The 72089-nt window shown below is 38.5% G+C and overlaps 1 protein-coding gene and 1 long non-coding RNA gene across 3 annotated transcripts; one reads left to right on the forward strand and one right to left on the reverse strand.

Moving 5' to 3' along the window:
- Positions 1 to 28419: 28419 nt before the first annotated feature.
- Positions 28420 to 29724, forward strand: LOC127123060 (uncharacterized). The gene is made up of 2 exons (XM_051053322.1): positions 28420 to 29154; positions 29260 to 29724. Exons 1-2 carry the CDS (start codon positions 28420 to 28422, stop codon positions 29722 to 29724), a joined length of 1200 nt encoding a protein of 399 aa, XP_050909279.1.
- A 13017-nt stretch (positions 29725 to 42741) lies between these two features.
- Positions 42742 to 55843, reverse strand: LOC127119332 (uncharacterized). Of its 2 annotated transcripts, XR_007802758.1 has the most exons (5): positions 55637 to 55843; positions 55383 to 55549; positions 43674 to 43800; positions 43413 to 43511; positions 42742 to 43085 (listed from the first exon to the last, which is right to left on the reverse strand). It is a non-coding gene; the product is annotated as an uncharacterized LOC127119332 (long non-coding RNA). The 2 variants fall into 2 exon arrangements; XR_007802757.1 differs by having other exon boundaries at positions 55383 to 55842.
- Between the last annotated feature and the right edge of the window lie 16246 nt (positions 55844 to 72089).

Consider the following 72089-nt stretch of genomic DNA (forward strand, 5'->3'; position numbering starts at 1 on the left):
AAGTTAGATAGAAAACTCAACCTAGGACCATTGTGGAATACATGATAACTATTAGGCTCGAGTCAGTCTCCCTTCTAGTTGGTCATTTCCCAGTCTCTGGTTAGGAGAAAGTTTCTCCCCTGTTAAGGGGAACTACGTTGCCCTGATCCTCATACCAGATGAGGTACGTAGGCAAAAGGTCGTACGAGATCTCTCCGGGCACCCTTTTTCTTTTTGTGTGTGTTAGGAGATGGATGTAAGCCCAGCGATTGGCATTCCGTATCCTATTGTTGTGTGCTTGGAGTCCAATATAAGCCCAGCAATTGGCATTTGGTTTCCAGTGTGGGTTTGTTTGGTTCGGAGTCTGATGTAAGTCCAGCTATTGGCATTCGGTTTCCATGTTTGCCTGTTTGTGTATTTGTTTTGACGTCTCAGCGTCTGGGCGTGTGTTTTGTTTCGGCGTGCGTGAGCCGAACTACGGTAGCTCTGATTCTCATTCCATATGAGATACGTAGGCATAGGATGCGATATCCTAGCGAGCCATTTCCCCTCTTCTTCCACCTGTGTTGTTTCCAGTGTGTGTGTGTGTGTGTGTGATGTTTTGAGCAGTGTTTTAGCAACCTTATCCTATCTTTTTGAGCGTGGATCCCGTCGAGTACGACGGACGTGAGGGGTGCTAATACCTTCCCGTTGAGTAACCGACTCCCGATCCCATCTCTTTGGTCGCGAGACCATGTCTTTTCCAGGTTTACTTCGAGCGTTTCCTTTCCCTCTTTTGGGATAAATAACGCATGGTGGCGGCTCTGTGTTGTTTTGTTTTAGCCCGCCGGTTGTTTTTCGCGGATGCGACAGCTGGCGACTCTGCTGGGGATTACAGAAGTTGACCTATTGCTGGTCCATCTTCCTTAAGCGAGTCTCTCCTAGCGTTCTAGGATAGTTTAGGTTGCTTGTGTTGCTCTATTTATTACATTTATTATTCTGTTGTGTATATATTTGCATAAATATTTCCATGCATCATACTATCATTTTGTTGTCCTCTGTACAAGTGGTTCCTATGACTTGGGGTGGGTGTTCTGAGTGGGGCTAAAACCCAGGCCCGAGTATACACCTAGGATTAGCGTGGTCTCACGTTCCTCATTTGCTTTATCAGCATATTGTTGCAACGTGACATACCACAAGCCGGACGAGGTTCATTTGAGAGTGCTCTTCCTTTGTGGGGTTTTCCACCTTGGTTGGGTTACCTCTTTTGAGCTATTGACTTCGGTGACCGATCTTTCCCGGATCTTTGGTTTAGATGATCTTAAAGAGAGCTACAACGGCACACCCGAAAGGGCAAACCCGTTGAGTATCTTTGCCCGATTGTCGAGACCATTATCCGCCTTAGGATGACCTGATTAGAATTCACCTGTGAGGGGAGGGTTGATTCTTACAGATGCATGTTCTGATGGCGACTTTGATGGTGACTAATGGTTCAGCCGTTGATCAGAGTCCTATTTATAAGTCGGATTTATGGACGATTATTTCTAAGACGCCGGAGTTCTGTCCGTGGTATTTATCAGTGGGGATCCGTTTATTTTAGGATTCCCTGGGCTGGTTCAGAGATTGTTATGGTTATCTGTTCAGAGAACCTCTGATGATGATGGTGATGTATCTTTCCGTTCCGTTTATTTTGGAACTCTCTGAGTCGGATTTGTGGTTACATGTTCCTTCAGATGATGGTGATCAGTTCAGAGGCTGTAACTCAGTGCAACAGATGTTCAGATGACTTGGAGGATGGCACAATGCATTGCATTCATTCATCAGCATCATTCACATTTTGCATTTATCTGCATCTAACTCATGTTTATCCATATGCAGGGACATTTTTAATTGAGATCCTGGTGGAGAGACTTCTTTGCTCAGACATGAGGACCGGTTTGAAGGACGATGTTGTCTACAGTTTCTTCAACCCAGAGATTGATGTGTTGAGAGATATGATAGCATTGATTACACCTGACCATGTGGGGATGTTTCGAGAGGCATACGGTGGTACGCTGAAGTTGGTTTTCAGGCTCACAGACAGTGATAGGAGCGTCATTCATACTCTTCTCCAGTTTTACGACCCTGGTTTGAGATGTTTCGTCTTCCCGGATTACTTGTTGGGACCCTTGATGGAGGACTATGCTAGCATCCTGGGTATTCAGATCCGAGATCAGATTCCTTTCTATGCCACTAAGGGGGAGCTTGATATCGCTGAGATTTCTCGTGCTCTTTATTTGAGCCCGGAGGTGACCAAGGGGGGTTTGAAGGAAAAGGGAAAGTTGCCTGGTTTCCATTTGAGTTTCTTGGAGGCTAAAGCCAAGGAGCATGTTGTTGTGGGTAATTGGAAGACCGTTTGTGCCTTGATTTCTGCGAGCATTTATGGGATCATTCTATTTCCTAATCAGAAGAATTTTGTGGACATTAATGCTATCAGATTGTTTATGCAGAGGAATCCTATTCCTACCCTGGTTGGAGATGTGTATTACTCGGTCCATAATCGGAATGAGAAACGGCGTGGGGGACTGATCAGATGTTGTGCTCAGCTGCTGTACAAATGGTTCATGGGGTATTTGCCTTCCAAAGGTGCTTTTGTCGCTCTTGATCCTACTGTCAAGTGGTCAGTCAGGTTGATGGGTTTGCGGGCTCAGGATATAGCTTGGACTCACAACGGTATGGCTGGGCGAGATTTCATTTGCAGTTGTGGGAGTCTTCCCAATGTGCCTCTCATAGGGGTTCAGGGTTGCATTAATTATAACCCGACACTTCTTAAGAGACAAATGGGATTCGCTATGGAGGTTCCTCCTCTCGAGCGTGAGATTCAGGAGTCATTCTATTTCCCGGCTGAGGGTAATCTGCCACGGTTGAAGCAAGTGTCTGGGGCATGGCGTAATATTCAGAGAAAGGGCAAGGGTCGTTTTGGCAAGGTTAACAGCATGTCTTTTCCTCCATTTGATGACTGGATTAGGAAGAGGATTGAGCTCACACATCTACCATTTCCCGGAGGTGATCCTTGGTGTCCTTTGATTGAGGGTCCACGTTCTTCTGTCAGTATGGAAGAATTCCTCGAGATGAAGAAAGCCCGAGATCAGTTGCAGGCGGAGAAGACTGAATTAGAGATGAGTGTTGCTCGGATTCAGGTGTCTAATCAGGAGATCGGAGTAAGGATGGAAATCAGGATAAGCGACATGCCTTGGAAGCGAAGCGCTTTGAGATAGACACTGCCTATTACCGGAAGATCAGCCAAGCGTTGGAGTCGTCTACAAAAGAGCATGATATCACTAAGGAGAAGCTGGCCAGAGCCTTGAGGGTCATTGAAGATGAGAAGAGGAGGAAAATCCTTGTGAGGGATCAGAGGGAAGACAGAGTCAGAATCCTTATCGCCGAATGGGAAGCAAAGCTGAAGACTAAGGAAGCAGAGAACATGAAGATCATTGCTGAGAGAGATCATTATCTTGCTGAGAGAGATCATTACTTCAGACAGATGAAGATTCACCAGAAGGAGGTGGGGAGATTGCAGCAGGAGAACACCGAGCTCAGGTTCGCCGCAGAGTTTGCCAAGATGGTAGATGATGCAGAGTCGTCTGTGGGGCCTTATTCAGTGTAGTCTTTTGTTATCATTTGTGTGGATTACCGTCAGGCCTGTTGACGGAATTCACTTGCTTGTATAGTCCTTTCTGATTTTGGAGATTGGTACTTGATTTGTATCAGCTTAGATGTATGACTATGGCGCTTATTGTGCGCATTTGATATGCGATGGTTATTTTCATTCAGTAATCGATCTTCAAGCTTTATTTGCTTTCCTGTATGCACTCACACTGCACACACATGGTTGGGTGGTATTTTGCCAAATCATATATCTCTGATCTGTATGATGAAATCAAATGATGAATGTCAGAATATTGCTGCCGGATTATTATCTGTCTCGATGAAGCCAGGATCGAAAGACAGAGTGTTCCTCATATGGATAGACATTGCATTCATGCATAATCATAATAACTTGTCTTCTATTTTGCAGGTGTCAGTCTCTAACATGTTTGATTGACACAGGAATGATGAATCCACCCAACGCCGACATTCTCGAACTGAAAGAGATGATGAGAGAGTTGTTCAAAGTCGTGCAAGGGCTCGCCTTGGGGCAGAAAGCAATTGCTGAGAGGGTGGAGAAGATTGAGAAATGGCTGATAACAGAGAAAGTTCAGGGAAGGGCCCCGTCATCCGTAGTAAAGAAACCCCTGGCAGTGGTCAACTCAGGACGGAGGTTGAATCAGGTGGTGTGCAGGCAAAAAAAGAACGCGGTAAGGATCGTTACCACCCTTATGCTGCCATTGTGACCACTCCTGTTGGTAAATCACATGCACCACAGCAACAACCGTCACCTCAACAGAGAACACAAAGAGCAGGGGGCCAAGTGAGAAGAAGGATGACGGATCGTCAGTTCGATAGGCCACCCGTGACTTATGCCTTTCTGTTTAAGAGGTTGGAGGAGCTTGGGTTGGTTCAGCCGAGGACGTTGGTTCCAGGGAGACCGGATCAGAGGCTTGCAAGTTATGATGAGAACGTCAGATGCGAGTTTCATTCTGGGGCACTCGGACATCACATTGAGGGGTGTAAAGCTTTTAAGCATGTCGTTCAAGATTTGGTGGATTCTAAAGCCATTAATTTTGCACCAACGACAGATGTTAACGCTAACCCCGTACCAAGGCATGGTCCTGTAAAAGTGAAAATGATGTCGAAGGACAAGAGAGGGATAGAGGTGACTGAGGAGGATCAGTTAAAAATACCAATGTTTGTGGTCTCAAAACATCTGACGAAAAGTGGAGCATTCCCTCGTGTTGATAATTGTTGTGCGGCCGTCGCCCCAAAGGGGTGTGTAGTGATGGGGGAAACGATCCAGAGAATGATGAAAGTAGAAATGGACGATGTAAGATGTAAAGCACCCAGTCTGGCAGTTGAAACCGTCAAGGTGGAAAATGCCATTGGTGTTGAGAAGGAGAAAAAGCTTTCCATTTCTTCTTATAAACAAGCCCTAGAAGTGGTGAAGAACAGAGAGGTCCAAGGCTGGGGAAGGATCATAGATATTGTGGTAAAAGCTGATAGGTTCGGGGTTGGCTATCAGGAAGGCCAAGACTCGTCTGAGCAAAACAGAGGACGTCGTCCACTGTTCACGTTCATCAGGGCTGGAATTCTGGATCCAGGTCACGCCGGTGCGGTGGGTAAAGAAGCTGACAGTGACTGCGAGATTGATCAATGGATAAAATCGTGTGTACCAGGGAACTGGAAGGCCTAAAAGATCATCATTGTCACTCATCCTGAAGAGTAATGTTTCTTGTTCTTCAATTTCTATTTGCATGGAAGCCATACGTTTTGCCCGAAAAGTGATGGTTCATTGTAAGGGCCACCTCATGTTTCATTTTGCAAAATTTGCATCATAAATAAATGGATGTTTTTCACATTAAAAGCGGTGTTCCCTGTTTTTCAATTATTTTTGCAGTTTTAAAAAAAATAATAATAAAAATGGCAATGTTTGTTTTCATTTTTTCCCCTTTTTAATTTGTCTCGTTCCGACTTCGAAAAGTAATTCTCCGGATCTCATTGATAACAATTTGGTTACACCTCATATGACTTCGACAATCCGATCTATAATGTCGAAGAAGAAGGCGAAGAAGATTGTGATCTGCTGGAAGATTAGCCAGGTTGTTGAAATAAGAGGAGAAGGTGAATTAATCGCACGAGGAGCGATGCAAGATTGTTATTCCAAGCGTCGCCGAGGTCAGAAAGGAAGTGAAAATTGGGGCCGCTTCAGAGGCGAGTCGAGAGCAGAATGGTAGCCCTGTTGAAAGAGCATGTGGATACCTTCGCTTGGTCGTGTCAGGATATTCCAGGGTCGGATACCGGTGTCATTGTGCACAAGCTACCCTGGAGAGAAGACTGTCCTCTAGAGAAGCAGAACACCGGTGCTACTTATCAGAGAGCCATGGTGACTTTGTTTCATGAGATGATTCATCATGAAATCGAATTCTATGTTGATGACATGATAGCAAAGTCCCAAACAGAAGAGGGGCATATGGCAGATCTGGTCAAGCTATTTGACAGGTTGAGACAATTCAGACTGAGGTTGAATTCGAATAAGTGCACTATCAGAGTGCGGTCCGGTAAGTTGCTGGGGCTTATTGTGAGCGGAAAAAAGGAATCGAGGTTGATCCTGTTAAAAAAAAAAACAAGAAACGCCTGAACCGAAAACAAGGAAAAAAGATCAAACGGTCAGGTGAAATAATGATTGCCAAGGGGCATTGAAAAATAAAAGAATAAGTTGCAGGAGCCTCTGATTCTGATGCCTCCTGTGGAAGGAGAAATTGTTAATCTGGTACTTGACGGCCTTTGAGGGGTCTACGAGGTGTACTGGGTCAGCATGACGAGTCTTGTCGAAAAGAGCATGCAATTTACCTTAGCAAAAAGTTTACCGACTGTGAAACAATACATTCACTGTTCGAGAAAACTTGCGGTACTTTGGCATAGGCTGCTCGCCGACTGAGACAGTATATGCTGGTTCATACCACTTTGTGGATTTCCAAGATGGATCTGATCAAGTATATGTTTGAGAAGCCAGCATTGATCGGACGAGTTGCGAGAGGATAGACGATTTTGACTGATTTCGATATTCAGTATACCTCTCAAAAGGTAATCAAGGGGAGTGTATTGTCTGATTACCTCGCCCGACAACCCATTGAGGATTATCAACCGATGAAGTTTGAGTTCCCTGATGAGGACATCTCGAGGTGCTCAAATCGAAAGATTGAGAGTAACCGATCCCGGAGGAGGGGCCTGACCCCGAATTCGAACGGATTCTGATGTCTGACGGGGTTGTTAGTGTAAATGATAGCGGAGTTAGTGCTGCTTGGGTTATGCCGAAAGGATCCCACATTCCTTTTGTTGCCCGGATAACATTTGAATGCACCAATAATGGTGGCTGAGTACGAAGTTTGTATCCTGGGTATTGATCTTCGGTGCGTACGTCTACTGGGGCAACGCCTTTCTCGCTGGTATATGGAATGGAAGCGGTGCTACCGATTGAGGTTCAAATTCCCTCTTTGAGAGTCCTGATGGACGTAAAGTGGCGAGAGGCTGAATGGGTAAGGACCCGGTACGAGGGGTTAAGCCTAATCGAGGAAAAGAGGCTGGCGGCCATCTGTCATGGGTAGTTGTACCAGCAGCGGATGAAGCGTTCGTTTGACCGAAAGGTGCGACCTCGTGTGTATCACGTGGGAGATATGGTGCTGAAAAGGATCCTTCCTCCTCAGAACGATCGTAGGGGCAAATGGACACCCAATTATGAAGGTCCATTCGTGGTCAAGAAGGTTTTCTCTGGCGGAGCCTTGTTGTTAACGACCATGGATGGCAAAGATTTTCCATCCCCTGTGAATGCGGACGCAGTTAAAAAATACTTCGTATAAAGAGACCCGCTGGACGAAAAAAATAAAATAGTCCAGGCAAAAATGGGCATCCCGGCGAACCAAAAAATGAAAGAAAAAGTTCGGGCAAAAATTAGGGACAAAAAAAGAAAAAATGTACACCCGGCAAGTCGAAAACCTGAAAAGGCGACTTGGGCAAAAAAAGGGTATCCCGGTGGACTGAAAACTCGAAAGGGCGGTCCAGGCAAAAGAGGGATTGAAATGAATAACTGCGTCTGGCATGAGCGTTTGTACTTTGGATATGATATGGATAATCCCCAGCAGGGATCCGTCGGAAGCGTCTTGTTCAGAAGGCAGAAAGCACGGAGAGTCTGAGGACATATGGGGTGTAACCGAGTTGGAACTCGATGAGATCACGGGTTTCACATTGCCATTAGGATAAATTTTTCCTTTTGTGCGCAATTACCTCTTTTCAGGAATTGCTTCCTTTGTATTGCTCAGTTTAAGCCACACTTTTTCAATCAATAAAATGCATATTCAGTCAAATAATTTTGTTTTTGTTTTTCATTTACCGCTTTGATTGCAAAAACATCCAGTTATTTTTTATAAAGAATCTTTGCATTTTAAGACATACAGGTCTCTTCCAATGCATGCTTGTAAGATTGAAAGCTTTAAATCTTATTCGGAAGGTTGAGCGACCCAAGTGTTGAAATCTTGACACGCCTGGGGCACGTTTTTATCTAACGATCTCTTTTGCAGGTACTGTTAGATATTTTCACTCACTCGCAGGTGGTGATGTGGAAGCTTTTGACGAAAAGATCCCCGTAGAGTCCGATCAGGGAAGAATGGATGGAAGAATGGTGAAAAGATGACGGCGAGACGTACGACGATCCTGGATATTAATCAAGAAGACTCTTCAAAGTCTGAAGATTAGAAAGTTTGTACCAATCTGAGGAGTTTGTTCTCCGTAGAGGACGGAGCAGTCAAGAATACAAGGTGATGAATCAGAAAAGTCTAGACGAGTCTGGGAGTTCTCAAAATTAGAAAGCTGATAGTGGATTTGGACGGTGAATGCCCTAGTTCGACGAGTCGACGGGTGTTCAGTACCAGACTTCCCTGGTTTCTCCAAGCAGAGTGGGTGTTGTTACCTCCCCAACAGATTCAAGGTCTGTGTTTTCCCTAGCAGGGTCGGGATGGTTATCTCCCCAGCAGGTTTGAGATCGGTGTTTCCTCAGCAACCAGGCCTGAAGGTTGTTATTTCTCAATGGAGGTATCTATTGGTTTTGGTTTCTCCAAGCAGAGTCGGGATTGTTGTATCCCCAGTAAGTCAGAGATTGTTGGTTTCCCCACAGAGTGCGTTGGTGGTTCTTTCCCCAGCGAAGTCCCCAAGTGGATTGGGTGCAGGAGAGGTTATCCCTGGTAAAGATGGTCCTTTCTCCCAGCAGCAATGCTATTCCCCAGCAGGGTGAAGTTGGAGCAGTGGCGAGTTCCTCAGCAGAGTGCCTCGAGCTCCCCAGAAGAGTCCCTTAAGGGGGATACTTTTTTATGCATGCATCATTTAGGAGATCATAGCATATTGCATAATAAATTGCGTAGCATTTCCATAATTATGGAGCATTGCGCTAAAAATCATCATGCATCATCATTGCAAGCATCAGCTAGTCTCAAGCCGAGGTTACCGTTTGAGATTTGGTTTCGCCAGTGGGTGAAGGTGCTACTCAAGCCGTGGTTACCGTTTGAGAAGTGGTTTCGCTGGTTGGAAGATCAACATCAGCATTGCAAGCATCAGTTATCCCAAGCCGTGGTTACCATCCGAGAATGGGTTTTGCCAGTCGGTGAAGATGATACTCTGAGGAGTTTAGCATCGTGGTATTGGGTCAACAATATTCCCCAGTAGTGCGATACTGGAGGAAATTTCTGTCGTGCGAGATAGAATTTGGAGATGTTACTCTGAGGAGTTTAACATCATGACGTCAGGTTAGCAATGTTCCCCAGTAGTACGATACTGGAGGAAACTTTTCCGTCGGGCGAAGATGGAAATAAAATCAAAGGACGTTACGCGATCAGCGCGAAAATACAGTTCAATCGGAGAAAAGGAAGTGTTGCGGCATTTTCTGGAGAACGGGGTTCAAATGGAGAAAGGGAAGTGTTGAGGCATTTTCTGGAGAATGGGGTTCAAATGGAGATTGGAGTTGAAGATTATATCCGAGATGAGGTCCTCAGGATTATCTTCTGTTCATGTGTCACCTTAGACTTTGGCTGAGGTCAACAGAGGTCGTTAGGGGTGTCTTCTGAGGAAGAATTGCACATGTTACCTTCCTTTTGTGAAGGTGTACCCTCTGATATGTCGCCCTCAGAGTGGTGTTTTGGTGTTATTTCCGATGTTGTCAGCGGAATTATCACGAGTTTCTGGAGAGCGGGGTTCAAATGGAGAAAAGGAAGTGTTGAGGCATTTTCTGGAGAACGGGGTCCAAATGGAGAAAAGGAAGTGTCGAGGCATTTTCTGGAGAACGGGGTCCAAATGGAGAAAGGGAGACACGGGGTGTTTTCTGGAGAACGGGGTTCACAATGGCGATCACAAGTTATCGTCAGGCGACTGGGGTTCAAAATGGAAAGCGGGGTTCATTATTTGGCAAACAAGACTACTGTGAAGTTGTCGGGGTTCAACTGCGGTGATCCGGGATCATACGCGAGAAAATATTGGTTCGGGGTTCAAGAAAACAAAAAAGATTATCAATCAGAAAGTTCTGGGGTTCAAGAAAACAAAAAAGATTATCAATCAGAAAGTTTTAGGGTTCAAGAAAAGTAAAAAATAATAATCCCCAGCGGATAGGTGGTGTTCAGGCCATGGTTATCCCTGTGTTACCATCTATTTTAGTGTACCGGTCAACATTCTGTTTTGGTATTCGGGCCGATTTTCTCCGTACCAGACGGGTTCTTCCTTCAAGATTGCTTCTTCGCCAATTCTGACAGGCGTTGTTAATTATTTTCCCATCAGAGTGCAAATTGTTCGTCTGTTCTTGGTATTCAATCACTCTTCACCCTGATCATCTGAAAGTCGAGGTTGTTCATATCGACAGGTTCACAGTGGATTGAATAGGGGCAGCTGTAACACCTCAAAATTTGCCCTCCTCTCTTGGGACTAGCTTAGCATATTGCATTTCATTTTTAGGACATTAGTCATTGCATCTTTGCATGTCATGTGGAAGCATTGAGCAAGTCATCCTCCTAAGTCTTATTCAGAAGATAAAGAGGTTAAAAGATTCAAGCCTGATGGTCTTGTTGAATTGATCACTAATCATCTGAGGATTGTGCGTCAATTAGGGTTTTCTTGGTTCCTCAAGGAGATTGGGTATTATCTTGGTTGAAATGGTACATCACCATCATCCTTGGTCTTATCATCACCAAGAGATTCATTGTGCCTGATCAGTTCCTTGGGATTAGGGTTTTGACCTCTAGTCAACCCTAATCAGTTGAATTGAGTCAATCAGGGCTTTTCAAGGAGATGAGGTCTTTTATGAGATGGGGATCATCATATGGTTTTATGGAGCTTTTGAAAGCTAGGGTTTCGTTTTGGAGCCATTTCATCAGAAGATTGAGGCTCAAATTCATCTGTGCATGACCAAGTCATCTATCAACTGAAAAAGTCAACCAAAAGTCAACTGTTGGATTTGGAGGTGGGAAGTGGTTAGAAATACTTCATTCATGTTCAAACAAGTCTCATTTGACATTTCAAACATCAACATTGAAGAAAATAAAGTCAGGACAAAACTTTCCAAAAATAGAAAGTGACTTGTAATTTGAAATTGCCAAAAATGGAAAGGTTTTCTCCTCAAGATTATGTCATCAAAAATGCTTCAAATGAAATTTTGTCCAACATGAAAGTTGAAGATCTTGCTCTCACTTTTCCAAAAAGTCCAAGAACATGAATTTCTCATGTATGGTTGAGAAAATATGGATCAATCATGGTCAAGATAATTTGAACTTCACAAGTGCATAACTTTTGAACCAAAAGGCCAATTGAAGTGGTTCTTTTTGCAACATTCTTGTTTTGACATGCTCTATCCAATTCATGCATCATAGGCCATGCATTTTGATCACAAAAATATTTGACTTTCTATTTGAATTTTGGAGGGAAAAGTCAAATTCAAAAGTTAAGCATTATTTTCATATTTTTACACTTGCCTTGGCTTCTGCACAACATTTCCATGTGAATTAAGAAGGAAATCGTGCACTGTAGCATTGGTCATGACATGCATAAGGCAATTTGCACATTTGCATAAAAACTTGGTTTTCACTAATCCACTTGCATTAGCCTAATTGTGATTAACCAACATCATTAACAACTCATATAAAAGCTAAAGCATAACTGTTTTCATGATTAACACATCAAATTCTCAGATCTAGATCCATTTGCACAAATCTCTTCAAACTTTTTCTCTCACTTTTCATCCAAAATTCTTCACACACCTTGCCTTGTTCTTGATCAATCCATGATCCACAAGCATTTTTGAACAAGATTGAAGCAAGATTTCAAGGATTTCGTGCACATTTTGGAACTGTTGAAGCAAGCATCCATTCATGGCAGTCGAGGATTTGAACAACATCAAGTGCAATTGAGCTATCAACCGTCATCCATTCCATTGTACAAGAGTGTTAGATCACCTGTTTGGACATTACAAGGCTTGAAAGCAGCAAATCCAGTTCTGCACTTCCAACAAGGTTAGATTTCGCATGTCATGATTCTTAAAATTGATGGATGCATGTTGTAGATCCTTCATTGGTGATCACACTGACCTTTGTATCGTGGATTTTCATTAAGAAATGAGCAAGTTATGGTTGATCTAAGTTTGGCACATGAAAGTTCTTGCATGCGAATCTTTTGATATAGTTTGATTTAGCAAAATCCAAGCCTAGCATGTTAATGTATGTTGAAAGATGAATCCAATGGTGTATTCATTTTGCATTTCTGTGAACAATTGTTCTTGACCTGGAAAATATTGATGAACATGATGAATGCGTTAGGTTTTGCTTTCCAGAAATGCTGTAGATCTCTTGAGCGCGTGATTGCATGAGTTTTCTTGTTTCTGGCCATGTATTGGCTGCATTAAATCCAGCGTGGCACGATGATTGGCTCTCGTTCATTCACACGGCCACATAAGCTTAATGAAACGGTGCGTTTCATGATGAAACGCGCCACTTTCAAATATTCCCTCGGTTCGAATCCTGGCTCTAGACATTTCCAAACTTCCTTTTGCATTTTATTCCTTTCCTTCATCCATGTTCATGTACATTCATCTATGTGATTTCTATTTTTCCACTCACTTAGAAAATTCATAAGTTCATGAATAGTGATCCAATTGGCCTGGGATTTTTTGCACTTTGTTCCTCATCATGTCTAGTATTTTATGAGATTTTTTCTAGAAATTGTGCACGGATGGAATTTGTTTTGGCTTAGGGATTGTTCATGTGTGTATTTTCTTGACCTATCATGCCATTTGCTTTGTGAAATGATGGATTTTAATCCAATGATTGTGAAATTTTGCATGCTTAAAATAGACATCTTGCTGGTCATTTTGGTATAGAGTTTGCATTTTTCTCATTTCTGGTTGTGGAGATATGATCTGTTTAATATAGGTGTGACAATGTGTGTCACACCTTTTCTTGCTTGACTTGTGGATTTTCTTTGCCATGCCAATTCAATGCCAAATAATCTGATTTTTTGCATGATGTTTCTTCTGGATGTTAGGATTGATCATGAATGTTTATGGAATTTTTGGATTCATTTCTGATTTGTTTGAGATTTTTCTTGCTGGCTTGTCATTTGTGGACTTTTGGATAGTCATGAACTTCAATGATTTGTGAAATGCTTGATGTTTATCATATGGATTTGAGATTTTGCACATTCTAGACACTTTGAAGTTTATTGTGGCTTTGGTTTGAGACATTTATCATGTGTGGATTCTGTTTTAGGCTTGTGTTAAGTTGATGTATGAAATTGTGCCTCATTTGAGCTTGTTTGTGCATACCTTGCCTCATGGATTTTAATTGCCTTGTCTAAACTTGTCCAAATGCCTTGATTTTTGGTATGTTAATCATGTGATGTGTTCTGTTTAGCCATGATTTTTCTTGAGATTTATTGAATCACTTTTGAGTTGATGTGGATTGGTTCATTCTGGTTGCTTCAATGAGCTTTCAACTTGCATGCTTTGCCTTATTTGTCTTGTGAAATGAAATTGGTTGATGCTATTGATATGAGCCCACTTGGATGATGTTCTTAATTGATTGAGCTTGAGTCTTGTCAATTTTCATGCTCTGTTTTGAATTATTTCTCCCTCTTTGACCCTAGGCCTTGTCCTAGTGGTTTGCTTCTCATGTTTGAGCTTGGTTTGCAGGTTAAGAAGCATATGGCTATGAGGGAATTGATTCACATTGCTTGAGTTGACTATTTGGTTTATCTTGACTAATTTTGACTTGTTTTGTAGGTGGATTTTAGATCCTTTGAGTTGAGCTTGCACTCATTGCTTGTTTGGTTGTTTGACTGTGTACAGTTAACTGTTGACTGTTGACCATTGTCTGTTTGGCTTTTTGAGTTGTATACTGATTGAATTAGATTGTTTTCAGGTACATTAGTTGCTTAAGTTCTTTGAACTTGCTTTTGCAGTTGCTTGGTTGCTTAACCAATTGAGGTATAACTCACTGACTTCATGTAGTCTGGAAGACCTGTCCTGTTACTTGGGCAGGCACCTGTCTGAAGTCCTCCTTAAGAGGCAATGCTTGTGATTGTTTATCTTTGTGCCAAGCAGGAAAAGTCCTCTTATGAGGCTATTGGCAGATAAAAGAGATGTGTAATCCATCTCCTGCTATTCAGTTGAGTCATCCCTTTGCTCACACACCTTGTGTTGATGCATTGTGGATATTAACCCAAGATCTTTGTTGAGTCAGTCATATGTGGAGAAGAGTTCCAACTTTCTGAACTCCCACACTTTCATTTGTCTGAAGCTCTCCCAGGCCAGGGATAAGAGCTGTGAGGTCTTACCCTCACTTCCCATTTCATCTGCTTCACCCTAACTCTCAATGTTAGGGTTAAGAGCTAACATCACCCGGTTCCAGTTGGCTTGTGTTTCACAGCCTAACCTTGTGTGAGCCCACTTTGTTTGTATATAGTGTGTGCTAATTGTGTGTATGTTTGCTTTGTTTTGATTGTGCTATTTAAGATACCTTGCTTCCTGTGCAAGTTAGATAGAAAACTCAACCTAGGACCATTGTGGAATACATGATAACTATTAGGCTCGAGTCAGTCTCCCTTCTAGTTGGTCATTTCCCAGTCTCTGGTTAGGAGAAAGTTTCTCCCCTGTTAAGGGGAACTACGTTGCCCTGATCCTCATACCAGATGAGGTACGTAGGCAGGAGGTCGTACGAGATCTCTCTGGGCACCCTTTTTCTTTTTGTATGTGTTAGGAGATGGATGTAAGCCCAGCGATTGGCATTTCGTATCCTATTGTTGTGTGCTCGGAGTCCAATATAAGCCCAACAATTGGCATTTGGTTTCCAGTGTGGGTTTGTTTGGTTCGGAGTCTGATGTAAGTCCAGCTATTGGCATTCGGTTTCCATGTTTGCCTGTTTGTGTGTTTGTTTTGACGTCTCAGCGTTTGGGCGTGTGTTTTGTTTCGGCGTGCGTGAGCCGAACTACGGTAGCTCTGATTCTCATTCCAGATGAGATACGTAGGCATAGGATGCGATATCCTAGCGAGCCCTTTCCCCTCTTCTTCCACCTGTGTTGTTTCCAGTGTGTGTGTGTGATGTTTTGAGCAGTGTTTTAGCAACCTTATCCTATCTTTTTGAGCGTGGATCCCGTCGAGTACGACGGACGTGAAGGGTGCTAATACCTTCCCCTTGCGTAACCGACTCCCGATCCCATCTCTTTGGTCGCGAGACCATGTCTTTTCCAGGTTTACTTCGAGCATTTCCTTTCCCTCTTTTGGGATAAATAACGCACGGTGGCGGCTCTGTGTTGTTTTGTTTTAGCCCGCCGGTTGTTTTTCGCGGATGCGACAGCAACCACCTGACTGGAGATTACCTTTTGAAATCATGTGTGATGCGAGTGATTATGCAGTAGGCGCAGTACTAGAACAAAGAAAGGATAAGAAACTTCATGCTATCTACTACGCAAGTAGAACACTAGATCCAACCCAAATGAACTACGCCACCACTGAAAAAGAACTTTTAGCCGTCGTGTTCGCCTTGGACAAATTTCGTTCCTACCTAGTAGGGCAAAAATTATTATCTATATCGACCACGCCGCTATTAGATATCTGCTAAGTAAGAAGGATGCCAAACCAAGACTTTTAAGATGGATCCTCCTCTTACAAGAATTTGACTTAGAGATAAAAGATAAGAAGGGTACTAAAAACGTAGTAGCAGACCACTTATCACGAATCGAAGGGAATAAACCTGAACAAATTCCAATCAATGACGATTTCCCTTACGAACGACTCATAGCCCAAATGGAAAGCGACATATCTGAACTAACAATAAATGATACCGAAATAGAAGAATTCGTGGAAGAAATTCATGTGAATGCAACTCTGCCATGGTATGCTGATTTCGTAAACTACCTAGCTATTGGAGTACTCCCACCGGACCTATCTTACCAACAAAAGAAGAAATTCTTTCATGATCTAAAACAATACTACTGGGATGAACCTCTGCTTTTCAAAAGAGGTACCGGCGGTATTTTTCGTCGATGTGTTCCTGAGGATGAAATAGAAGACATAATCTCTCATTGCCATTCCGCTCCCTATGGAGGGTATGCAAGTACCTCAAAGACCTGTACTAAGATCCTACAATCGGGCCTCTTTTGGCCTACTCTATGGAAAGATGTCCATAATGCGGTTATAAAATATGATCGGTGCCAACGCACTGGTAACATCTCAAGACACGATGAAATGCCACAAACAGGAATCTTAGAAGTGGAAGTCTTCGATGTATGAGGGATTGACTTCATGGGACCATTCCCATCTTATTTTGGTAATAAGTACATACTTGTTGTTGTCGATTATGTTTCAAAATGGATCGAGGTTGTAGCTTCTCCGACAAATGACACACGAGTAGTGATTAACTTGTTCAAGAACATCATCTTTCCTAGATTCGGTGTGCCAAAACTAGTAGTTAGTGACGGTGGCTCCCACTTCATATCAAATATCTTTGAAAAACTTCTTCTGAAGTATGGAGTCCGACACCATGTAACAACACCTTATCACCCACAAACCAGCAGGCAAGTCGAAGTTTCGAATCGAGAGATCAAACAGATTCTAGAAAAGATTGTTGGAATATCCAGAAAAGACTGGTCATCTAAACTAAACAAAGCTCTGTGGGCCAATAGGACAACTTACAAAACCCTAATAGGGACCACACCCTTTAAATTAGTCTACGGTAAATCATGTCATCTCCCTGTGGAATTAGAACACAAAGCTTACTGGGCAATTAAGACCCTAAATATAAATTATACTTCCGCAGATGAGAAACGAATTTTGGACATTCACGAATTGGAAGAATTGAGACTGGACGCCTATGAGAATGCCAGGATATACAAAGAGCAAACCAAAAGATGGCACGACAAACGTATATCTAGGAAAGAGTTTAATGTCGGTGATATAGTACTACTATTCAATTAAAGACTTAAGCTTTTTCCGGGAAAACTTAAATCTAGGTGGTCAGGCCCTTTCGAAATCACTAAAGTCCTTAAAAGCGGTGCGATAGAAATCAAAGGTCGGAATAGTGAACCATTTATAGTAAACGGGCAACGATTAAAACATTATCATAATATTGAAAATAGAGACTATTCAAAGAGGCTCAGACTTATAGAGCTTCCTGCTCAACCCCAAAACTAGTACATCGTGACGCTACTGTCAAACTTACGACATTAAACAAAGTGCTTAGTGGGAGACAACCCGCCTTTTCTTTTATTTGTTATCTTTGTTACAAAGTATTTTCCTTCTTTGATTTTCTTCTTTATTTTTGCTCCCCTCTTCTTGATTCTATGCAGTAATACTTGTTGCTTCTAGTTACTAACTCAGAACCGTGGCTAATATCACTGACCATTGATCTGTCCTACTCACACTAAGCAATGAGGACACTGCTATATTTTGTGTGGGGAGGGAGCACATTTTATTGCTTTTGTTTATTGCTCTTTTATTGTTATTTTTTTCTTATATTACATTTAATTTTAATCTATTAATTTAATAACATTGTTATTCATTTATTTATGCTTCTATGTTTATTTATTTACTTATGCTTCTATATTTATTTATTTATGCTTTTAAATTCAATTGCTCAGTTATCATATTATACTGTATTAAACTGCTGCAACATTTAATGAAAAAATGAAAAATTTGCAAACAAGCATGTGACGACCGTCACATATAGTGTGACGCCCATCTCGCAGACGTGACGACTGTCACGGATCCACCACGATCGTCACACGGCATGCAAATGACCGTTACGAACATATGACCGTTGAAGACGACCGTTACACACCCGTTGCGCGTGACGACCGTCACGAAACCAGAGAGCACGCCTATAAATACAGGCGCTCTTCCTCTCTTCTTCCTCATCAATCATCCTACTCACATCACTCTTTTCACCATTATTCAATCATTTACATATTTTTAAGCGAGAAGCGTGTATCCCACCACATCCATCCCTCCCACCAACGCCTTTATTTTCAAAAACCTCACCAATGGCCCATCAAGAAAGAGCTGCTCCCGACCTCTCAATTGTCGTATTCAGAAGCGGAGAAGCCGACGAGCGCCAAAGAGACAACTACCTCAAGTTCTACCAACGTTCAGTCCAAGCTACGAGGTATATTGATAATGAATGTCTGACAGAGCTGGGACTTTTGGATGGCGTGGGGTGGATGCTGACCAACTCACTACGCCAAATAAGGGAAAAGAGGGCTCTTTTTTTGGCCTATAACAGCGCTTTAAAGCGCCCTCTAATCTGGCGCTTGCATAGGTAAAGACAGCGCTTTTTTTCCTGGTGAAAGCGCTCTCTAAAGTGGCTCTTTAAGCCCTTTAAGGGCCACTTTAGAGGGCGCTTTTTAAAGAAAGCGCCCTCTAAAGTGGAAACTTTTAAGGGTTTAGAGGGCGCTTTTACTGGAAAGCGCCCTCTAAAGTGGAAACTTTTAAGGGTTTAGAGGGCGCTTTTACTGGAAAGCGCCCTCTAAAGTGGAAATTTAAAGGGTTTAGAGGGCGCTTATTTTGGAAAGCGCCCTCTAAAGTGGGTGGTTATTTAAATTATTATTTTTAAAAAGCGCTATATTTTTTTATTTATTTTAGACAACTGTATATTGAAGCAGTACACCTAAAACTGTATAATTTGAAGCCCTTTTTCACACATTGCATTCAACAAGCCTTATATACAACAATCTATACATATACAACAATCCACTGATATATAATCGTTTAACTTCTAAAGATTCTAAATATACAACCAATTCATAACTTAAAAAGAAATAAAACTAAGTAGCAAAAGCATCTCTGAGATGTATGTTTTTTTTGCTAGCCGCAGTCTTCTTAGCAACAACCTCTTTTTGTTCAATATCAATAGCATGAACCTAAAATATCATAAAATTAGTTAGGTGAAGTATAAGATCAAGAATTAACATTTTCTATGCATAAATATCATATAATTGTGTTTATACCTTTTTTTTTTATGCAACTGACTCGATTTGCTGTAATAAAAGCCATTTTACTTGTAATAAAGAAAACAATTAAAATCATTTGACCTGTACCTTTTTCACTAAGTTCTCTTTCTTTTCTTGGTTGGAATATGTTCTACATGTCTCTTAACAACACTGACGGTTGGATTGATCCAAATACCCTCATTATGATCATTTCTAATATATGAATCATTTGATATAATATTCTCATCTTGATCATTTCTGGTAAACGATTCAATCTCAACATCAATATCACCTTGATCTCCAGTGTTTTCATCAATTACTTTGTTGGAAAAAAGAACTATAGACCATTTTGTACTTTTCGGATCATTGACATAGAACACTTGTCTAGCTTGAGAGGCTAGAATAAAAGACTCATCTTTATATCCCACCCTATTAAGATCCACTTGCAAAAATCCTGACTTATCCATTCGAATGTCGTTATTATTTTCAACCCACTTGCAACCAAATATAGGAATCTGAAACTTCTCATAATCAAACACCCAAATGCGCTCGATAACACCAAAATACGACAGATTTGCAAATTTGGGGTTTAAGTCCTTCACACTTGATATGTGCATCGCTTCAGCTACCACGGTGACACCACTATTCTGCATAGTACTTTTATCATCTTGTTCTTTGGTATAAAATGTGTATCCATTAATCGCGTATGCGCTATAAGAAAAAACATGGAAACTTGGACCATATGCTAAGCATCTCAACCTTTCTGTTATTGAAGCGGGATCTGAATAATACTTTGAATAAATATGATCCTTAAACCAAGGTATAAAACATCGATTGTGCTCTCGTACTATCCAATTTTCATTTCTATTGGGATTTAAACCTCGGAGAACATCCTTGTGAATTTAGTGCAACCGTCATACAAAGGTTTCTCTGCATCACTTACCAACCTCTCAAACATTTCGGGACAATCCTTAAGATCTCCTTCAAGTGCTTCTGCAATCTCTTCAACTCGATCACAATCGTATGTATCTGCGCCACTATAGTTTGAGGCATAGGTCGTACTATCCCCCGGTTCAACATTCTCGTTACTTTTCTCACCATGCAAATTCCAACATGTATAACTTCGATCAATTCCATGCCTCATTAGATGCGATGTCAACTGAACTGCGTCAACCCGTTTCCCATAACAACAACCCAAGCAAGGACATATCATTCTACTGGGGTCTTCGGCGTGCGCAACGGCAAACTTAACGAATTCTGATACCCCATTCTCGTACTCTCCGACAATCGATTGGAAGACATCCATGTATTATCCATTACTAATTAGAATAAACAAAAAACAATTTTAGAAGAGAAACCAAAAATGGGATGAGACAAAACAATTTCGCTTTATTGAGTTAGTCTCTGTGCAGGGCATTCATGTCTCCAACAACAATCCAAAACCAAAACAATTTTGGTTTATTGAGTTAGTTTCTCAACATTTTCAGATATCTCTGACTTCAATAGCATGAGAATGTATGAACCATGCATTAAGCATTAGTGGTATGCACTAATTTGTAGCATAGTTATATATCATCATATAGTTTTTACAAAAGATAAACATTGACTAGAAAATATATATGTAGAATTGTATAATGGTCTAACTGAAAGCTAACAGAAGAATAGTCGACTCTAATTTACTCTATCAAATAACATCCATACCTAAACTTCTTAAGTTACTAGCTACGCTATGTATGCTAGAATAAATACACTCATAAGCTGCATAGTGTACCTTTGATTGGTAGAAGGTGTTTTAGATATTGCTGCCTCCTTTTTCTACATCGAGAAACAAATGGAACAGTTGGTGAAATTTAACCCATAATGCCTAGTCTCCATTGCTAGCATTGCAACACAATAATTATTGTTGAGAATACTCAATAAATGTATGAACCAAGAAAAATGAAACCAAAAATGAACAATAGCGAACGTCAGAAGAGAAACCAAGTAATATGAAGATTAGAAAAATACCTATGGTGTCAAAATCGAACAACTAACAACGAATTAATAGAAGGAGGAAACGTCGTAGATCTAACAGAGGTGGAAGGAGAACGCCTTAGAAGTAGCGAAAATCGTAGCAGTGAGAACCCTAACGTGAAAAAGAACGAAAATAACAGAGAGTGAAATAATAAAACGCGCAGTATGTTATAATTTTAATGTTTACTAAAGGGGACCTTAGAGGGCGCTTGTGGAAAAAAAGCGCCCTCTAAAGGGGGCCTAAGAGGGCGCTTATGAAAGCGCTCTCTAAGGCTTTCCAAAAGCGCTTTATAAACTGGAAATGCACATGGACTTATAGAGCACTTTTTAAAAAGCGCCCTCTAAGGGTAACCTTAGAGGGAGCTTTCTAAAAAGCGCCCTGTATTGTTGTCCCTCTATCTCCTCCTTATTTTTTCGCTTCACCTTAGAGGGCGCTTTATTACAAAAGCGCCCTCTAAAGTGCGCTGTCTATTCCAGTTGTTCGCTCCTTATTTTTTCGCTTCACTTTAGAGTGCGCTTTTGTAATAAAGCGCCCTCTAAGGTACGCTGTCTATTCCAGTTTTTGGCGTAGTGACTCCAGCTTGACGCAGCTGCGCACCACACCGTAACCAACCTACGAAGCGATGACCCTGGAATTCCTGAGTTCCTTCTCCTATATTACACCCCCTGGCGCAACTCATTTTCTCACCGGAGTCGCCACATTTAGAATGTTCGGCACCGAGTATTCCCTAAACCAAACTCAGATAGCGTGAATGCTTGGCTTCCGACATGGAGAAGGAGTTCACTGTTGTATCCCTGACGGATGGTCAGAGGTAGCATTTGGAGTATGGCATAGCCTCACCAACATGAACGCCACGAGTTGGGATACGCTTAACACAACTTACATTCACAACCCATCCATTAGATATATCCACCGAGTCCTGGGGCACACAGTTTTCAGAAGAGTCAGCAATCATAAGGTAAACTCCAAGGAACTTTTCCTTCTTCATTGTGTATTTACCCTAATCGCATTCAATGCCACTCATTTCCTGTTACCCAACATCCAGGCTGCATGCATGAGAGGCAGCCAGGCATTTTGTTTTGGGGGAATCATCACCTCCATAGCACTAGGCCTGAATCTGGGAGATAGGCTTGCCAACTTGCCAGCCTTGCCAGCCGAGTTCCTCGACATCGACTATTGTCGTGCTTCACACATAATCAAGGCCAGAGACGACGAGAAGTATCATCCTGTTGTCAGAAACAAGATAGTTCGAAGCATCATCATACCCAACAAGAACCGTAGAGATCCGCAAAATATGGAGAATTGGATTTTTGATCTGGATGCCCCTGAGGAAAATAAAGGGGATCCTGATAATGGAGCAGATGAAATCGAGGAGGAGCTTGACCGAGGCATGCCTCAGCCACCTCAGGAGTACACTGCAGAGACATCTTCCCGAGGACAGCGAAGAAGCGGGCAAAGACCCGCCACCATGGAAAACATCTACGCTGAGATGCTGCGACACAACCAGAGGATGGAAGAACGCCAGACGGAAATGATGCAAGTGACCCAGCAGATACAACGGGATCAACACGACTATGCAAACTGGCATGACCAGGGGATGGCGGAGCTTTCAGACCAGATGAGTGCCCTCACATATCGCGTAGATGTCATCCAGGAGTATACTCAGCATGTAGGGTTAGATCCTACCCAGCGAGGAAGAGGTGAGCGCGCACGAGAAAGAGCCAGAGCACGCAGAAGCCAACAGCGTAACGACAAGTAGTGACTTTCATGTTTCTTTCCTTTTATTCTTTATACTATCGCATTGAGGACAATGCATTGATTAAATGTGGGAGGAAATCCTTATCATTCCTCTACTTGTTTCTATTGTTAGTATTTTTTTAGCCAATACAAAAAAAAATTATTTGTCCTTATTAAAATGTTACCATCATTCAATCATTTATACATAATTTGGCATAACAAAATTTTTGTCCTTAAGATTAAATGCATATCCTACGAGTATATAGGTTGTCTTACAGAGGTTCTGTTAGGAAAACTGAGAAAGATCTAACAAGATTGATACCGTCCCGACACCTTAGATCCCTCACTTCTGCAAGATCAGTTTGAATAACCATTACGCCGATACCTTAAGTCACCGTCCTAGATTGACCCCTAGTAGTTTATACTAGCAGTCAGCACCGTCTCAAGCGCAAACCATGTGAAGAGCCTATGAATATAAGTGTTTGATGCCTACAAATTAAGAAAATCCTTCATACTTTTGCTATCAAGAAATTAATAAACGAACCATACAAAAGGTAGCAAGATGTACAAAAAAAGAAGGAACAGAAAAACCAGTTGGTTGGTTCAGAGGTACCTGGTACTGGACTCGGTAGGGCGAACTACGGTTCGATCCCCCACAACCTTCAAAAAGGGGATATATAAAGGGGTACCGCACTAGTGTACCAGACCCCGTGCTAAGAAAAGGATCAAAGTCACTAACCGGCTACTTCACTAAGTGCGTGCGGAGGCAAAGGGCTTAATATGATTGCGCTAGAATGAAACCGGGTGAAATAGGAACGAGAGACACTAGGTTAAGCTATAATAGCATGATTCGAACTGGCTTGTACAAAGGAGAGATCTACGTTAATGCTTATTGCTTATGTCGTCACTGTATCTTTAGTGTTTTACTTGAGTATCGGCCATCTTAACAAACCATCTGACGACCACGTACGAATTGGAAATGTATTCGCATTTAACTATGTTTTCAAATTTTATTTGCTTGAGGACAAGCAAAGATTCAAGTTTAGGGGAGTTTGATAACGCGAAAATACATCAGATATTTGCCTTGATTTACACTCAAAGATCATACCACTTTAATTTATATTCCGATTATTCCGCAAGTATTCGAGTTACTTTTGCAGGTATTTCAATCTCCAGGCATTGATGAGCAAAATGTAGAAAAGGAAGAAAAAGAAGAAGAAACAGATGAGAAAGCAGCAGAAAAACCAGAAAAACCAGAATACAGAAATTGTTGATGTGACGACCGTCACAAGGTGCATGACGACCGGCACGGCCCAGCCTGTGACGACCGTCACAGGCCCATGACGAGCGTCACACAGCCAGATTTTACGCTTGAAGCAGTCATTAGAGGCAACCAAAACGTGCATAAATTCTCTCCAACAGAATGACTTCCTTATGGATTCCTCACTCAACCAGTCTTCCTTAATTTTCTCAACTGCCAAGACCTACCAAAGGAATATATAAAGGATAGAAGTTGGAAAAAAATGGAACATCTACACTTTCGCTCTGCAATTTATTTTCTACAGCATTTTAGCTTTTTTAGAGTTATTTTCTTTCAGCAACTTTGTTTCCATTACTGTAATTCATTTACCATTCCCTTTAGAATTCCAGTTTTCTCCTTTCCTTTTCATTTTCCAGTTAGCCAAAGTAGTAGTTTCCTACACTGGGCAACTAATACACTTTATTTAATTTAGTAAGCAATTGTATTGAAGAAACAGAATCCTACCGACCTGTGGAGGATTGTTCAAGTACTCCAAGATTCGCCATACTCTGTTAATCCAATTGCCAGGTTTTTATTCAATTATTATTATCATTGTTTTGTTATTGTTATAATTATGTTTGTTGCACTGTTAATCTGTTTATGCTCTGTGCTTGCGCTATTTAACATGTCCGGCTAAACTACCGGTATCGGTATGTAACAATTTAATTGGATGGGATTTAATAATAATCGGTGAAAACTCTTTTTCTCAAACAATCTTTTAGGCTGAAGTTTTTAATTTAAATTTAATTAACTTTGTCACAAAAGTGAGAAGCTATTTAATACGATTTTGCCACGAGAGTGGGAAATTAAATAAGGTGAGAACCAACAATCGCGAGAGCGTGAGGCTCGAGCTGGATAGTAAAAACTAGGCATTGAGTTTAAAAACAGCGAGAGCACTTTAAAAGCAATTAGAACTTATTTATCTTCAAAAATTATTTTTAACTTCAAATGGGACAGCGAGAGCGTACACTCTGACTTAAAGCTATCGGCCGAGTCAACAATCACGAGAGTGTGAGATAAAGCCTTTTAAATAAATATTTTCTACTGAAAGATATTTGGTATTTAAACTATTCACCGGTGACTTATCGAATCCCTAACGATTAATGCGTTGCATACTGATTCCTTTCATCAATTCTTTCTTAGAACTAAATTTCTCTTAGATTTAATATTCTGCACCCGAACTTCTATAAATCATTCCCTTAGCTAAACATAGTGACGTTAGTAGAACTAGTTTGACCATAGGTCCCTGTGGGTTCGATATCTTTTAAAACTAAAACGAATGGACTGTGCACTTGTAGTCAAGTACCCGATAGACTATATTTTATATATAGTCACGAACGTATCAGTCGTCAACTTGGGTTCCCCTTAAAGGATAAACCTAATAACATTCAGTTAGAAGGTCTATTCTATCAAGAGGGTAAATATCCCCAAAACTTAAAGGGTAGGATGGTGCATGCTTGGCATAGTGTCCATAGGAAGGGAATAGTCGAGCTTGGACTGTGCAATTGTGTAGCTTTGGAACCTTACACTAGTTGGGTGAAGAAGAGAGCCTTGGAGCTTAAGATGTCGTATGCATGTGAAAGACCTATGTCTATGGTTGTGGTTGAGCCATCAACTCTCCCTAACCAATACGTAAAGAAGTTGGAAGACGCACTAGCTAAGATAAAGCAAGAGAATGACCTTTGGGAAGAACGGTTCCATGCTTTAAATCAAAAATAAGTGGAGTTGTAACTTGAGATGAAAGACAAGGATGCACTTATCGAGATCCTCAAAGATCGTGTAGTTAATAGAGAGAGAGAGAGAGAGACAGACAGAGAGAGAGGGCCAGAGGATTTATTTTCCTCTAGTATCCCTCAGTCTTCCAGTGCTTGGAAGAAGATCGTTGATCCACTTGTCATCGAGAAAGCTCATATGAAGACCGCCTACGAGTCAGAGATCAGACGCATTCGAAGGAAGTACATGGCCATAGCCAGTTCATTTGATGCAGTTTCTAGGTATCCTTAGGATGTTATTTTCCTTTTCTCTTGTATTTGTATTTTGGTTTCTGAAATTGTAGTCAGTATAATCCTTCCAAAATATTATGAATAAAAAATGAGATTTTATGGTCAATTCAAATTGTTATTATTGTTGAAATATTTGCAAATAAGACTTTGTATGTTCCTTGAAAATAATAAAATCAAAAACATTGCATTCATGCATCATTTGCTTTGCAGGTTTCTTGCATTCTAGCCCTTCCATCAGGTGTCTCATAATCTTCATCTTTGTATCAGTCAAGCTGACGCATCATTACAACACTCGTGTTAATCATCAATGCAAGATGGATCAATTGGATCACGAAAACAGTGAACTCAAAGAGGAGATTACTAGACTTACTACTCGTATGGAGTCTCTCATCACAGCTCAGAGTCAGGCGACTCAAGCTCCTATAAATCCGCAACAATGAACTGTTATCTTCAAGATTACCTCAACACCCGCGTTTGTGGCTCCAGTCAACCAACTTGTGCACTCTTTTCTTATCGGATTCCCTTGGGGAATGCCTTAAAACTATGTGCTTGAGGGTTATGCTCATACCATTGCTCTTATGTTGACATCTCGCCCGGTCATGTATACTCATTCTCCTGTTGTGCATGTCATGCCTCGTGTTGAAGAGACTATATACCATTCTGAGTCGTCTGAAGGCCCAAATATATATGAAAATATGGATGAAATGAATGCTCAGTTTCAAGAATTGAAGAAGGAAATGAAGACCATGAGAGGAAAAGATTTGTTTAGAAAGAGCGCCTTTGAGCTTTGCTTGGTGCCCAATGTGAAGATCTCTGTTAAGTTCAAGGTCCCTGACTTTGAGAAATACAGGGGGAACACTTGCCCTATAATCCATCTTGTGATGTATCCCCGTAAGATGTCGACCCAAACAGACAACGATCAGTTGCTCATTCATTATTTCCAGGATAACCTGATCGATGCCGCTTTTCGTTGGTACATGGGTCTAGATAATGGTTGCATTCGTACTTTTAATGACTTAAGCGAGGCCTTTATCAAGCAGTATAAGTATAACATGGATATGGCACCTGATCGTGACCAACTTAGGTCTATGTCTCAGAGAGACAAAGAGACATTTAAAGAATATGCGCAAAGATGCAGAGAGCTAGTCGCTCAGATCAGTCCTCCGTTGGAAGAAAAAGAAATGACAAATATCTTCCTCAAGACTTTGAGTTCATTTTACTATGAGCCTATGATTGTTAGCGCTCCCAATTATTTCACCGAGATGGTAAACATGGGGATGCGTCTAGAGGAAGCTGACGGTGAGGGAAGATTGTCTAGAGAAGAAGTGTCAAGCAATAAGAAGTATGGGAGTGGTTTATCGAAAAAGAAGGATGGAGAAACTAATTCAGTGACTATGGAGAGGAGAAGGAAGCCTTATGTGAAGAAGAGTTCTAGATCTCATCAACAACATCATCAAGTGTCTTCTGTTATTCCAGTGTTTTCCAATAATTTTGTAGTTCAATCAGCAACAGTCCAACCTCAACAACAACAACAACAATATACTCATAACAACAATCACAACAATAATCAACATAACAACTATGAGAAGAAGAAGGTCACATTTGACCCTATTCCGATGTCTTATGCCGAACTATATCCATCTCTTATTGTCAAAATTTTGGTTCAGCCAAGAAGTCATATGCCTATGCCTGAACCTCTGTCATGGTGGTATAAGTCTAATCAACAAGGGGCACCGGGCCATGATATTGAGAACTATTATTCGTCAAAATACAAGGTTCAACGGTTAGTAAGAAGTGGGATGATGTCCTTTGAGGACCATGCGTCGAATGTTAAAGCCAATTTGTTACCCGCTCATGGTAACTCATCTATAAATATGGTGGACAGTTGTCCCGGTGAGTATAGAGTTTATGATGTCTAACATATCTGAAGATCCTTGGTAGAGCTTCATAAGACTTTGTGTCAGATTAGTGAATACGAGAATGATCATGATGGTTATATCATTTGTAGTGTCAATCAACGTGGGTGCATGATTGTGAAAAGGGATATTCAAAGTTTAATGAATGAAGGTATGATTCACATCCACCAAGCTAGAAATTCGGATGATGGCGTGAATGTGATTGTTCTAGTTTTCAAAACTCCTGAACGAGTGGTGATTCAATATGATAGCAGTAAGAGAAGCAATAGATCGGTATCTCCTTTAGTAATACGATTGGCGGTCCCAGTCTCGTATGCATCTGATAAGGTTCTCCCTTACTAGTACAATGCTACTATGATCAAATATGGGCAAGAGGTTCCTCTTTCCGCGGCTACTTTAGTAGTAAGCATTATTAACATTGTCAAGGTGACCTTAAGCAGCCGACTGTTCAGTCCGGTATTCCCAAAGGTTGTTGAGAACATCGTAGTTGGAAAGAAGGCCGGTGTGGTTGTTCCTTTGTTTGATTTTGTTAACACTCCAATCTGTCAGTATGGTGAGTCCAACATTTTGAAGAATAAGGATGATAATGATGAAGTACTTCATCTAATAAAGAAGAGTGGGTTTAACGTCGTGGAACAGCTACTCCAGACGCCCTCCAAGAATTCTGTTGTATCTCTATTAATGAATTCTGAAGCACATCGTGAGGCTTTGCAAAAATTACTTGAACATGCCTATGTTGAACATAATGTTAGGGTTGATCAGTTTGATCACATAGTTGCTAACATTACTGCCTGCAACAATCTGAGTTTTTGTGATGAGGAGCTTCCAGAAGAAGGTAGGAATCATAATCTAGCTCTCCACATATCTATGAAATGTAAGGAGGATGCCTTCTCCAACGTCTTGATAGCCATTGGTTCATATTTTAACATTCTACCCAAGTCTACCTTGGCTAGGCTATCTTTTCAAGGAGCACCCATGAGATATAGTGGTGTGATTGTGAAAGCGTTTGAGAATTCTCGCAAAACCGTCATTGGAGAAGTTAACCTCCCAATTAAGATTGGTCCGAGCGATTTCCAAATTACTTTCCAGGTAATAGATATCCACCCGGCCTATAGATGCTTATTGGGTAGGCCATGGATTCATGAAGTATGTGTTGTCACGTCAACTCTACACCAAAAGCTCAAATTTATCAAGAATGGGAAGCTTGTTATTGTTGGAGGTGAGAAGGCACTGTTAGTGAGCCACTTATCATCTTTCATGTATGTTGAAGTCGGTGAAGCTGTTGCAACTCTATTCCAAGCTTTGTATATGGCTAATATGATCCAGAAGATTGGGGTATCCATGTCTTCTTTGAAAGATGCGCAAGAGATTGCTCAGGCTGGTGATACAGACAATTGGGGTCGTGTCATGGAAGTGGTTAAGAACAAGAATCGGGCCATTTTAGGATTCGAGCAAGGGCCGTTCAAGAAAGAAGTCAAGGCTATGCAACAGATTTTCCGTAGCGAAGGGTTCATCCACAAGGAAGAACAACACTCAACTGCGATCCTTCATGAAGATGAAGATGGAGAAGAAGGCAGTGCCAACTTTGTAACGCATGGACAAATTTGCAACAATTGGGTTGTTATTGATGTTTCTATTATAATTCATCGTTCAAAGTAGTGTACCATATTGTTTAAAGAAAAATCCTTCTCCGATGCCTAAGGGAGAAGAGAAAACATTGGCAGGCATTTTCAATTATCATCAATAAAATGCAATTTTATTCATCCACATTTATTTTATTTTTACTTTTTACTTTTTTCTGAAAATGGTAATCACAAAAAACATAAATAGACAATAATTTTTTCCATATCTGCATAATATATGTTTGCACTTCATATTTCTAAAATCAGAATATTAAATCATTATGCAGGTTGCTTCTTAAACCCATTGAAAATAATGACCTTACTCCCTCTCCGAACTTTCATTTCCCTGTGTTCAAAGCCGAGGAAGAGAATGATGATGAAGATGTTTATGATGAGTTATCTCGTTTGCTTGAGCACGGGGAAAGAACCATTCAGCCATTTGAACAACAAATTGAGTTGGTCAACTTGGGTTTCGAAGATGATATCAAGGAGGTCAAGATTGGGTCACAACTTCATCCAGAGGTAAAGAAGGGGTTGATTGAGCTTCTCCGAGATTACTCTGATGTGTTTGCTTGGTCCTATCAAGACACGTTAGGTCTTGATACTATTATTGTGGAGCATAAATTATAGTTGAAGCCAGAAAGTCCACCAGTCAAGCAAAAGTTAAGAAGAACTCATCCTGACATGGCAGTGAAGATCAAGGAAAAAGTCCAAAAGCAGATTGATGCCAGTTTCCTTGTTACCTCTGAATATCCTCAATGGGTGACCTATATTGTGCATGTTACGAAGAAGGATGGAAAAATTCGTATGTGCGTCGATTATAGATACTTGAACAAAGCTAGTCCTAAAGATGATTTTCCCTTGCCACACATTGATATGTTGGTATATAATACATATAAGTTCAATATCTTCTCTTTTATGGATGGATTTTTCGGTTATAATCAGATAAAAATGGCACCCGAAGATATGGAGAAAACCACATTCATTACGCCTTGGGGAACATTTTGTTACCGAGTGATGCCTTCCGATTTGAAGAATGCTGGTGCAACATACCAAAGAGCCATGATCACTCTTTTCCATGCTATGATGCATAAATAGATTGAGGTATACGTTGATGATATGATTGCCAAATCAAGGTCTGAAGATGAGCATGTTGAGCACTTATTGAAGTTATTCCAGCATTTAAGGAAGTACAAACTCCGCTTCAATCCCAATAAGTGTACATTTGGTGTCCGCTCTGGTAAGTTGTTGGGCTTTATTGTCAGTGAGAAGAGTATTGAAGTTGATCCTTCCAAGGTCAAAGCAATACAAGAAATGCATGCGCCTAAAACTGAGAAGTAAGTCATAGGTTTTCTCGGTCGATTGAACTATATTTCAAGATTTATATCGCATATGACTGCCACATATGCACCTATATTCAAGCTCCTTCAGAAAGATCAGTCTTGTGATTGGACCAAGGATTGCCATAAAGCTTTTGACAGTATTAAAGAATATCTTCTCGAGCCTCTGATTGTGTCTCCTCCTGTTGAAGGAAGACCACTGATCATGTATTTGATTGTGCTTGAAGAGAGTATGTGTTGTGTTCTTGGTCAGCAAAATGAATATGGTAAGAAAGAATATGTTATTTACTACCTCAGTAAGAAGTTCACCGATTGTGAGTCTCGGTATTCTATGCTTGAGAAGACATGATGTGCTTTGGCTTAGGCTACTAAACGTTTGTGCCAGTATATGTTAAATCATACTATTTGATTGATATCCAAGATGGACCCAATCAAGTACATATTTGAAAAGCCTGCTTTAACTAGGAGTATTGTCTGTTGGCAGATGTTGTTATATGAGTATGATATTGAATACCAAGCTCAGAAAGCGATTAAAGGTAGTGTCTTGGCTGACCATTTGGCTCACAACCTATTGATGATTATCAGTCAGTACAACTTGATTTCCCTGATGAAGAGATATTATATTTGAAGATGAAAGACTGTGATGAACTATTGCTTGAAGAAGGGCCAGAACCTGGTTCCTGTTTGGGCATGGTATTTGATGGAGTTGTTAATTCATATGCTAATGGCATTGGAGCAGTGATTATTACTCCTCAAGGCACTCATTTTCCGTTTACAGCTAGACTAACCTTTAAATGTACGAATAATATGGCTGAGTACGAAGCCTGTATTATGGGGTTCAAAGAATTCATTGATCTTAGAATCAAATATATTTACGTCTATGGAGATTTAGGTTTGCTTGTTAACCAGATTAAAGGTGAATGGGAGACGAATCAACCCGATTTGATACTGTATAGATATTATGCAAGGAGGATATCAACTTTCTTTACAAAGGTTGAGTTTCATCATATCCCTCAAGATGAAAACCGGATGGCAGATGCTCTTGCAATGTTAGCTTCCATGATTGTTGTGAATTTTTGGAATGAAGTTCCTAATCTGACTGTAATGCGCCTTGATAGGCCAACTCATGTATTTGTTATTGAATAGATCAAAGATGATAAGCCAAGGTACCATGATATTAAGTGTTTTCTCAAAGTCAGATTTACCCGCTTGGGGCATCTTTGAAAGACAAGAAGACTTTATGAAGACTGGTTGGCAATTCCTACCTGAATGGTGATGTGCTTTACAAGAGAAATTTCGATATGGTTTTGCTCAGATGCGTGGATAGACACGAAGCAAACCTAATGATGACTGAAGTCCATAAAGGTTCCTTTGGTACTCATTCCAATGGACATGTTATGGCAAAGAAGATCTTGAGAGTAGTTTACTATTGGCTGACAATGGAATCTGACTGTTGCAAATACATGAAGAAATGCCACAAGTGTCAAATATATGCGGAATAGATTCATGTTCTTCTGACACTTTTGACTGTCATTTCCTCTCCATGGCCATTATCCATATGGGGAATTAATATGATTGGAATGATAGATCCCAAGGCATCAAATGGACATCAGTTCATTTTAGTGGTTATTGACTACTTCACGAAGTGGGTTGAAGTGGCATTGTATGCTAATGTAACCAATCAAGTTATTGTAAGTTTTATCAAGAATCAAATCATATGCCGATATGGTGTGCCAAGTAAGATCATTACTGATAATGGATCGAACTTGAATAACAACATGATGAAAGAGCTCTACAAAGACTTCAAAATAGTACATCATAATTCTTCTCCCTATAGACCCAAGATGAATTGGACTGTTGAAGCTGCGAATAAGAATATTAAGAAGATTATCCAAAAGATGGTTATGAAGTACAGAAATTGGCATGAGATTCTCCCATTTGCTTTGCATGGGTACCATACATCTGTCTGCACTTCGACATGGGCAACCCCTTTCTCTCTTGTTTATGGCATGGAAGTTGTGCTCCTAGTGGAGGTTGAGGTCCCATCAATGTGTGTGTTGATGGAAGCCAAGTTGATCGAAGCTGAATGGTGTCAGACCAAGTTTGATCAGCTCAATTTAATTGAAGAAAAGAGATTGACTTCCATGTGTCATGGTCAGTTATATCAGTAGAGAATGAAGAAAGCTTTTGACAAGAAAGTCAAACCTCATGTGTTCTAAGAAGGTGACCTCGTGCTCAAGAAGATCTTATCTTTCAAACCTGATTTTAGGGGAAAGTGGACTCCTAATTATGAAGGTCCATATGTTGTCAAGAGAGCCTTCTCAGATGGTGCATTGATTCTTACAACTATGGATGGTGAAGAGTTCAATTGTCCTGTGAATGTCGGTGCAGTCAAGAAATACTTCGCCTAAAAAAAGAAAAGAACAACTCGCTAAGTTGAAAACCCGAAAGGGTGGCTCAGGAAAAAATGAGCGTCCCGGTGGTTTGAAAACCTGAAAGGGTGGTCCAGGCAAAAATTAGAGACATGAAACAGAAAAACCATCCTGGTAGATTGAGTACCCCACCTTGGGGAAGTCTAGGCAAAAATTAGGGAGTATGGCAAGTAACTACATCCAGCTAGACCTGATCGTTGAAGCAACACTGCCAGTCACTTGGTTCTGATTCATTATTCTCAATCGAGGATAAAGCACAATTCAATTTCAAAGTCGATAGGGAGAGTAGTAGTCGTTGTATTCAATGTAGCCTTTTTCCATGTATATTACCATTTTCAAACTTTGTAAAGATCCATGGAGTCCTGCCATTTGCGGACTACCATTCTATTAAATAAAGTTGAGCCTTTATCCAATCAGTTGTTATTCTTATTTGTTTCTGTTTAATAAAATTTCATTTTTATGATGATAATTTTTGAAATAAATAAATCAATGAATAACCGTTTTTTTGAAATAATAAGGCATTTACTTTAAGAACATTGAATTCGAAAAAGGAATGTCAACAATAATCTGAGAATGGTAAGTCTTGACGTGTGAAGCATTGTTGCCTTCCCCAAGCATTGTTTGGAGGTGTTTGCTCCCCAAACAGTTTATTATTTATCCCTAGTAGAACTGATGTGTTGTTCTCCTTGTAGTTCATCATCTTTTTCCAGCTAAGAGCCTTTGTGGATTTTCATCCTCGGTTCTCATATTTTGTGATTGAACCCTGGATCTCCAGTAAAACCTTTATTTGGTTTTCAGATCCCCAGCACACCTTTATTTGGTTGTTACATAGTCGTTGCATTGTTTCTCCCTTAGTGAGTTCCTGCAAGTCTGGTTGATATTTGGTACCTTGGAATTGGTTTATTTCTCAATCCCCCAAGAAAAGTCTTATGACTAATTGTTTTCCTTTAAAGGAATCTGTTTGCATTTTGCATCCCCGTGCGGCGTTTATTTATCTTTTTGAGATAAACCCCGCACATAATTTGTCCTGGCGGATTTAATCCCCACAGAGTTGATCTTGATTGATGAAATATTCAATTGGAGTTTGTCTTCTCACTAGTTCCCCACTCAGAGTTTTGCCTCTTATTGTGATGTGGATACCCTATGGAGTTTCCTCTTTTGGTGAAAGATCTCCCCATTCAGACAGTACTTGATTCTGAGCAGTATTGATGTAGTCGTCCCATGTAGGGTTGTCTCCCATTCGATATGGTATTGACCTAAAATCCCTCACGACATTGACTTATTACTATGAAGTATGTATATACCCATCGAATTGAGATGTGGATCCTCAACAGATCTCTCTTATCCTTAGCATGTTGGTTGATATTCTCAGCAGTGCTTTCGTCTCATGCGAATTCCCAAGCTGTGTTTTCTCCTCTCCTAGAGAGATTGAGCTTTAAGCAAGATCTTTGTCAATCATTTCTTATCCCCTAGTAGTTATTCCTCATCTCCTGTGAGTCGAGTATTGAAGTTGGATTTGTTGTAATCCCCGTGACTGCTACTGATATGCATATTCTTCATTTCCTCTAAACGCCGAGTCTTCAGCAGTTTTTGGTCGGATGCATGTTCTCCATGTCTTTTCCCAACCAGAGTTGAGCATTAAATTTGGATTGTGATATCCCCAACCTTCCTTGAGTACATGGTTATGTACTATCCACGGGGAATTAAATATTTGAAGATAGGATTTATATCCTTGAGGATTTATTTTCATCCCTAGCAGGTTCTCCAGTTGGTATTCCCATCTTGTTGATATTAGCCGAGTATATAATTGTGATGATTGGATCTTCATGTTTATATCCTTTGTGCTCATTTGTCAGCATAATCATATACATACTCATGCATAAGCATAACATCAGATATTTCATTATGCATTTTTACGTACTGACCTTATTTTTATGATCCCCTGCTTTGGTGATATCATTTCTCCATGCAGATGTGATGTGTTTGTCCTCCTTCAATATAGAGTATCATCCCATTAAGAAGAAAGAGTTTTTCCTTTATTCTTCCTCACTGGGTTATTTCCTCGTGGATGATTACTATTTTTGTTTCCTCCCTAGTTCATTATTTGGATAGAACAACTCCCTGCGAGTTATATCCTCATTGGGTTAAGTCTTGTTTGACCTTTTCTTTCTGGTTCCTACCTAGATAGATCTTTTGGTCCTCCGAGAGTTTATTACCCAGTAACTGGTAATATCCTTCATGATGTTGAGTACTTTACCTGTGTTAATTTACCCAGTAACCGGTAGAAGGTAATTTACTTCTTTGATTTCCCCGGCTAATTTACTTTCGTTTCCCCAACGGGTTATCTTTTCTTTTCGCCAGCAAATTATCATTGCTCAATTACCCAGCAACTAGTAATTGTTTATCCTTTTTTCAGTTGGTCGTTTTTCTGTTATCTACCCTATAACTGGTAGTTAACAAAACTTCTCATTGAATTTTTTTCCACGGCAATTTATCCTTGATATGTTACCCAATAACTGGTAACTGATATTCTCCCTTTGGTCTCCTACCTAGTAACTTGTAGTTGTAAATCTTGCTTTTGTTCTCTTTGGTCTTCTACCCAGTAACTGGTAGTTGTAAATCCTGCTTTTTTCTCTTTGGTCTTCTAGCCAGTAACTGGTAGTTGTAAATCCTACTTTTTCATTTCCATAGTAGGTTATCCTTACCTAGTAGCCGGTAATGGATATTGCTCCCTTTTGAGTATATTGCCCAGTAACTGGTAATATATCTCTTTCTTATGGTTGATTACCTTTGATAAGTTTCCCAATAACTGGTAGTTGGTGATTTTTCCTTTTTTTTCCTAAGCGAGTCATCCTTGATATGTTGTCTAGTAACTGGTAATGGATGTTCCTCCGCCCGAGTGTATTATCTTGCGTTTAAGCTACCCAGTAACAGGTAGTATATAATATATCTCTTTTACTCCTGTGTTGAAGTTTGACTTCCCTAGTTGAGTCTGGATTCGTATCTCCTTGTGAAATCGAACCGCCTTTCCCTAGCAGATGTTTTAAGTGTTTTGGCATTGTTCCAATTCACTTTTGCTGATTAAATATCCTTCATTTACCAGTTAAGCATGGTAGTGGATAATTCTTTTGTTTGAATATCCTTCATTACCAGTTAAGCATGGTAGTGGATATTTCTTTTGTTTAAATATCCTTCATTTACCAGTTAAGCATGCTAGTGGATAATACTTTTGTTTCAATATCCTTCATTTACTAGTTAAGCATGGCAGTGGATAATTCTTCCTGTTGTCCCTTTGTGGGCACTTTGTTGTTTTAGGTTGTTTATCCTTAGTTTATCTCAGTAAAAGGTAGTGGATAATCCAATTCACACTTATCCCTAATGGATAGTTTCCTATTGTGTTGGTGGTATCCCAATACATGCAGATTATTCTTCAGTTCGAGTCTTTCCATTGATCGATTTTCATGGAAATCCCCTCGTGTCTCTAGCAGTTTTTAAGTCATATCCTGGCCTATGCATATCTTATTATCCCCAGAGTCTTTGTTCCCTCAGTGAGTTATCCTTATGGAATGCATTATGCTCTTGTGGACTTTCAGTTTCTTCCAGATTCTTTTCCTTTGTGGCAATATATCCCCCACGAAGATTGTATTTTGCATTCATATCATATGCATCATGAGGTCTCTTAGGGACCAAAATTTGTTTCTTGTTGTTAATATTTAAGTCCATTCTACCGCGTTGATATGAATATTTTAACCTTCACATCTCCGAATAGAATAACCTTAAATAGGGGCAGTTGTAAGACCCCAATTATGACCCCTAAGATCCCTCATGCCATCTTATAGCTTTGCATTGGCATTGGGATTACACTTTGGTATTCTCCTCACCTATCATTAATTGGGTTTGCATTGGGAGATATCACCAAGTATATATGATTGTATCATACTTTATTTTCTTTGTTTACCAACCAAAATACAAAAATATGTCTAATATAGTTTTGTTTCTTTTGTAGGTAGTGTGTGTCCATTTGTGCCCCACCAAGCCCGCAACTAGGGTTTGAGACCCTAAATGCAAGAGATCAAGCAATAAAATGTCCACATTGGTTCTAAATATCATATATGGATCCTAATATTCTTTATTTGTCATTTTGATCAAGAGTTCATCAAGAGTTTGAAACTTGTTTGTCAAGGAATCCCTAATTCATCTGGGTATTTTTTGTGTCTTCCTCAACAAGTTTCTTCAACAGTTGGTCAAAGATATAAAGGGATACTTTTAAATCATCATAAGCATATATGATCCTCTGTGATCCCCTAAGAGCAAAGGAACTTCAAGTATGCAAGTTGATTCAAGGAAGTTGATCAGAAAAGTCAACTAGTAAAATCTAGGGTTTCCTAGACCCTATATCCTACAATTTTTATCATATGAAAATAATTCCAAGAGAAAATTTACTATTTATGACATTCCAAACATATTTAGTGTTTGCATAAATATCTAATTTTTCTTGTAAATTCATTTTTTATTGGAAAGATTATAAGTCATTTTGTTTGTGCCCTAGATAGAAGGTCAACTTACAAGAGCCATAACTTCCTCATTTTTTATGATATTAAGATGATCCAAGTTTGATGATTAATTTCAAGATGTCTTATTCAACTTTTCTATTTTAATAAAGATCAAATTCTACTTTCAAAGTCATGTACCATGACAAAACATTATAGGTTCATTTTGGTCCTCATCATTGAACAAGCAAATTTCCTCAACTTCTAAAATTCATAACTCCATCATCCAAACTCCAAATGGTACCAAATTTGTGGTAAAATTTAAGGTAATTAAAATAGAAAGAACCTTGTAGAAGTAGACAAGTTCATTTGAAGCTCACATCAAAAGTTATTCAAGGTGGAAAGAGAGGTCATTTGGCTTATAACTTAGAAACATTTCTAAGTATGTTTGATACCTCCGAATTCAAGGCCAGTTTTCCCCATTTTTCAAGCTTCAGTTTGAAAAGGTCATAACATCAAAGTTGTTCCTTATGACGATAGATTTCCAAAAAGTCCAATATAATATAACTTGGATGATAAATGAAGTACTTGGGCATGAGGTCTTTCCATGGCTTATTTTGGCAAATTTTGAGCTCCAAACAATGCACAACTTTGCATGGCCTTGTGTGATGATTTTAGAAACCTCCTGGAATGATTTAGAGTGGATTATAATCATTAACTAGGCCTGTATTATCACCCATGCACCCATGCACCAAGAATTTCTCATTTTCATTCAAAATAGGAAAGATGCACATATCAATTGCTTGGCCTATAAATCAAACATCATTTGCTCAAAAATGAAAGAGGACACTACCCAAGCTCTTCTAGCCATTTCCATAACCTCACACCATAGAATTCTTTGAAGATTTCTTGAGAAATCGAGTTTTTGTTCAACTCAAGTTTGTGAATAAAAACTCTAAAGATTCATTCATTTTTCCACTTCATTGAGTTTCTGTAAGCCAGAGGAAGAGAAAGCACAAATAATTACATCAAGAACAAAGCTCAAAAGCAGCTCAAAGAAGGTGAATTTCTCAAAACTTTATCTCTTTGATTCTCCCTCCATACTCTAGATCTAAACTTAATTTTGTGATGCCTGAAGTCCTACCAATGTAGGCAACATTATTGAGTTGTTTTGGACTTGATTCGAAGCAACTCAGGTTGAACACCTCTGGTTTGATCATCATTTTTATAATTATAGAGTGAGAGATGGAACAAACAGAGGTCATATTTATGATCCTTGCAATTTTTCCTTTCAAATGATGTTAGATCCATTAATTTCTGGGCAAGTTTATTCTTGACAGTCCGGTGGCCCTCACTAGAGAAAAAGACCAGAGCTAGAGCTCCGCTGGTGGAGTGGCAATGTCCTCACCCTTGTATCTCTCTTCCATCTTCTAATTTGAGCCTTTGGTTGTGTGGCGCGTTGACTAAAGGAACATGTGGAACACGCGTTTTTGATCATCAGAGCTGCCACCTAAATTAATGAGGGGCGATTTGATGGCTCCTGTTTTTCCATTTTATTTTATTTTTTCTAAATATATTTTTTTAATTAGCCATTTCTTGTAAAATTCACCATAAATTCATTTTTGATCCAAAAATTATGGGACCAACACCAAAATTCACAAATATTTTCTTCTTCCAATTTATGATTTAAAATTACTTTTTGGATTAAGTTTAATATTTTTGGTGGATTTTGTGATTTTTAATTTGTTTTAATTAGTTTTTAATTACTTATGACTTTTGAAAAATACCAAAAAAAATAGTTAGTGGTTCTTTGACCTTACTTGACCTGTGATAAATCCCTTGGCCATTTCTTTGGTGTTTTGAAGGGGTTTTAGGTTTTTGATCTTTGAAAACTTATTTTTCTTCATTCTTAAAATGTTCTAAAAATAGTTTAATTGATTTATTGCTTTTGTGATCTTTTGTGTTGACTTTATGTTGACCTTACTTCTATTTGACTCTGGTCTTGGTTGAATGGACCTTGACTTGGTCAATACCATTGGATTTAGGAGGTTGATGAAGTTTAAAACTTCATTCCTTGGATGAATGAATGGTATTGATCAAGTGAGGTTCATCCCTTGAGCAATTTGGGATCCCCTTCATTCCATCTCTCTTTTTTCATCACATTTCTTCCCTAATCATCTCTTAGCCAATGACTTCTCATGGATCATTAGTTAGTTAATTCATCAATGACCTTGTGTCAGATGAATCAACACAGGCTTGATTAAGATAGGCCCATCCTCTCTTGTTTTTGTGTGTGGTATCCTTTACAAGCTTGGTCTTGGATACCTTGTCTCTAAAATGCATTAACACCCACATTATTATTGACCGACCTCAGATAGGTATGGCTTCTACATTTGCCTACTTACGATTGCTTAACATATCGCTATATTTGCCTCAAGGCACAAATTAGCATACTAACTTGACAACTAATATTTAATTTTCTTGTCATTTACTTTAATGCAATTTAAATTCTTACACTTTATCATTCCTTGTCATTTACATTCATGCAAATTGTTTATGCTTCAATCATTTGCTCTTTGCCCACTTGGGCCTATGTTTATGCTTTAGTTATTTTTATTTTTTTGCTCACTTGAGCCATTATAGTTTGTGCTTGTGATATATTTTGTGCTTGTGATCATATTTTGTTTGTGGTCTTAGGACCTTAAAACACTTAATAAAAACAAAAACACTAAAAACACATTGGTGGACTGTTGGATCTTTGTCCGTGACTTGATTTGGACCTATGGACTTAGAGTAGGCAACATTCCTGAGCTATGGAAGAAAAAACTTGGCCAATGCCATTAATTTGAGACCAAAAACATGGCCAATGCCATTCATCTGACACAAGCTTGAGAGACTCCCTTGAGTTTTTCTGATACACTCTTTCTCTTTGTCAAAATTGTTACTTTGATCCTATTGTTATTATTTTATGTTTTCTTTTTTAGTATGTTTCAAGGGATTTTTCATATGATACACATAAAGGACATTGAAGATTGCTTGATTTGGAGTGTTAGCTTGGATGATTGGTTATCTTTATTTGATACCATTGATTTTATTATTAATTGCTTGAATGATTATGGCTTTGTTGTTTGCTTGACAATCCAAAGGAACGGGTTTTTTATCTGACACTATTGTCTTGTGGATGCTTCCCATGGGTTAGATATTTTTAAGTCAGAACTTTTAATATTGTCTAAGATAGCCTCTTCATCTTCACCTCCTTCTTCTTTAATTTCAAAATCTCTTTCTCATTTTAAAACTTACTTGCTTGTTGTTTTTCAACTTAAACTTGTTTTAGTGAGTAGAAACCTTGGCCTTATGCCATTGATTTTCAAAATATTTTCTTAATCAAACTTGTAAGAAGACTTGATCATATTGACTTTATATTCAAAAAGACCAAAAAGAACTAATAACCTCATCTAATCATTTTGGCCACTTGGTGCCTTTTTCCTTTTAAGCTTTTCAAAAAGAAAGAATTTAGATTTGAGTTATCCTTGGTTGAGATGTAATTCTCCCATTCCATGATATGTTGAGTGTGAGACTTTCCATTTACTAGGGGTTAGAGGCATACTTGTTGATTTAATCCGAGTTGGAGCCCTCCTTCTTAAATGTTATAAAGTGTCATACCCCAAAATTTACCCTACCTTTCACAAGTCCATCTAGGTCACTAACCCTAAGCATTTGCATATCCTGATAAGAATTCATCTAATCTACATATTCATTGTATCATAACACATCCCACTTGCATTTGAAAAAGCATAAAGATCATGGGTTAAAGGGTATTCATCTGGGAGCATAGTGGAAACCCTAATTCAGGGAGGTTGCATCTGATTCGCTTGGTTCATTAAATGATTCAGTTGTTTGTTTAAGATACGTGGTCATGGTTCATTGGTTAAGATTCATTTAAGGTGCTACAATCGGTTGCTTGGCTGAGTGCTCATTTGCTTGGTTGTGTTTGTTTGGATCTCTAGATCTTGGATTGACATATCTTGTTTGGTTCAAAGACATCATGATCCACATCCGTTTATCCATAAGAAAATACACATCTTCACCTAAGTTGACTTTTGGTCAACTGTTGACTTCTTGGTCAATCGGTTGGCCAAAGTCAACCACCTAACCAAAGTCCATTTTAAAACTTGATTCATTTCCATATTTCTAAACCACTTTAAACCCAAGTCATCTTCATTTTTTGTTCATGTATGCATTGTGAACCCGTTTGTTCATGTTCATTTTAAACATTTTTTAAACCATTCCAAAAACACATTACATCCTCATCCAAGTTCAAGTTCATTTACCCATTTACCAATCCAAATCCATTTTAAATCCAATTTCAAATCCATTTAATATCCAATTACAAAATCTAATCCATTTTTGATCCACATCCATAACAATTTTCCATTTTTAATCCACATCCATGTAGATATCCAATTAATAACCCATATCCATAATTTCAAACCAAAACCTTATTTCCATTCATCATTGGACCATAAACCATACATTCCCATCCGATTCAAATCATATATCCATTCATTTCTAATTTCATAAACAAAAATATTCGACAATTACGTTACAATAACCATACAACTATCATATAAAGTTTCCTTTCATTTCCAACATTCCAAATCACAACCATTTGGTTCGACTCAATTTGCAAATACATTGCATTTCCGTTTATCATTCAACCTCTTTTTATACATCAATTTCATACATTCATCTCATATATTCAACCATCCGTTTCAATTTCAAATTTCATATACAAACCGTTAATCCCATTTTCATCACATAACCATACATTCGACATTTGAAACTATTCCATAAGCCAAAATCTAATTCCTATAGCATTTAACCAAAATTCCATTCATATTACAACTTATACAGTATATTCAAAATCTTTTTTTACCTCTTAATTCTATCTTCATAATAAATACATTTCCAATCATAAACCATTATAAAAAGTATTCAAAAGTTTGAAAGCATCCACCAATGCCAAGCCAATTCCTATCCAATGCGAGGCAAAGCACTCCAAAGACAGTTCAAGCACCCATCAATGCACTTTGAAAGCCATTGAGTCCAGACTTTTCCATGACAACATAACACAACCTGCACAAAGGAAGAACTTAGAATCAACATGATCTAACAATCAACCTATATATTGTAATTCAATCTTAGTTAACCTCCATTCACCATAACTGAGGTTTAAAATTAGAACAAACTTTTCGAACCGACTAACAACATATCACAGCAGTCCATAATTCAGGTACAATGGCTATAACAGAAAATCAGTTAATAAAGAATTTAACTTCTAACATTAAAATTCCAACTGTTTTTGTTTTTCAAGTGCAACAGTATAACCTAACATATTTCATCTAACCTACCGACACTTCAAGCCATGTTATCATAACAACAATCATGTATCGTACACATTACCTAATTGTTAACCGTCCACAATAAACCATTGCTTTCATCAATTCACGATAAACCCACCATGTAACCTTGACAAGCGAACCTGCAGCTTCACTCCAACACCTATAACCAATTTGAAATAGGAATTCATGAGTAAGGGAAATAGAGTATAAGTGAAAATGGAAAATTCAGCAAAACGCCAACCGAAACCGTATAACAAAACCATCAGTCATATGCAACTAGTACACCAAAACAATCACATTTCAATTTGAAGTATTAGCTTACACTGTCAACCTGCGTAATTCACGAAACCACAGCAACGCAAACACACATCCGAATCATGGAGCAGCAGGGCATCACCGAGTACAGGAATATGTTTCCAAGCAATTCCAATGAAATAAAACCATCAATCCTGCACATTTACCAAATAGAGTAATAAAACAAAAGGAAAGGTAACATTGAGTTCATAACCTAGTAGAGCTAACATTGCAACAGACCTAACATTCATAAAATCTACACAATAATCAAGCATCTGTATTAATAACCCATTCCATCTAACAGTGAACTTCAAAATTGATATTACACTCACAAAAACCAATCTAAGCGTTTTTTCCATCTAACAAGCTAACATCTTGTTAACTTCATTGTTAGACGGTGTGGCTAGTGATCGAGAGGGGGGTGAATAGATCACCTCATTTTAAAATAAATGGATTTAAAAAATCTTATCAGAGTTATTGAAACTTGGCAGAAAATTACAGTCCCGAATCGACTTCCGTCTATTCTGAACCGCTACTAGAAAACCGGACACGCGAATTTATTGCTGGATTTGAATAGGAACGATAGAGAATATTAACACCAGAATATTATCAAATCAAATGCACTTATCACTAAATTCTGATTCCAATGAATAAAACTCAGCTGACAGTTTTGTCAAATATTTGGTGTGCATGTGATCAATGATGAACAATGGTGGAGTTTAGATAAAGAAGTTTTCTTGCCACTATTGTATCACGAAATGTACGGCCACAATACACCAACTGAAATCACAAAATTGTTGAAAACGTAAAGATAGATAAGGAAAGAATACGATACGCAGAGATTTGGTAAGGAAGTTCCCCACTGTCGTCCTCGCGTGTGGGTACGTCTCCCTCTCAATTTCAAATGAAATTGAGAACTATTATTATCAATAATGCTGAATTCGTTGATGCAAGGTTACAATACAAAGACAGAAATCTAAATCCCAAGATCTTCTTCTTAAATAAAACCTCCACTTGATCTGAGCTCAATCAAGAATTTCCTGCAAGAAATTGCAAACAATTCACCGGTTCCACGACATCTTTGCGAAATTACCCAATTTCCAAACCCTACGCTACGGCTGAATCTGTTCTGCAAACGTGACTAACAAACCCACAAGAACACTCCAGTTCTTGAAGGACAAACCATTTGATTTTTCCTCGAAACCCCCTTCAACCTTCAACTCAGCTTGATCCTCGATCGTTCCACTGAACACCTCAGTTAGATCCTTGATCGTTCCACTGAACGTTATCTCATTGATCCTTTAATCCAAAGAACAAGAATGATTATATGTTGATGTTCTTGAAGAAAAGAGATTGAGAAGATGAAGAAGGTGAAGTGTCTTTCAGGTTTCTAACTGCTCAAAAACAATTGCTGCTACACACTCCTTTGACTTGTGTTCAACTGTTTTTCACTTCTGAATTCGTACACTTCACTGAGCTGTCAAAAATACTTCTTATCTGTGAAAGACAGAAGCTGTTAGTAGACAAAACAGAATTATGTATTGATACAAAAGATTATGCATCGATACATACTGTAGCTTTGATTAATTTTAGAGAATTAATACAAGCATGTATCGATACAAAGCTCGTATGTATCGATACATAGAACATTTTAACTAAGCATGTATTGATGCAAAGCTCGTATGTATCGATACATAGAACATTTTAACTAAGCATGTATCCATACAAAGCTCGTATGTATCGATATACTGAAGCAAAAACGTTTTGTGATTTAAAACAAATTTATGTATCGATGCAGATGAACATGTATCGATACATACTGACACAAAACAGTTTTTATAAGTTCTTTTAAGAAATGTATCAATGTGGATCTTTATGTATAGACACGAAACAATAGTATAGGCTAAAAACACAAATGAAACATGTAAAATAATGCACAACCAACAATTAGACAATGATCACACAATTTGCTATCATTCAAAACTTATTCAAAGTAAAGAATTTGCTCACAAACTCCCCCTTTTTGATGATGGCAAATTTTTAGCCAGATGTGTGATACTCCCCTTGAGTTTGTGCATATCTGTCAACATCTGCATTTCTCCCCCTTTGTCAATATCAAAAAGAAGAAAAAAAACAGTTTTATCAAGGCAACATGTTGTAGCAGGACACACCAAAAATGATAAAGAAGCTAACAATCACACAGAAGGAAGCTTAAAAGTAAAGAATCACTCACAAAGAATGACAAATAAGGGCAATAACACCAGAAGTAAGCAGAAGGAAATAAGCATTTAACTAGTAGAAAGTATTTAAAAATTACATAAGCCAAGACATATAAGGTGCAACTAATCTGAAAAAGAAAAAAAAACTCAAGCAACATGAAATGAAATGCAGTGAAATAAAATGATGATGGTTTAATGCGGATTATAGCCACCACAAGACTTCTCGTCATCTCTATCAGGATCTCTGAAGCTTGGCGGAGGCGGAGGAGGAGGCATTGCATCTAGATTGTGGCCCATGAAGGTGTAGTGCCTGAACCGGTCCTGAACTTCAACACTTCTGAATCTATCCATAATACCAGGATTGGCACGGCAGTCGTCCATAAAACCAGACATTTCATTGTAGAAGACTTGGTGCCACTTAACCAAGTCTGTGTGCCAAGAGTGTTGGTTATGGCACATCCGTGTATGATCGTCATGCCACTCACGATGCTCCTTATGCCACTCACTTTGTTGTACATGACAAGACCGTGCCTCTTCATGACGTTCTTGGTTGGCAAGCTCCATTTGTTGAAGCATTTGAGTTAGGTGCGCAGTAGGTGTTGAAGATGAAGCACTGCCGGAGAACGGAGGAACCGTTGGTTCAGGTACATAGTTGGTTGGAAACCCCCTTTGTGGCACCCAATCACCCCAACCAGCATTGTCATCAGCTGCAGGCACATCTGCTTCGTTCACATCATGCATTTCTTCATCAGGTTGGTCTTCAACTACATGAATTTGTTCAGAAAGCACATCAAAATTATAGATCCTTGTTTTGGATTTCCTTTCAAAGAAATAGAAACATTGACGTTCCTTGTCCCACCGATATCCCATATGAGATAAAGTGGAAGAGTCAAACTCTTGAGCAGCAGATGGTGATATGAGAGGAACTAAAGGGATTGCAACATTCCAGAATGTAAGAATTTTCATAATTTGAGACGCATAACCAAGAGCAACATTCTTGGCACTGTTACGCACGAAAAAGAGACACTTCACAAAGTAATTTGCCCAATTCAAGGGAACCTTATTTTGAAGAATATACAAGAGATGAATGCCTGCCCTATCTAACCTAGAATGTCCACTATTTGCTGGACGCAGAATGTGCGAGATAATCCAATGAAGTATACGAGGAGTTTTCTTAATCATACCAGACGTAACCTGTTCATCCTCACCCAGCGGTCTGTCCAATTTCAAGATAGATAGAGTAAACTCCTTCAGGTTAAAGTCAGTATCAAACTTCAAGTCATGCGAAGTCTTGAAATTATGCGACGGAAGCGGAATTTGAAACACTGTTTCCCAATCACCAGCCTCAAAAGTATAGGTTCTGACACCAATAGAACACTTAAACATATATCCTTTACCAGATTGTAAGCCAGCATAAAATGCACGGATAAAATCCTCATGGTAGTCATCCTTTGTAGTCAAAAATGAACCAAGTTTTTGTGCATTAAGGAGTTCAACCACATCATTGAGATGCAGATGAATAGCATCATGTTTATTGAAGACATGGGGTTTCATAACTAACCTTGTCTTGAAAGAATCCTCAAACTCAGTAGCAATTGCAGGATGAAGCAAATCTAAGGCATTAGGAGGAATTTCTGGTAACTGCTGAGAAGTGCCAATCGGTTCCTTTCCTTTTCCTTTTCCCCTTGCTCTAGCCGGAATGATTCTTGGAGGCATGGTGATGAAAAATTGAAGAAAAGTAAGATGAATTTAGGGTTTTGGAGAGAATGATGATGAAGGAGATTAGGGTTAGCCGTAGGTTTTGAGAGGTAGGGGAACTGCTGATACCAAGTTTGTGAGAAGATGTGATAAGAATTGTTGATGTGTCGATCCATGAGTGAAATAAAATGCATTTAATCCATAAACAATCAGTATGTGTCGATGCATATGGGAATGGATCAATCCATGTCACGCATTTTTGTTTTTAAAGGGTCTATGTATCGATACAAACGACGAATGAATCGATACATACTGAACCAATTTTGACAGATGTGAAATGAAGAAGACATGAATCGATACATACATCTTTGAATCGATACATACTGATGCCAAACCAAATTTTAATTAATTTTTATGCAGTATGGTTATGCATTATGAAGTATGTCATGATAATGATGCCCAAGTATAATTCACAAATCAGATATTAATGTTCAAACAATATATGCAAAGAAATTCACATAAACGAAAATAAGGAATTTTGTTCTAACATACACAATCACATAGTTCTAAAAGAGATATAGAAAGGAGTGATATTACCTCTGTTGATGTAACCTTGTGAGGTATAAATGAAATCTAAAACAAATCTCATCAACCAAGGTGAGGCATAATATAAATAAGAACAGACATGCTTAAGACAACAATGGAGAGAGATCTAAGATCCCTAATTCACGACGAATGTTGAAGAACGGTTCCGTTGCCAAAGGTTTAGTGAAAATGTCAGCAAGCTGGTTTTTAGTATCAACATTCTCAAATACAACGTCTTCGTTTTCAACATGATCGCGAAGAAAGTGATGTTTAATCTCTATGTGTTTAGTGCGTGAGTGTAAAACAGGATTTTTAGTAAGGTTTATGGCACTAGTGTTGTCACATTTAATTGGAATACGTTTGAGTTGAATGTTAAAGTCTTGTAGTTGTTGCTTTAGCCACAAAATCTGAGCGCAACAACTACCAGCTGCAATGTACTCAGCCTCTGCAGTTGACAAAGCCACAGATACCTGCTTTTTGCTATGCCAACTTACCAAGGAGTTTGAAAACAAGTGACATGTACCACTCGTGCTTTTCCTATCTGATTTGCAGCCAGCAAAATCAGAATCGGAGTAACCTACTAAGCTACAATTACTTCCTTTGGAATACCAAAGCCCATATTTAGATGTTCCATGAAGATATCTAAATATACGCTTAACAGCTTTCAGGTGTGATTCCTTAGGATTTGATTGATATCGTGCACACATACAAACACTAAACATGATGTCAGGTCTAGAAGCAGAAAGATATAGAAGAGACCCAATCATACCTCTAAACTTTTTGACATCTACACTCTTGCCATGCTCATCTTTATCTAGATTTCCGTTGGTAGGCATAGGGGTGTCAATTGATTTTGAGTCGTTCATTCCAAAGCGCTTGAGTAGTTCTCTGCAGTACTTTGTTTGACATATTGTTGTACCCTCATCAAGTTGCTTTATCTGAAGACCTAGGAAGTAATTCAGCTCCCCCATAAGACTCATCTCAAATTCATCCTGCATAACCTTAGAAAATTCTTCGACCAAGTGTGTGTTAGTTGAACCAAAAATTATATCGTCTACATAAACTTGAACTAAAAGAATGTGTTTTCCCTTGTGTTTAATAAAGAGAGTATTATCCATTTTACCTCTTGAATATCCATGATCAATTAGAAATTTGCTAAGCCTTTCATACCAAACCCGGGGGGCTTGTTTAAGACCATACAAAGCTCGTTCTAATTTGTAAACATAATCTGGATTTTCAGCATTCTCAAAACCAGGAGGTTGTGAGACATATACCTCTTCATTTGTGACACCATTTAGAAATGCACTCTTTACGTCCATTTGGTAAAGCTTAAAATTATTAGAACACGCATAGGCAAGCAAGAGACGTATAGCTTCAAGGCGAGCAACTGGAGCATAAGTTTCCTCATAGTCTATGCCCTCCTCTTGGTTATACCCTTGTGCTACTAAACGTGCCTTGTTCCTAGTTATCACTCCGTTTTCATCAAGCTTATTTCTAAAAACCCATTTAGTACCTAGGATATGATGATCTCGCGGATGAGGGACAAGTTCCCAAACGTCATTTCTTTTAAATTGATTAAGCTCTTCTTGCATGGCCATTAGCCAACATTCATCAATCAAGGCCTCTTTGGCATTTTTAGGTTCTACTTGTGAAACAAAAGCGAAGTGAGAACAAAAATTACTTATCTTAGAACGAGTCATTACTCCCTTTGAAATATCTCCCAATATGTTGTCAATAGGATGGTCTTTTGAAGATTTCCAAGCTGGTGGAAGGTCATTCACTTCAGTTGTCCTTTCTTCCTCATCTTCTTCATGACTAGTATCTTCCTCCTTCTCATGGGCAACTGTTCTGGACTGATCAGTTTCCGTAACAGCTTCCTTGAGTATGTCTTCTGTAGATACACCTGCGTCATCAAAAGAAATACCTTTTCCGACACTTTTCGGATAAGACTCATCAAAAGAAACATGGACAGATTCTTCAACAGTAAGTAAACGCTTATTATATACTCTATATGCTTTACTTGATTGTGAGTATCCAAGAAAGATACCTTCATCCGCTTTTGCATCAAACTTCCCAATATTTTCCTTACCATTATTCAAAACAAAACACTTACAACCGAATACGTGAAGATGTGACAAGTTTGGCTTTCTTCCTTTTAAAAGCTCATAAGGAGTTTTATTTAAAATAGGACGAATTAAGATCCTGTTTAAAACATAACAAGCTGTGCTAACTGCATCAGCCCAAAAATATTTTGGTAATCCACCCTCATTTAGCATTGTTCTTGCCAACTCCTCTAAAACACGATTTTTGCGCTCCACAACGCCATTTTGTTGTGGAGTTCGAGGAGCTGAAAAGTTATGCTCAATACCATACTTGTCATAGTACTTATCAAAGTGATAGTTTTGAAATTCACCACCATGATCGCTACGAATTGTAACTATTTTGGAATTCATTTTGTTTTGGGACAAATTTGTAAAATTCTTAAAAGAAGAAAAAGTTTCATCTTTGCTATGAAGGAATATAGTCCAAGTAAATCTAGAATAGTCATCAACGATTACAAAACCATAATAATTTCCACCTAAGCTCTTTGTCCTAGAAGGTCCAAAGAGATCCATATGGAGAAGCTCAAGGGGTCGTGAAGTTGAAATTACACTTTTAGATTTAAAAGAGACCCTCGTTTGCTTTCCCATTTGGCACGCGTCACATAGGTGGTCTTTTGAAAAATTTATTTTTGGAAGACCGACTACTAGATCCTTAGATACAACCTTATTAAGCAAATCGAAATTAACATGCGCTAAACGTCTATGCCAAAGCCAAGAATCATCATTCAAGGTAACTAGACATTTAGTACTTGTTAAAGATACATCAAAAAGGTCAAGCATATAGATATTGTTTACTCTTACACCCTTAAACACAACGTTCTGTTCAGCATGTTCAATTATGCAGCAAGTTTTTGTGAAAGAAACTTTATAACCCTTGTCACACAATTGACTTATGCTTAACAAATTGTGTTTAAGCCCCTCTACTAAATGGACATCAGAAATAGTAGTGGTAGAGGGATTACCTACACTACCTTTGCCAAGTATAGCTCCTTTGTTATTGTCTCCATAAGTAACATATCCCTTCTTCTTTGCTTTGAAGTCTATAAAAAGCGATATGTCACCGGTCATGTGCCTTGAGCAACCGCTGTCAAGAAACCATCTCCTATCTACGGAAGCAAGGCACTCATCCTACAATATCAAAAGAGAGAAGTTGGTACCCAATTTTCATTGGGTCCAAGTGGGTAAGTCCTAACATGGTTGCCTTTTGGCTTCCATTGATAAATACCTTTAGGAACAAGAAATCTCCTAAACTTGCATTTCTCAATGGTATGGCCAGCACGACAACAATAATGACATAAACCATGATGATGTGTTTGTTTATTCTTGTTCATTAAATCCTTTGGAATAAAAGAGTATTTTGCATATGGTGGATTTAATGACTTCTTAAACAACCTAGAGTCAACGGCATAAGTAACCTTAGGTTGTAAAGCTTTTTCCAATTTGACCTTGAGAGTGTTTACCTCTTGTTGCCAAATATGACAAGCTTCACAATACCCAACTTTACTACATCCATCAATGTCAATATTTGTTGAATTTTCTGCAATACTAGCTTTTAACCATTCTAAATCTTTTTCAGCTTTGTATACTTTACCTTCCAGAAATGAAAAAATTTGTTTATCGGAAGATAATCTTTTAAAAGCATCTACAGCTTCGTTATGCAGTTTTTCAAAAGCTATTTTCAGTTCAGAAAAAGACATAAAAGAGAAATTATTATAATAGGCTTGTTTTACCTTTTTATCATTGATTTTCTTCTTGTGGTAGGACAGATTTTTGGTGTGAGCCATAAGGCACAGATTTGCGGTTTCATCACTATCACTTGAACTTTGTGTGCTTGATGAATCACTATCACTTTCCCATGCAATGTAAGCTCTTCTTTGTTTGCTGTACCCTTTTGGTGGAGCTTTTCCTTGATCCTTATACTTCATAGGACAATCTGTTTTATAATGTCCAGATTTACCACAATTAAAACAAGATCATTTTCCTCTACTCTTCTTATTCTCTTCCTGTTTTGAATCTATAGATTGTCTTCGAAACTTCATGAGGTTTTTGTCGGAATGATTGACTCCATTCTTTCGAATGAATCTATTATATCTCCTTACAAAAAGTCCCATTTCCTCATCATCCGAATCTTTGTCACTACTAGAATCATTGTCACTTTGCTCTTTTCGTGAGGACTTAGAGCTAGAGGCCACAAGAGCTATTGGTTTCTTCTCTCCCTCTTTGTCTCTCTTCTTCTCCTTTTCCTTCTTACTTTTGTTCTCAAACTTTTCAAGACTTTCTAATGCTTGCTGATGTTCTTCCAGCTTTCCAAACAGAGTTGTAATCGTAAGTGTCGTTAGATCGTTGGCTTCCTTAATAGCTGTTACTTTAGGTTGCCATTCCCTGCTAAGACATCTCAGAATTTTATTAGTAGCTATTTCATTGGAAACAGGTTTTCCAAGTGCATTTAACCGATTAGTGAGATGAGTAAATCTCTTTTGCATGTCGGAGATAGATTCTCCTTGTTTCATGCGAAAGAGCTCAAACTCTTGATTGAGTGTGTTAATGCGGGACTGTTTTACTTCAGTAGTACCCTCATGGGCAACTTCTAAAGCATCCCACATTTCTTTAGCTGTCGTGCAATGGGATACCCGATAATACTCATCAACACCAAGTGCTGAAATTAGCATATTTCGAGCTCTCCAATCACTCGACCACTTTTTCTCATCTTTCTCATTCCAATCACCTTCTGGTTTAGGAATTATGGCGCCAGCCGCATTTGTCATAGTAATTTGAAAAGGACCATTTTCAATGGCAGCCCATACTAGCCTATCAACATAATTTATATGAATTCGCATGCAGTCTTTCCAGTAGCCGTAATTTTCACCGTTGAAAATCGGCGCTCTATTATACGCCCCCTTTGGTTCAGAATCCATACCGTTACAGGCAGCTACAGAGCACCAGCGAACCGGCGCTCTGATACCACTTGTTAGACGGTGTGGCTAGTGATCGAGAGGGGGTGAATAAATCACCTCTTTTTAAAATAAACGGATTTAAAAAATCTTATCAGAGTTATTGAAACTTAGCGGAAAATTACAGTCCCGGATCGACTTCCATCTATTCTGAACCGCTAGTAGAAAACCGGACACGCGAATTTATTGTTGGATTTGAATAGGAACGATAGAGAATATTAACACCAGAATATTATCAAATCAAATGCACTTATCACTAAATTCTGATTCCAATGAATAAAACTCAGCTGACAGTTTTCTCAAACATTTGGTGTGTATGTGATCAATGATGAACAATGGTGGAGTTTAGATAAAGAAGTTTTCTTGCCACTATTGTATCACGAAATGTACGGCCACAATACACCAACTGAAATCACAAAACTGTTGAAAACGTAAAGATAGATAAGGAAAGAATACGATACGCAGAGATTTGGTAAGGAAGTTCCCCACTGTCGTCCTCGCATGTGGGTACGTCTCCCTCTCAATTTCAAATGAAATTGAGAACTGTTATTATCAATAATGCCGAATTCGTTGATGCAAGGTTACAATACAAAGACAAAAATCTAAATCCCAAGATCTTCTTCTTGTATAAAACCTCCACTTGATCTGAGCTCAATCAAGAATTTCCTGCAAGAAATTGCAAACAATTCACCGGTTCCATGACCTGTTTGCGAAATTACCCAATTTCCAAATCCTACGCTACGGCTGAATATGTTCTGCAAACGTGACTAACAAACCCGCAAGAACACTCCAGTTCTTGAAGGACAAACCATTTGTTTTTTCCTCGAAACCCCCTTCAACCGTCAACTCAGCTAGATCCTCGATCATTCCACTGAACACCTCAGCTAGATCCTTGATCGTTCCACTGAACGTTATCTCGTTGATCCTTTAATCCAAAGAACAAGAATGATTATGTGTTGATGTTCTTGAAGAAAAGAGATTGAGAAGATGAAGAAGGTGAAGTCTCTTTCAGGTTTCTAACTGCTCAAAAACAATTGTTGCTACACACTCCTTTGACTTATGTTCAACTATTTTTTACTTCTGAATTCGTACACTTCACTGAGCTGTCAAAAATACTTCTTATATGTGAAAGACAGAAGCTGTTAGTAGACAAAACAGAATTATGTATTGATACAAAAGATTATGCATCGATACATACTGTAGCTTTGATTAATTTTAGAGAATTAATACAAGCATGTATCGATACAAAGCTCGTATGTATCGATACATAGAATATTTTAACTAAGCATGTATCGATGCAAAGCTCGTATGTATCGATACATAGAACATTTTAACTAAGCATGTATCGATACAAAGCTCGTATGTATCGATACATACTGAAGCAAAAACGTTTTGTGATTTAAAACAAGTTTATGTATCGATGCAGATGAACATGTATCGATACATACTGACACAAAACAGTTTTTATGAGTTCTTTTAAGAAATGTATCAATGTGGATCTTTATGTATAGACACGAAACAATAGTATAGGCTAAAAACACAAATGAAACATGTAAAATAATGCACAACCAACAATTAGACAATGATCACACAATTTGCTATCATTCAAAACTTATTCAAAGTAAAGAATTTGCTCACATTCATGTTGTACAACAGGGAAACAACTCTACTGCTAACTGAATCTCCAACTGCATATAACTAAAAACGGAATTCTAACAGAATTCCAACTAACTTCCTAACCAACTTTCTAACCTCTCAAAACTAACCTGTAACAGAATTGAAAACTAAAAACATTCCTCCCAACTGCTTTATAACAGAACCTCCTTTAACCTCACTAAGTTCCCAAGGGGAAAAATCCATCGCCAGTCTCTATATAACCAAAGAGAGAAACCTACAACTTTTTTTTCACGAGAACTGAATTTACAACCACCAATTGAATCCTCTTCTCCCACCATATTTCATCCATACAACCAACTCCAATAACTTCACCCTCAACCTTTCAACATAAACCCTCACCCTCGCGCCTCCACAAAACCAACTCTCGCACAACCTCACGAAACAGAAAAGCAACGCAAGAAGAAGGAGAGAAGGGAAACAGAAAACGAAAATTCGCAGAAGAAGAACAGAACAGAAGCGAAGCCACGAAAAGAGGTAATATATAAAGGAAGAAGGAAAAATGTACCAGCGAAAAGGGGGAGCTGCAAACAGAGTCCATAGCAAGGAAGAGCAAAACCAACAACGCATTCTTCAATTCATTGTCACCCTTCGAGAAATTGGAAACTCAATGATCTTCACCTTTCTTCTTTAAACTCTTCGTCACGCGCGCAGTTGAATAACAACATTGATTCACTACACAGTGATAATAAGGCGACAAGATTAATAAGAGAAATAAAAATGGTGGGATAATCGAAATATGAAGGTTGAAGAATGAATCACCAGGCGCGACGAACCCGGTACGTTATCCCTTTCTTCCTTCTTGTTCTTCCTGATGCAAATTCAAACTCAGATTCAAGATTCATGGATGATTCCTAATGGATCATGTCAAATCTCTCGATGAGTGGTGAAGGCGTCACGGCGCCACGGTCGCTAGGATGGAATTGGTCGGCAACCATTTTCTCCTGTCCGCGGGTTCTGGAGAATATGTGAGGTCCGAATATGGATATGCTTGGTGGACCGATTGTCTCTTTGGAATTTGTCCTTTTGCCCAAAGAACTTCATGGTCCAACCAATTGTTTTTCCAACCCCTCAAATTAGTCTTCACCCCATGGCCAAATGGATGTTCATGTTAATTTCTCTATTAATCTCCTCTTAATTCTTATTTAACTTATGTGAATTTTGATTGTTTGATTAACTTCTGATATCTTTGTTATTGTTAAAATTAAGATTTTCAAGATTTTGGTTATTTTAATTCAGTCTTTGAAATATTAGGTTAATTAGATTAATTGGTAATTAGGAGTTAGGTTAGATTTAGAAATTAGACTAATCTTCATGTAGATTTTAATTTCTTAATTTTCCAGAATTAATTAATGATTGATTAACCATGCCATGATTAGGTTTTGTTCATTAAATTTTGGTTATTTCATTTTGTGGATTTTGTATGGATTAATATGGTTAATGGTTGATTTTACCATGATTTTCCCATTAGGTTAACTTCCACTCAATTTGACTTTTGCATGATGATCTCCATAATCATATTCATTAGGTTTCAAGTTGTAATTTGAATTGGGAATTTTCCATATTGATTGAATTTGAATCTCTAATTCGTGTTTAGATAGATTTAGACTTTTAGAATTAATGTTCACCTTAATTTGACATTTAATCGTTTCTTTGGTTTATGATCATTTTGATTAAATTGAAAATCCTATTTCAATTTAGGTGATGAATATTTGGTATGTCTAATTTCATTTTCCATGATCATAGGATAGATCTTGATTACTTTTCATTGATTAATCAATTACCTTTTGAATCGATTCTAACCATTGTATGTACTTACACCATTCTTACTCGTTCAACTTTAGCTCATGCTAATTCGTTTGTTATTTTGTGCCCACATGTTGACTTTGAGATGCAAGCTCACTCTTAACTAGCCATGCTCCTAACCATTTCATTTTCATTAGCTTTGTATTGTTTGAAGTACCATGTCACTTGTATGCCATTAGGCATGGTACATAGTTGATAGCTTGTAACTTGCATTTTCCTTTCATTCTCTTTCCATTGTGTTGTGTGGATCCATCCCCCCATTGTGGTTTAAATGTTCCCCCTACCCTTAGTCATGCAATAGCTTAGCTTTATTGCTTTCTAGTTAGTTCACCATGCATGTTAATAACCAAGATAAAATACAAAACGATAAAGCATTTCAAAAGAAACAAAAGGTACTTGATTCAATGTCAAATCGTTTTTCCAAATAAAACTCACACCATTGCAATATGGATACTTGATCCAACGTCAAGTATTCTCCATCCACTCCAAGATCCATTCATTCACACCTCTTCTCCATTCTCTTCTTGATCTCATTCTATCTCTCACCTCCATTCCTTCACTCAATACTTTTTCATAATAAATTCAAAAGCTTGGTCCAACATCAAGTTCCTTTTTCAAAACCATTTTCATAACAAATTGGAATGCAAACGGGGTGTACGTGTTTGTACACAACATTCAAGTAATTGGGTTGTCGGTCGTACCTAGCCTGAGGACTCGACACTTGACTTTCCCCCCTAAAACATCTAATGATTCAAACAAGTTATATCTAGGTGGTATGAGGAAGAAAAAGAATAGTTAGGACTCCATTGTCCTCCTGATTCCCAAGTACTTTGATTGTTGATTGTACTTAGTCAAGGGTTAAAGACTTGTCTCCCTCTAAGTTTCAATGATTAGACTTGCCAAATTCCTTTCATAATTCAAATCTTTTTTGGATGAAAAAGAGCGGTTAAGACAAAATTGTCCTCTCAACTCCCGAGTTATTAGATCGTTGACTGTATCTAGCCAAGGGTCTAATGCTTGTCTCCGTGCATAAAATCGACCCAACAAATCAAATCATCTTTTGCCTTAGTGCACCCTATTCAAAACCTTTCAATCAGGACGTGCTACTTTCGTTCTACCGTGAACGAAGCTTAAGCCTCCATGTGTGAGCAAGTAATGCTTAACTGCTAAAGTGCGAACCAAGCGTCTCCACTTTACCGCAAACAAGCAAATATTTTCCGCTCCCATGACATAGTATACAAGCAACTGAACAGTAGCACGCAAACGTCAATATTGTTCAGTAAAAACAACCAAACAAATACGCCATTTTGAGTCAAACTACGAAGTTATGACTTCCCTATTGCACGTATGGGGATACGTAGGCACAAGGGCCCAAATCCTTGGCGAGCACGTTAACTTAAAACTTATTTTCTCTCCCATCTCATTCCCAATAGCAAGCAACTTACAGATAAATAAACATCCATACACATTTGATACAAGCAAGTGGTTCCCATGAAGTACCATGGATGTGAGGGGTGTTGATACCTTCCCCTTGCATAACCGACTTCCGAATCCGCTCTTGGTTGCGAGAGCTTTTCTCTCATTTGGGGTTTTATTGCTATTTTCCCTTTCCTATGAAATAAATAAAATCCGGTGGCGACTCTGTATTTTTTGCGGCGCTTCAACTGGCGACTCTGCTGGGGAAAATATGGAGTTCTTGTAAGCGAGTCAAGCCTAGCTTGCCTGTATCCTTTTCTTGGATTCTTTACTTCTATTATCACTTGCTTTATTTATCCACTCTTGTTATATCTTCCTGTTATATATCATCTTGCTTTGATCTTGTGGGATAGGTAGTATAGAGTGAGGAGCCCAATACACAAGCTTAGAGAGTATACATAAGAGAGGAGGGACTTCGTGTTGACCTATCAGATGTAGTTGTCTCGAGAGGGAGACACGAACATCCCACTTGGAATAGATTCTTTCTTGGAGTTTTACTGGCACGTGAGTCACGTTCGCGTTGACAACCATTCTTCCAAAAAGGGTCCATGACTCCAAGGACCTTAGACAACCCATGGCTTTCGAAGTTGAGGGAAACCTCACTTAGAGGAGATCATCCCGAAGGTATTGTTAAATCCCAAATCATCTTGTGGCGATAACGATACTTTCGCCTCATGATCCACGAATCTAAGCATCTTCATAAGTCTTAGTACTCACCTTGTGAGGAGATATGGTTGTTTCTTGCAGGGAAATAAGCCTTCAACCTACCTTGAGCGTCACGATCAGATCGTTCAAGATGTTGTGAACCCTTGATCCATGATGTTGTATGCTATTTCATCATATCATTCAGCATATGCATTCCTTCGGGAACATAAAACATGTTGCATTCATGCATAATTGCATTTCATTAGACCTATTCAAGGAGACTCACTATTATTTGGCCTTTATCCAGAACCTGCTACAATCAAGCTGATTACCTGACATTTGTTCAAGCCAGAAGCATGTCTCGAGTTACCATGGACGAGTTGTTGGAAAGTCATGAAGCCTTGTGCTTGGAACTCAGCAATCTAAAGACTCAATCTGCCCATGCTTTGGATCTCATGAATGTACTGTTGATCTATCATAGGCCAGTTGTTGTGCCAGAGGTGATCCCTCATGTGAACGCGCCTAATTCTAATGCACACCAAGAGTTACCTCATGGATTGTATCCACATCCCGGATCTTCAGAGGCTCCATGTCAGCAATCACTTCTTGTTCCCCGACCCAGGCAGAGCAACCCTGTGCATAATCAATATCCCAATCAGCAATGGTATTCATGTGGAAGATTTTGAGGCACTACCTATTTGGCTCCAAATTTGAAGTGTTAAGTGATCTTAAGTGTTGAAATATTTATTTGATGAGAAGAGTCGAATATGAGGCATGGGAGATGGCTTGAAATTTTGAAGGGTTATGAATTTAATTTGAGTTACCATTCGGGTAAAGCTAATATTGTAGCTGATGCGATGAGTAAGAAGTCTTTACACATGTCGATGTTTATGGCTCGAGAGTTAGAAATGATTGAGCAATCCAAAGATATGAGTTAGTGGGTGGAGAAACTCCTAACAATGTGAAGTTGGGTATGTTGAAGTTGACGAGTGGTATCCTTGAAGAGATCAGAGAAGGTAGGAGATCGAATTTGAGTTTGATAAATCGTCTCACGTTAATCGACCAAGGTAATGGATGTGATTTTCGAGTTGATGAAAATGGTGTGATGATGTTCAGAGATAGAGTTTGTGTTTCTGATGTAACCGAATTTAATAGGAGTATTCTTGAGAAGGTTCACAGAAGTGGATTGAGTATTCATCCTGATGCTACGAATATGTATCAAGATTTGAAGAAGATGTTTTGGTGGCCAAGAATGAAGAAAGAGGTTGCCAAATTTGTGTATGCTTGTTTGACCTATCAGAAGTCAAAGATCCAACATCAGAAGTTGTTGGGTTGGATGCAGCCATTGAATATTCCATAGTGGAAATGGGATATTACTTCCATGGATTTTGTAACAGATTTACCGAAGACTTCAAAGGGATGCAATTCAATTTGGATGATTGTGGATAGATTGACCAAATTGACTCATTTTGTACCGATGAGGATCAATTATCCTTTGTAGAAGCTGGATGAATTGTATATTGATGAGACTGTGAAGCTAAATGGTAATCCTTCAAGTATTGTGTCAGATAGAGATCTGAGATTTACATCGAGGTTTTGGGAGAGTCTGTAGGCTACTTTGGGTACTACGTTGAAGTTGAGTTCTTCTTATCTTACGTAGACGGGCGATCAAATAGAGAGGACTATCCAGTCTTTGGAGGACTTGTTGAGGGCTTGTGTGCTAGAACAAGGAGGTACTTGGGATATCTACTTGTCGTTGATTGAGTTTACCTACAACGACAGTTTCTATTCTAGTATCAAAATGGACCATATGAGGCGTTGTATGGTATGAGGTGTAGAACTTATTTGTGTTAGTATGAGTCGGGCGAACGTTTTATGCTCATACCTAAGATTATTCACTTGATAACTAAAAAGATCAAGATGATATAAGAAATGATGAAAGCGTCGCAGAGTAGTCATAAAAGTTACCATGAAAAGAGGAGGAAAGCTCTTGAGTTCCAAGAGGGAAATCACGTGTTTTTGAGAGTTACGCATGTAACTGGTGTTGGTCAAGCTTTAAAGTCTCAAAAGCTCACGCTGCGTTTTGTTGGTCCATACCAGATTTTATAGAGGATGTGAGAGGTGGACTATCGGATTGCTTTGACGCCACCGCTTGCTAATCTTTATGATGTGTTTCATGTGTCTCAGTTGAGGAGATATATTTCGGATCCATCTCATGTGATCCATGTGGATGATGTACAGGTCGGAGATAATCTGACTGTTGATGTATCACTTGTGCAGATAGAGGATCGGGAAATGAAGCAGATGCATGGTAAAGAGATTGCCTTAGTGAAGGTAGTTTGGGGTGGACCAGTTGGTGGGAGCATGACTTGGGAGCGTGAGAAGCAACCGAGGGAGTCGTATTCGACTATGTTTTCCTCATGTAATTTTTTAGGGTGAAAATTTCTTAAGTGGGGGAGAGTTGTAACATCCCATTTTTTATTAGATATTTTATTATATTTTAATTGTTTGAATTATGAATTTTGATGATTTATTTTATGGTTGGGTGTTATGAGGGGTATGTATCCTTGAGTTAGGGGTATAGAAAGATGATAAAAATAAGTAGAATAATTTAGAATTGTTTTGATAATTAAAAATAATATTTAATTTATTTTTATTATATGAGTTAGTGAAGATAGAATAATTGGGACAAATATGAGAAATTAACAAAGTTAGTGGGAGGAAGGAATATGAAATAATTAAGTTTGGGTCAAGTTGGTGATTTGGAAAAGTTTACCCTAAAAATAAGAAGTTAAGAGAAACCTAGATTTAGGGAGATTTTTACAGTGCGTGACATTTGAGAAAAAGGAGCAAAGAAGCAAGAGGCAAAGTAATCAAGGAAAGAGAGTGAATGTTTCAATTCAGAATTTTTGCAAGAAATTCAGGTAAGGATGGGAACTTGTTCCAATAGTAATGGGTATGGTAGAATGGTAGAATGGAAGAACCTTTAACCTCCTTAAGGTTGGGTGTTTTTATTCATAATTTTGAATTTAGATGCTATGATGGTTGTTATATGATGATTATATGATGAATTTTGTGTCCCTAATGTGCGTGTATTTTTCTATTTTTATGATTGAACATATATCCACCATTGTTGCAATTTCGAAGGTTTTAAGCATAATTTTAAAATGGTGATTAAATGATTTAATTGTGTTAAAACTGTAAATTCATTTTAGATAATTAGAGTATTGTATGGGTTGTAATTTTATGAGTGTTTGGCTTTTTACGGAATCGAAATGGGAGGTCCAGAAGACCTCCAACGATGAAAAACGTAGAAAATTCTACATTCTGTCTGTCACGATCGCGCTAAGCACGGGAGCCTTTTTTGTGTTTTTCGGTCGAAATCATTTTGGCCATAACTTTTGACCCGTAAGTCCAAATCGAGTGTCGTTTAAAGTGTTGGATATATGAAACAGAGGGATATAACTTTGTTTCATAGATAAAATAATTTTAGTGATTATTTCAAAGACGTTTTTGGGGTTTAAGAAGATGTAAATTATGTTGAAAACTTTAGAAAACAATAACTTTTTAGTAACGCCTTCGTGCACAATTTTGATCATAACTTTTAACTCGTTAATTATTTTGGGTTGGGGTGTAAAGAAAGCTGGCTCTAAGAGATATAATATGATGGTGATAAGTGAATTGATTGAGTATTATTCTTATGCCTACTGTGTTGGTGAAGTTTTTGTTCATACGTTAGGTTAAGGAATTATTGACACATCCCGACAATTTTGGTCATAACTTTCATTTCGTAACGATTTTGATGGCGTTTGAAGCGTTAGAAAGCTAACGCATAGAACTATAACATGGTAGTGATTGTTGATATGTTTTAATAATATTCACATGCCTAATATGTTAATAAATGTATTGGTTTATACGTTTGGTTAATGAATCGTTGCATTTGTTGTAATATCATTGTGCGATAATTATGTTGTTATGTCGATGATGTTAAGATGTTGACAAGTTGTTGTTGTTTGTTGATATTATTCATGTGGTAACATGAATTGGTAGTTACATTATGAATGGTATGATAAATGGTGAGATGTGTGGGGGGATCCTTTAGGTGAACCTTGTTGTGTTAATGCATGTTATTTAAGATTCATGCATCTTGGTGTACGGACTTCGGTCCAATTTTGGTGAGCCTCGATTCTATGGTGATGGGTCGGATGAGAATAGCTAATTCTTGTTATGAGGGATTAGTGAAGCGTTATCTATGTTGATGGTAACGATTTTTGGTGAGCCTCGATCCCATTGTGATGGATCGGGTGCGAGTAGCTAATTCCTATTATGGGGGATTAGTGAAGTGTTACCTATGGTTATGGTAGCGATTTTGGTGTGCTCCGGTTCCAAGAGGGAATCGATCCTATGGTGGGGATCATGGAGTGAGATGAAACTAAGTGTTCATATTTGGTACCATATGCATGTTGAGTCGGTGTTGAGTACATTGCATAAGTGTTGCATTTGTATTGGTTATTATTGATGTGTTGTTGGATGAGATGTTGTTGCATATGATGTTAATGATAATTGATATGTGGTTTTGTATGATGTTGATGATAATTGAGATGTTGTCGTGTATGATGTTGATTATGATTTGGATGTAAGAATGTGATATATTATTGTGCATGATTGTGTAGATGTTGTAGTCTATTCTTCATTCTATATCGTTATTTATGAAATGAATTCTCACCCCTTTTGTTTGAATGTTGCCTTTACATGGGCATCGTACAGATACTCAAGAGTAGTATTGCTGAAGCAAGTGGAAGGTAGCTCTTGGATTACTTCTTTATTTTGTCGCTTTTACTAGTGGTACCCTGCTCTCATCATGTAACATCGGGTTGGGTTAAACGCTTATTTTATTCCTTATGTGTGATTATGTTGAAGTCATAAGACTATTTTTGTTGTTGAGAGTTATTAAGATGTTGAGTTGATTGATTAAAACTCTCTTATTTTATTATTACAATTAAAATTGAGACTAAATGTTATTACTTGCTTTATCTTCCATAATTGTGATGATAATTTTGTTGCGATGATACTTTAAAATGGAAGTGAGCATGCAATGACAAGTTATGAATGTCTTATTTTATGAATATATAATACCGATCAAATGAGAAGGATGTCATGTAAACATCCCAGGTATGATTCAGATAAGGGAGATGTCGTGTAAACATCCTTATTACAAATGTGTGTATTAAAATTTACTGTTGAAACTCGTGTTACGGAGCATGTCATGTGTGTTATAAATGTGTGACACTCTACATGGTTTTATTTTATATTTAATTTACGTGATAAATTATGTGCGGGTTTTAGGGTGTTATAAAGTGGACCCTCAATTATGAAGGTCCATGCATTGTGAGAAAGGTTTTCTCATGAGGAGCCTTGATCCTCTCAACTATGGACGATGATGATCTTGCATCACCCGTGAATGCAGACGCGGTCAGAAAATATGACGCCTGAATATCGTGACCCGCTAAGGGGAAACTTAGGGGAAAATGGGCATCCTGGTGGGCCGAAAAAAGAAAAGGCCCAGGAAAAATTAGGGATATAAATATAAATAAATGAAAACCCGCTAAGTTGACACTCTGAGGTGCAAGTTAAGCAAAAAAGGGTATCTCGCTAGACTGAAAACCCAAAAGGATGGTATAGGCAAACATTAGGGATTTTACAAGCAAAAGACTACATACTATCGAGGATATGTGAATCCATTTTCCAATAAGTGGGAACCCCGAATGGAGGGATTGATTCAGTCACTCTTAACCAAAACAGAGTATAAGGATCCAAAAGACATAAAGGTTATAGCAGAATTGGAACTCAATGAAAATCCGAGATTTTCATAATGCCAATTTGTTTTTATGTTTTATTTCTACAATTACCTCATTTAGGAATGGCTTACTTATGTAATTGCCCATTTACGGGCCCATTTTCAATCAATAAAATTTTCATTCATAATCATTCCTCGTTTTTATTTTTCTGCTTGTTTGCAAAATGTAACTATTATTTCTAATAAACAATGCATTGAAAATTCTAGGGATAATAATAAAAGCACTGAAATGAAACCTGATTCTTACGTTGATCATAAAGTGTCTGAAGGGACAACCGTGATACTCAATTGTTGCATGCAGTGCACAAAGACATAAGATCACGAAGGTCCATTGACCCAAGAGATTACTATAATCGTTGTTAGCCATAGTAATCCCTTTCAGCATACCTGTTCAAATCCAGCTTATGGCATCATAAGGTCAATGTCAGATTCTTCCTCCAAAAAAGCCGAGAAAATTGGATGTCGGGAAGTCATGCGAGACGTGGCCCACACCCTGTAAACCCAAATCCTTGTAACCCAAGCAGACATCCCTCAGTGTCTGTCACACCATACCTAAACTTGGAGCATCCGTAAACCCTCATATCATTGCATAAACTTGTCATGCATGCATATCACCTGGCATAACGTGAAGCTCTCTAACAATCAGGGACGAGCCCAAAACTCTCTTGGCACTTGAAGCTAGCGGAAATATACCCGAACGCATCGCACGCTCGAACATACAACAGAGTCGCCATCGAACTTTATTTATTATAGAAGGAAAGGGAAAACATTGATAAAACCCAAGAGAAAGATTATGCTGGTTAAGGAAGTCGGTTATGCAAGAGAAAGTATCGATTGGCACAAGGAAAAATATATCACTTGCTAGGGATCAATCAATTTAAAATCAAAGGAGAACAATATCTTGGATCCATGGAGGAATAAACTCTGGATCCAAGAGCAAAACAGGTACGAACTAACAAGTGAAGGGCCTAGGGCCTGGTATCATTGTATTAGAATAGTCAAAAACAGAGGAATTACGTGTCTGGTAATAAACCAGACAACTCTTGGTTCACAAGGTGGACTTGATTAGATCGTCCTAAAAGGATGTGCATGGAATCCAAGGAAAATGATATTTGATCTCAAAAGGATAGTATTGATTAATGAATAAAGAGTGAAGGTTTAATAAATAAGGTAGCTCGCGAAGAACCTGAATTCTCCTGCCTACGTATTCTCACTGTGCAATGAGAAAGTCAGAGCTTTCGTAGTCCAACCCACTAGAGCTCACAACAAGATGATTAAGGCATAAGAAGTGATTGATTGATAATGGAATATGACGAGACTTGGCAATCATTTGATGTGAACCATACTAAAGTCTATGATTAAAGGTGAATACGATGAGAAACTGGGTCATTCGTCCCATACCCAAAGATATTCAGATTGAGGATATGAATTCTCCACTTTCACCCCTTCTTTACTACTTAAGGCTCATGGCATATGATTCTCATCATAACTTTCAAGTTGTTGGAGAAGAAATCTTTGTTGCTCCTTGTGTTGATGTTGCTTACTGGAGAGAGACTTGATAATCATATGATTTGAATTGTGCTAAAGTCTATGAATAGAGGTGAATATGATGAGCAACTGGGCCATTTGTCCTGTACCCAAAGATATTCAGAATGAGGATATGAATTATCCACTCTCATTCCTTCTCTATTGCTTGAGGCTCATGCCACACAATTTTAACCTTGATTAATAAGCTCTTGAAGAACCACCTTTGATGTACCTTGTATGATCAACTGCTTGATATAACTGGGATTCCTCGATTGAGAGTCTAGCTTAAGGCCTTGAGAACAGCTTACAAAAATAATCTTATCAAGTGATCAATGGTCTTTTGATCACTCGAATAGACTGTGAGATTATACAATATCAAAGGATTTAGTTGATCATAATTGCTTTTGTTCAACTTGAATCAGAGGGTTTGAATTGACTTGAGCAATCATGACTAACCTAATCTAAGGGTTAGAATTATTCACAAGCGATTCCTAAGAGGAACGCGCATTTATTAGTCAAAACTTGATTAAAACTATTTAATATTCTTAGTCTAGATTAATTCTAAAGGAACATGCATTTACATAGTTAAAAATGTTAAAATAATCTTCTAAAGGGGAAAATGGTCTTTTCACAAAATCAAGAGGTTAAATCCAAAGTTAAGATCTTCTTGGAACTAAAACCCAAATTATCTAAATAAATCTAAATTTCTAATTAGAACTCTAATCCTAAAATTCTAAACTTCCAATTAACCTAAGGTCTAAATCTAATTAATTTCTAATTAAATCCTAAATTATTATGAAATCTTACCATAACCCAATTCCCCTAAAAAAATAATAGTTGAATATTTTATATTGTGTTTTCTAATATGTGTTTTAATTGTTTTTAGGAAAGAGGTCCAAAGAAAGAGTTAAAGGTTGCTGGACATGGACTGAAGCTGACATCTTGGGTTCCACTAGCTCTTCCACAACAGGTGGAAAGTTGGGTATCTAGATCTGGTTTATCTTCACTTCAGAGAACTAGTCTGAACAAGATAGACACAAATCTTGTCTCTACATTTGTGGAAAGATGCCATCTAAAGACATCTTCATTTCACATGCCGTTTGGTGAAATGAGCATTACTTTGGATGACGTCTCATGTCTGCTTCACTTGCCCATCAGGGGTGTCTTCTGGAGTCCTCATGATGTCACGGAAGAGGTAGCTGTTGAACTTGCTATTGACTACTTAGGAGTGTCACAAGGTGAGGCACAATCACATGTTCGTAGCTGCAGGGGTTCATATTATAAGTTGGAGTGGTTATACGATTTATTCGTACAACATAGAGCTGCTTCCAGCTAGGCATATGCAACCAGAGCATATCTGTTGATGTTGGTGGATTCCACCATTTTTGCCGACAAGACCTTTACACTTGTCGAGGCACGATACCTCCTACTGTTTACGGACTTAGATAGATGTTTGGGATATAGTTGGGGAGTAACTGCACTAGTTACCCTATACAGATATCTTGGAGATGCGTCCATGTTCAGTTGCAAACAGCTTGGTGGATATCCTACTCTCCTACAAGTATATAATTTAATTTTGTTTATTAAGTGTTGAATTCATTTTATAAAGTATGTTAACTTAATTTATTTTATTTATTATTTTTTTATTTTGTAACAGTGCTGGATTCACAAGTACTTTCCAACTATTGGAAAAAGATGGGAGAATTGGAAACCAGCTGATAATTGTGGTCTTCCTCGAGCGATTTGATGGTCCTATAGGCAAAGAGTACTGAAGGTTGATGATTTACGACCTATTTTGGATGAGCTGACACCTGCCAACGTCATATGGCGTCCATTTGAGGATCATAGAGCATGGCGTCAGTTTGATTAGTTATGTCTCTACAGGGGGTGTTTGAAGTGGGGTGACACAGTTGTTCCATACTTGCCTAACAAATGTTTATGTCAGTTCGAGTACAAACAGTATGTTCCATCCCCACCTCTTGATTGTATGATGGCGACTGATATTGATGTTGATTGGATTGGTTACCATCAGAGCATTATCGTTGTGATCCATCCAACTACCCTGGCCACCACTCCATCTGATGTAGAAGATGGTTATCTGGAGTGGTATTATTGTGTTTCGCATCCACGGTTGGTCCCTCCCCATCGTGACGATCCAAGAGAGGTACCAATTCCTGTTTATGACGCCGGACCATCGGATCCTGATTGGGCTCATGTATCTACATTAATTCATTGTTATCTGAGACAGATTAATGCTGAAGAGGAAGATCCACAGTTTGCTGATTTATTTGAAGCTTTGCATATTTCTCGTTCACATTGATTTATGTATTAAGTTTTAGAACTGAATATAATAGACATAATATAAAATTCATGTTTTGATTACGTATTGATGTTTTGAGTACATATTCATGCTAATATATGCATAAGTAATTGCCAATGTTGTAGACGTCCTGCAAATCCTAACATCCAAGACGTTGTTGTATGAGAACGAAACTTCTTCCAATCTAATGTGACCGGTGGCAACAGAAACCCCTCTTTCATGTTAACCTGATAAAGTGAAATAATTAAAATATTAAGTCATATAAAATATTAAGTGAAATAATTAAAATATTAAGTCATATAAAATAACTTGTCATACAAAATACGTACCTGAACCCAATGATTTTGGTTAACAAAACCAATGCAATAAATAGAGACATTTGGTGAATGTGAACTTGTCATAGGAAAGGAAGTCATGCACGGATTGCCTAAACAAACAAGTACAACATTATAGCGATTCGCTATCAAGTAACCCATATCTGGTAGAGTCAACCATTTTTCAGGTGGCTGTGAACCAAAGGATTCTATCATCAAAGATTCTCTCACTTCTGACAACCGATTAGAAAATAACTTGTCATACAAAGTTGACCTATCCTTGTCTATTATTTCCAACCCCAACTCTCTGCGAACCATTGACCAACCATCCTCACCATATCCATTCAATGATGCAATGACTCTAAATCCACAATTACCATCTGATTCAACATTAACTACATCTTCAATGTATGACCTAATATGATTAGGAAATTTAAGAGTGAATTGTGGTTGCTTCTTTGATAATTTTAACTTCTTCGAAGTCTATGATGGTTAAGATTGCCTTTGTGAAGATTGAAATGCCTTATCAACATACTCATGATACGAAGGTTCCATATAAACATCATATTCTGCTGGTTTTTTCCCTTTCTTCTTCACTCCTCCTTTGGTTTTTAGGTTCTCGGGTGGTGGACACAATGGAGTCATTGTTGGGTATGCTAGTTCACATACCCTACTCTTTAATGCCCTTTTCTCAATAACATATAATGACCTAAATCATTTCCATAATTCATCTATTGCACAAGTCATATCCACCTCTGATCCATCATCTGCACCTACCTCTAACTCAACTTCCATAGTTAGTTTCCTCCAATGAACATGAACAACATCTATGGGTATCGGTATACCACCTAGTGCGTATCTTCCTAACTCACAAGCACAAGGTAACCCATAAGATGTTCTAAGAGTACAACCACATATTTGCCTTTTACTTCTAACATAATCAACTCTTAATAACTCTTCAGCAATACGTCTCAAAGCAACTCGAGATATGGAACCACGCAAATAACCATAAAAGGGACTTATGTGCGCGTGCTCAACTTCGTAAAAACTCTTTTGAAAAGAAGCTCTAATGTTTCCCAGTTGTAACCTCAAGTTGTTATTCATAGCTTCCCAACATTTGACCATGTCACCTATACTGTTTCTGTGAGCAAATTCTTTACTTAGAACAAGTTTTGAATGATAGCAAATTGTGTGATCATTGTCTAATTGTTGGTTGTGCATTATTTTACATGTTTCATTTGTGTTTTTAGCCTATACTATTGTTTCGTGTCTATACATAAAGATCCACATTGATACATTTCATAAAAGAACTCATAAAAACGGTTTTGTGTCAGTATGCATCGATACATGTTCATCTGCATCGATACATAAATTTGCTTTAAATCACAAAACGTTTTCGCTTCAGTATGTATCGATCCATACGAGCCTTGTATCGATACATGTTTAGTTAAAATGCTTTATGCATCGATACATACGAGCTTTGTATCGATACATGCTTAGTTAAAATGCTCTATGTATCGATACATACGAGTTTTGTATCGATACATGCTTGTATTAATTCTCTAAAATTAATCAAAGCTACAGTATGTATCGATGCATAAACTCTTGTATCAATACATAATTCTGTTTTGTCTACTAACAGCTTCTGTCTTTCATATATAAGAAGTATTTTGATAGCAGTGAAAAAGCACGAATTCACAAGTGAAAAACAGTTGTAACACAAATCAAAGCAGTGTGTAGTAGCAATTGTTTGAGCAGTTAGAAACCTGAAAGAGACTTCATCTTCTTCATCTTCTCAATCTCTTTTCTTCAAGAACATTAACACATAATCATTCTTTTTCTTTGGATTAAAGGATCAACGAGATAACGTTTAGTGGAACGATCAAGGATCTAGCTGAGGTGTTCAGCGGAACGATCGAGGATCTAGCTGAGTTGAAGATTGAAGGGGGTTTCGATGAAAAACCAAATGGTTTGTCCTTCAAGAACTAGAGCGCTCTTGCGGGTTTGTTAGTCATGTTTGCAGAACAGATTCAGCCGTAGCGTAAGGTTTGGAAATTGGGTAATTTCGCAAACAGGTCGTGGAACCGGTGAATTGTTTGCAATTTCTTGCAGGAAATTCTTGATCGAGCTCAGATCAAGTGGAGGTTTTATACAAGAAGAAGATCTTAGGATTTAGAATTATGTCTTTGTATAGTAACCTTGTATCAACGAATTCGGCATTATTGATAATTACAGTTCTTAATTTCATTTGAAATTGAGAGGGAGACGTACCCACACGCGAGGACGAAAGTGGGGAACTTCCTTACCAAATCTCTGCGTATCGTATTCTTTCCTTATCTCTTTTTACGTTTTCAACAGTTTTGTGATTTCAGTTGGTGTGTTGTGGCTGTACATTTCGTGATACAATAGTGGCAAGAAAACTTCTTTATCTAAACTCCACCATTGTTCATCATTGATCACATACACACCAATTGTTTGACAAAACTGTCAGCTGAGTTTTATTCATTGGAATTAGAATTTAGTGATAAGTGCATTTTATTTGATAAGATTCTGGTGTTAATAATCTCTATCGTTCTAATTCAAATCCAGCAATAAATTCGCGTGTCCGGTTTTCTAGTAGCGGTTCAGAATAGACGGAAGTCGATTCGGGACTGTAATTTTCCGCTAAGTTTCAATAACTCTGATAAGATTTTTTAAATCCGTTTATCTTAAAAGAGGTGATCTATTCACCCCCCCCCCCCTCGATCACTAGCCACACCATCTAACAAGTGGTATCAGAGCTCCGGTTCGCTGGTGCTCTGTGGCTGCCTGTAACGATATGGATTCTGAACCAAAGGGGGCATATAATAGAGCGCCGATTTTCAACGGTGAAAATTACGGCTACTGGAAAGACTGCATGCGAGTTCATATAAATTCTGTTGATAGGCTAGTATGGGCTTCCATTGAAAATGGTCCTTTTCAAATTACAATGACAAATGCGGCTGGCGCCATAGTTCCTAAACCAGAAGCTGATTGGAATGAGAAAGATGAGAAAAAGTGGTCTAGTGATTGGAGAGCTCGAAATATGCTAATTTCAGCACTTGGTGTTGATGAGTATTATCGGGTATCCCATTGCACGACTGCTAAAGAAATGTGGGATGCTTTAGAAGTTGCCCATGAGGGTACTACTAAAGTAAAACAGTCTCGCATTAACACACTCAATCAAGAGTTTGAGCTCTTTCGCATGAAACAAGGAGAATCTATCTCCGACATGCAAAAGAGATTTACTCA

Source organism: Lathyrus oleraceus, chromosome 2 (genome assembly GCF_024323335.1).
Source record: "Lathyrus oleraceus cultivar Zhongwan6 chromosome 2, CAAS_Psat_ZW6_1.0, whole genome shotgun sequence".
Taxonomy (NCBI): domain Eukaryota; kingdom Viridiplantae; phylum Streptophyta; class Magnoliopsida; order Fabales; family Fabaceae; genus Lathyrus; species Lathyrus oleraceus.

What these genes read in the sequence shown, in the direction of transcription:
- LOC127123060 (XM_051053322.1), top strand. Translation starts at nt 28,420, where the DNA reads ATGATCAAATATGGGCAAGAGGTTCCTCTTTCCGCGGCTACTTTAGTA. An exon ending in ATTTCCAAATTACTTTCCAG is followed by an intron (nt 29,155 to 29,259) that starts GTAATAGATATC and finishes AAATTTATCAAG; the next exon opens with AATGGGAAGCTTGTTATTGT.